This window comes from Oncorhynchus nerka, linkage group LG18 (genome assembly GCF_034236695.1).
Source record: "Oncorhynchus nerka isolate Pitt River linkage group LG18, Oner_Uvic_2.0, whole genome shotgun sequence".
In the NCBI taxonomy this organism is placed as follows: Eukaryota; Metazoa; Chordata; class Actinopteri; order Salmoniformes; family Salmonidae; genus Oncorhynchus; species Oncorhynchus nerka.
Window position 1 is genome coordinate 43747869 of NC_088413.1, and position 72089 is coordinate 43819957.

The following is a 72089-nucleotide window of genomic DNA, read 5'->3' on the forward strand; positions in this document are numbered from 1 at the left end:
AACACTCCTTCCTGTGGCTTTGTTTTTGTTTTTAAATACAACCTGAACTCATTCCAAAATTACTGATTTTATTGTATGAAATTGATATCTCTTTGAAGACAAGGACATGTTCTGTTTGTGTAAAAAAAAAAAAAAAATCTTTGAGAGTTTATTAATATAAGTAACCTGCAAAGAGCTGGAGGAGAGACATTTAAGATCATTGAAAATATTGAATATAGAGAACTAAATAGATTTTCATTCATTTGTATTACTGTACAAAGAACTCTCACAATGACAAATGATTTGACTCATTCAGCTAGCTATTTTTTTGTTTCCTCAAAGGCAAAAAGTTAGAAGTAAATCTGCACTGGATGTGTGTAAAAATGTATTTTGTATATTTCTATTTTTCTTGTTTGCACAAAGAGAAATACAACATGATACTGATGAGGTGTCAAAGTCTTAACGTCAAACTTCTTAAGATTTAAACACTGTCCTTATGCCTCATCTGTGGATGACCTGTCTCTTGGGTGAGATACAGGGTGTGAGTGGCCATTCAACTGCTTAAAAAAATATATATACATGTATGTGTTCTAACATAACTTGAATGTGCTACAAATAGTGCATAATAATAGCTGTACTTTTTTTGGATCAAAGAAAAATGCAGTGTTTGCTACATATCAGTGGATGACCTATTTGTACCTGTTTCACTCATGTTACGGACATCAAAATGTCATTAAAATAATGTAACAACGTTTTTGTATTTTATTACAAATCAAATGTTATTGACTTATTACACATCAGGGCCTGTATTACGAAAGCGTCTCAGAGTAGAAGTGCTGATCTCGGACCAGACCCCACCTCTTATTCATTATGATTTAAAATGCAAAAATGATCCTAGATCAGCACTCTTGAGTCGGTTTGTGAATGAGGCCAGATGACTAATTTTCTTCACGCGTTCCATTTAATTTTGCTTTAGCTACAGTGCCTTCAGAAAGTATTCATAACCCTTGACTTATACCTCATTTTCTTGTGTTACAGCCTGAATTCAAATTGGATTAAATAGATTTGTTTCTCTCACCCAGCTACAACCAATACACCATTATGACAAAGTGGAAACATGTTTTTGAAATTTGTACAAATTTATTGAAAATGAAAAACACAAGTATTCACACCCCTGAGCCAATACTTTTTAAAAGCGCCTTTGGCAGTGATTACAGCTGTGAGTCTTTCTGGGTTAGTCTCTAAGAGCTGAGGCTCCCGAGTGGCGCAGCGCTCTAAGGCACTGGATCTCAGTGCTAGAGGTGTCATTTACAGACCCTGGTTCGATTTTTAGGCTGTATCACAACTGGCCGTGATTGGGAGTCCTATTGGGCGGCACACAATTGGCCCAGCGTCGTCTGGGTGAGGGTTTGGAAGAGTTAGGCCGTCATTGTACATAAGAATTTGTTCTTAATTGACTTGCCTAGTTAAATAAAATAAATTAAGAGATTCCCACACCTGGATTGTGCAACGTTTTTCCATTATTATTCTCAAAATTCTTCATTGTCAATTGGTTGTTGATCATTGCTAGACAACCATTTTCAGGTCTTGACATAGATTTTCAAGTAGATTTCAAAACTGTGGCTCGGCCTCCGGAACATTCACTGTCTTCTTGGTAAGCAACTCCCGTGTAGATTCGGCCTTGTGTTTTAGGTTATTGTCCTTTTGAAAGGTGAATTCATCTCCCAGTGTCTGGTGGAAAGCAGACTGCACCAGGTTTTCCTCTAGGATATTGCCTGTGCTTAGATCCATTACATTTATTTTTATCCTGAAAAACTCCCCAGTACTTCACAATTACAAGCATACCCATAACTTGATGCAGCCACCACTATGCTTGAAAATATGGAGAGTGGTGCTCAGTAATGTGTTGTATTGGATTGGCCCAAAATTCAACACTTTGTATTCAGGACATAAAGTTAATTTCTTTGCTACTTTCTTAGCAGTATTACTTTAGTGCCTTGTTGCAAACAGAATGCATGTTTTGGAATATTTTTTTATTCTGTACAGGTTTCTTTTCGCTCTGTCAATTAGGTTAGTAATTGTGGAATAACTACAATGTTGTTGATCCATCCTCAGTTTTCTCCTGTAACTGTTTTAAAGTCACCTTTGGCCTCATGGTGAAGACCCTGAGCGGTTTCCTTCCTCTCCGGCAACTGAGCTAGGAAGGACACCTGTTTCTTTGTAGTAACTGGATTTATTGATGCACCATCGAAAGTGTAGTTAATGACTTCATGCTCAAAGGGATATTACATGTCTGCTTTTTTTAAATCCATTTACCAATAGGTGCCCTTCTTTATGAGGCATTGGAAAGCATCCCTGGAAAATCCCTGCTCGACTGAGGGACCTTCCAGATAATTGTATGTGTGGGGTACAGAGATGAGGTAGTCATGTTAAATGCTATTATGGCACACAGAGTGAGTCCATGCAACTTATTATGTGACTTAAGTAAATTTTTACTCCTGAACTTATTTAGGCTTGCCATAACAAAGAGTTTGAATACTTAAGACATTTCAGCTTTTTCTTTTTTATTACATTTGTAAAATAAATAAATAAAACATAATTCCACGTTGACATTATTGGGTATTGTGTGTAGGTCAGGTTTGTGAATACTTTCTGAACGTACTGTATGGAATTGAACAGAGTGGTGCAGAAAAGAAACAAGCTAAGATCAAACCTGTAATAGGTGTTGAGAGCTGTTAACAGGATCACTTTGAATACTGTCTCTCTGTTTCCAGCACATCTTATACCTTGAGCTGAACAACAGCTCCTTCATCACTTGCTCTCTTAAAACACATCACCTTTTCCTTTTTCTTATCAAGACAGCCTGACGGAAGTCCGAGATAACACGCAGAATCTCTCTCACTAACTCACTCTAATGCTCGCTCTCGTTCACACAGTATAATCCTGAAGAAATGGGAGATTTCTAGATAATGTTATCCTTCTCGTGTGTCATAATTCAGAGCTGGTTCATCAAAGGGAGAGTTCGGTCTGAGGGCTAACATAAAATCAGGTGTGGTTTTAATTCAACATGTTTATCACAGAATAAATTCATACTGGAAATAATGCTGGAAATGATGCCATGTCTTTGTCTTGCGTCTTTCGCTATCTCCGATTCCCTCTGTGGAGAGAAGTTCATCAGTTCTCCCTCTTTAGTTCACAAGGTCACACCCGTCATCAGCTTCACTTCATATGTGTCTTCAGTCTGGGAGAAAACCCAACACTCTAGTCCCTGGCTTCTGCAACCTTTGGAGTCAAAACGGGGAATTCTGACACATGGACAAGATGATAGCGAGATAAATTGGAACTCTGTGGGGAAAGTCATTTAATTAAGCTCATCCACGAACAAAGAAAATGAATTCCTCCATATTAATTTGCATTATTAAACCACACGCCCCTCTAATCCAACGGGGAGTGTCTAACCTTCAGATTTATTCAAAAGGGGGCATTTTCTGTTTAGCCACCATCTTCGGCCTTATACTTCCTCTCTTTCATAATGTTATCCTTTCATTTTGCTCATATTTAAAATCACCCCCTTCACAAACCTTCATTCATTTCGGTCTCTCATTCATTCCCTGATTTCGCTCTTTTATTGTGCGCTCTTTGGTAAGACCCTCCCTCAGAACGTCACCCGTAAAGGGGAGATGCGGATCGAGCCCTCAGCCAATGAGGTCACTATACTACGAGTGGTGTCTGCGAAGGTGACTGGGACTGAACAGATGGTGACAGAGAGAGAGAAGCAGCGACGAATGTAGATGACAAACGATTATTCTCAAGCAGTCATAGAAGAGGTTCCTTACAACAGGCACAGCAGAGCGCATGCGAGCATATTTGAGTTAGCAGCATTCAAGGTTAGAGAAAGTTACTTATTAAAATTCGGGATAAACTCAAGTCCATTTATTTCAAAGGAGTATACTATAAGGTTGTAATAGCAGGACCGAAGAAGCGTGTACGGAAAGCGAGCAAGTAAGGAGACGAAGCGTCTGGACAGTGTAAAGTCAAGGGAGGATAGGTAGGCAACATAGTTACCAGCCGATAGCCTGATCTAGTTCTGAACGGTTTTGTTACAAGACTAAGACTGGATATTGGCGGGAGAAGAGCCAACGGGAATTAATGATCACAGTGCAAAATATTTTAAGTAACCTTTGAGCGTCAACGTTGGAAGTTACCTAATGGCGCATTTGGGGAGCAAAGAGCACAGATGAGACGCATCAAATTGGTTCAAAATTCAGCTCCAGCTCTGAAAGCTGAGTTCACGTTCAAACAACATTGGATTAAGAATCGTATATCGCAAAGTCTTACGTATTGATTTCGGATTTATATTGATTATATTTAGGCTATGGATCAGAGGCGAGGATTCTGAAAACGTGTCCAGCACGCCGAGCGGCTTCTAAATATCTGCTGTTGCTTTCCACACCGATCACAGCATCGCAACACCAGCAAACACCGACGAAACCAACAGCTGTTGTCCCAACTTGGAAAAGACATGCAGAAGATGCACAGGAAGGTTAACCTGCTGTGGGTAGTCTTCTTGACGATGACTCAGGTGTCAATCAAGAGCTTCCCCACCAACAGTCACAAAAGTGCAGTCCCCAATGACAGGAGCACTGCGACCTCGGAGGTAAAAGCCTACTAACTTTTATTTTCTACTCACAGTTAGGGGGTTAGGCCATTTGCTAATTTTCACTCAATGTCATATGATTGGGAAATATGTTTCACTCAGCTGAAACTTGACAGAGCGCATTAATGAATTGATGCGTAATGTTACCTTAACACCTGGCTGAACGTAACACGTTGTATGTTGTCCGAAATTACAACATTATTGTTTAGGAATTGGCATCATTCATCATGAAGTTAATCTATTTGGTTAAACTCTTTATTCTGAAAGCTCAATGGGCCAGAGACAGTGAGCAACAATAGCCGTGGTCCAAAGTGACTTCATTGCGCAATCATTTTGCTGAAATGAAAGCAGAGGTAGTCGGGAGCTGGGGAGGGCAATAGGCACCAGATCATGTGAAACGTTTGATTGTCTCCCCTTAATCCCCTTAACATGTGTAGACAATCTAAAAAAAACATTAAATAATGTACAACAGGCAGTCCTCTTAGGCTGAGAGGAGTAGAGAGCCCTCTTTGGCTGGTGAGGAAATGGTCATTTTCCAGTTGTGATGACACTCATACCTGATAACACCTCAAATATCTCCCTCAGGTATCATTGGAGCATCTGGCAGTTCATGTCTGTCAGTGTGTATGTATGCTATACTGCATAGACTTTCTACAGCTTATAGTGATGGGCTGTATTTAAATCTTAATAAAGATGAAGGCATTGCCCTTTCACATGGCTATAATACAGTAATGACCCAGTTACTAGTCATCATTTTCCAGGGTTCAGGTCAGAGGTAAAGGGTCAGAGATCAGAAGTCTCAAAGGGTTATTAAGCAAATGTAACCTCAGGCTTATACCCTTTCTGATAAAATATGAATGGAGAACTCTCCCTCTATCAGTCTGTCTGTCTGTCGACTCCATCCCACGAATACAACAAATCTGCCCGTGATCTTACCCTGTTCTTACAAGGTACCACCTTCATCCTTACTGGGTAGGTAAAATTAAGTGTTGTCTGCTTCCACATATATACAATAGAGTTACTTGTGAGCTACAATTACATTGGACGACTCCATCCCATAAAGACAACAGCAAATCTGTCTGATCTTAACCTGTTGTTACATGGTACCACCAACTTCAGACTTACAGATTAGGTACTGTAGGATGTAAGAGGGCTGTAAAATGAAGTGGTGTCTATTACCACATAGATACAATGTAGTTATTTGTGAAGTACATTGGATGACTCCATTCCATGAAGACAAAAGCAAATCTGTCTGTGATCTTACCATGTTGTTACAAGGTACCACCTTCACACTTACAGGATAGATAGGAGGTAAGAGGGCTGTAAAATGACGCTGTTGCTAATTCCATGTTAATACAATATACTTTCAAGTTTACTCCAGTACAATATAAGAAAGTGATTTTTCACAATATAGACAAGCAAGCAATTCATAGTGAAGTTAATTTAATGAAAATCAACCAAACAAACCTAAGTAGAAACACATTTGTTTTCACAATCATATCAAATAGCTAGCTAGCTTAACAACAAAAGGAATTGCATACATTTCTATGTGAATGTGAAAATAATTTTAACATTAGCTACATACAAGTTGTATCTACAGTACATGATAAAGCATACAAATATGATTGAATATAATCACTGCATACAGAATTTATTATACAAGAGACAAAATTCACAAATTATACAGCACAACGGCAGAGTCATTTAAAAAAAAATGTACCTCTAGGCAAGTCAGTTAAGAACAAATTCTTATTTTCAATGATGGCCTAGGAACAGTGGGTTAACAGCCTGTTCAGGGGCAGAATGACAGATTAGTACCTTGTCAGCTCGGGGGTTTGAACTTGTAACCTTCCAGTTACTAGTCCAACACTCTAACCACTAGGCTACCCTGCCACCACTCTAGACTCATGTCTAGAGTGCAAAACTAATAATGACTCAATAGAGAACGCTAAAGTCCAGAAGTTGTGGGCGGAACTAGAAAGTTGGCTGTCAGAAGTATTACAATGTAAACGTACTTTATTCCGCCTGTCTGTGTATTTCAAGACATGGCATATTGGGGTGTAGTGAGATACCCTATCTCGAAAAAACATATACTAAAAAAGTGGAAATAAAACAATCAAATAATACAATGGAAAAATCTAATTATTTATTTTAGAAATATTTAGTGGGCTACGGAGAGAAACTAAATGTTGCAGTTTCAGGCCATGTGGCGGAAAGTGATGTGGGTGCTGGATATGGGGGTGTGTGCTAGTCGGTTTGGGTAGGTGTGATGTAGTTGTTTGTATGATGTTGTCATTTGCACCACTGGAGAGCCCCACTCAGGCACCCGAGTAGCGCAGCGGTCTAAGGCACTGCAAGAGGTGACACTACAGTCCTTGGTTTGAATCCAGGCTGAATCACATCCGGCCGTGATTGAGAGTCCCATAGGGCGGCGCATAGTTGGCCCAGCATCGTCCGGGTTAGGCCGTCATTATGAATAAGAAGTTAAATAAATGTTCAATAAAATAAAACATTTGTATGTGTATGTTTTGTATAAAATAGAAAATAAATCTTACCCCCCCCCCCAAAAAAAAAGAATGACTGCATACATTCTAGCCACAAGCTAACATAGAAGATTGCTAGCCCAAGCTTGCAGAAATAGCTTGAAGTGGCACAAAATAACTGTAAACAGAGTATACACAAACTAAGCATCTTTGCAATGTTCTCACAAGCATATTGCCTCGTAAGAAAACAATATCTTAACACTCAAAAGAGATACATAGATTCTGTACAACATGTAGCTAAATTACTACCCAAGCGGGAGCTAGCATGCTAACACACAATGTAATATAGAATAGAATGTAGAATGTAGAATAAACATACAAAAAATGTAATTCCAACATAAAACACTGCTTGCGAAAGCAAGTCTTTAACTACATTTTCACAATATTACCCACAGACATATCTTTCCAAAGCGCAGTAAGGAATCAATTATTTATATTTACACTTGATGACTTATAGGGGGCAGTGTTTTGAAGCCACCACGCCTCCATCTTGGCACCCCCCCACCGTTCAAAAAAATATTTTGGAAGCTATAGAAATGCATTTATGAATGGCTATATTTGTTTTTGACGTGTTTATTCTATTATGTAAACCTTATTACATACTTTAAAATTATATTATGTGAGCTAAACATGAAAATGAAAAATAATATTAAAACATTTTCCTTAAAGTTCTAATGTTATTTTCCTCACTACAACAGAAAAAAATAATTGTCCTTGAAACTAGGACTGCTTCATCCGGGGAGTGCCAATAGGCGACCGGTGGCTTCAAAGCCTCTCATTGGCCAATACATAGTATCTGAAATTCAGGGTTTATATACATTATTTGAAGGAACGTGATGTGAAGTGTCACTTCAGCAACCTGTGTCCAGGGACGGCATGCCGTAAAACGCTGTGTATGATATTAATTCAGTATTTTTTGCAGTTTTGCGTAGTGCATGTTATAGGATGCAACATTACAACTACATTGGGAAAAACTACACTATATGTTTTTGACACTTTTCTACTATGACACGAGGGACTTTTATTTTCAAATGTTCCGAAATTCGTGACCTGGAAGTGACTCAGTGTTGCTAGTAGCTACTTTTCAATCTCACCCACGATATTCAAACTTGCCACTGTCTATTTGCCTGGCTACCCAGACTCCTTGCTCCGTTGTAACTTAAGGTAGCAGGTGTAAAATAAATGCCTGAAACTAGATCCCCTACATACTAGTCTTGATGAGAAGAAGAAAAACTGTAGGGGGAGGTTCTCTTCTACACCATTCAACCAACCCAGTAAATGTAGAGGAGGAGTTAAGATGGAGTGTCTCCTTCTTAGTGTCCAGAATTGGAAGTCGTGTCACAGGCTATTTTTCAATTTCCCCTGAAAACCGGAATGTCTGGTTGTTGGGGACTCAGCAGGGGCTAGCTCCGTCCGAATGCTACACCACACCCACAGACGTTAGTTTATTCTCTGCAATGAGTACCTCCCGTAAACACATTCGGAGCCGTCTGATTGGCCCAGAAACCGATGTGTTGGGCCAGAGCCAGAACACACGTGGGTAAAGCGGCGGTTTGAAAATGTCTTATTGGCTTTGATACTCTGATTGGTTCGAGGCGATCCAATGGCTGAAGACTTTGTTTTGTACAACGCTCCTCATCATCACAAACAAGTTCCATGATGGCAGAGAGGAAGAAGAAAAGGGAGGCCCAACTTGGCAGAAAATCTGTCTCCCTCCAGCAGGTAGCGCTTTTTCATTGTTTCACCCACCAAGCAAGGAGCTTTTGTGTGGACTCCAATGAGAGAGTGTCGTTTGGTCAACAAAAAAACGTATACCTTATTTGCTACACAAGGTTTATTTGATCTAATAGAAGTCCCGTAATGCTTACGTTGTTACGAGTGTACTGAGTGACATCCCAGCAACTTTGCGAAAAAAACCCGCTTCATATCGGAGTTGCCTCGGGATAGCTAAGGGTTCTTCAGCTGTCCCCATAGGGGAAGCCTTTTTGATTACAGGTAAATCCTTTTGTGTTCCATGTATAACCCTCTGTAGAAAGGGTTCTAAATGGAAGCAAAAAGGGTTCTCATATGGGGACAGGCGAAGAACCATTTCAGTTAGTTAGTTCTAGATAGAAAAAAATGTGCAAAGAGTTTATGCATATCCATGGTATGAGGCTATTAGCATAGCATCTCTCTCCAGAGTTGACATCAACAACACTCATCGAATATTAAAAAAAGGATTACAACAATGTATACACCAATCCAAAGAAAGGATAGCAGGGAGCTAGACTTCCCGCTGTTCCACTCTGTGGACAACGACTCCCATTGTTAGGGTAGAGAGACATGTAACTTGTCAGTATATCCACAATCTTTGATGATGGCAGTCTCAGACTAAAGTACATTGGGGCAAAAAACTATTTAGTCAGCCACCAATTGTGCAAGTTCTCCCACTTAAAAAAATGAGAGAGGCCTGTAATTTTCATCATCGGTACACTTCAACTATGACAGACAAAATGAGAAAACAAATTCCAGAAAATCACATTGTAGGATTTTTAATGAATTTATTTGCAAATTATGGTGGAAAATAAGTATTTGGTCACCTACAAACAACCAAGATTTCTGGCTCTCACAGACCTGTACCACCTTCTTTAAGAGGCTCCTCTGTCCTCCACTCGTTTACCTGTATTAATGGCACCTGTTTGAACTTGTTATCAGTATAAAAGACACCTGTCCACAACCTCAAACAGTCACAGTCCAAACTCCACTATGGCCACTGTCTAACTGGCTAGCTTTAGGATATTTACTACCCCATACCAGTGACAAACTTGGATATGTTATCGACATATCTAGCTCACTTATTTTGCCTGCTAGAAAGAAACAGACACAAATTAATTCAGAAACAGAGGAAGAGGATAGCTAGCTATAGCAAGCTAACGTTAGCTGATGCCTCTAACAAGAAGCAACTGTGACATTGATTACTTTCCCATTTAACAAAATCCACAACCACCCCTCCATAGAAAGTGTGTCTCCAGGACTTCTCAATGACCCCAGATCTGCAATCAGATCCATGACCAAAGTGTCACATTTCAATTTAGCCTGCAGGCAGGCTCTATAGAAAACTCCCCCAATGCTAGACACCATCCAACGAGACAGCCAGCGGCTCTAGACAGCCAGAAGCTCTAGAAATAAGCGTTCCAATTTAACAAAATCCACCCCTCTAAAGAAAATCTGTCTCCTTTCTCTGAAATGCCTCCAGATCCACGATCTAATACATGGCCAAAGCTTTGCATTTTGGTTTAGCTCGCTATCCACACACATAGACATACACACAGTTGGGGCCCCAGCCACAGGCTCTATACAGAAACATTGACCTCCATTGTGACCAAACTACTCTTTTCCCATTGATTTGTACTATCTATAGTATGACAGTACCAGCAGTTAGCTAGCAACAGTTGGCAGTTGACATGTTAATTTGGCTACTTTAGCATTAATCAGTGTTATTTAGATGAAAGATAGATGTGAACTAAATACGGTAGCTCTAGAGCTAGCTAAGGTTAGCATAGAGGTAGTAAGTTAGCTCTTTTACTTTCCCGGTAAAGTCCTGATAATTCTTTGTCTCTGCTGGTGCTGTTGGCTGTTTGTGATACTTTATAGGCCACATTGTTGGTAAGGACAGCATCCATTTTGAAAAGCAACATTTTGCTGAGGCCCTCCTTCTATTGTTGATAGCCATGGAAGTTCTCAAGGACGAAATTTGCGAGTAGATGCCCAATTCTCCGACCTCATTCTCACAACTGTATCCCACTTTACACAGTGTTGAATTTACATGATAATAGAGGTATACTCACATTTCCATAGCAAGTGTTGCTACCCCCTGCTACCACACAAAGCTTCTTGATGAATAAAAATACAATTGCTAGCTAGCTCCATACCACTGACCCACGCTTTTTGTTGTTGTTGTTGTTTTTTTACCCACAAGTATATGAAGAGTGAGCATGGAAACCAAACAAACCCAATTTAGAACAATATTAGAGTATTAAAAAAATTGATTTAAGAGTTTGTAATTTGGGAATGTTTTCTTGGGGTGCTCTAAGTTACAATTATACATGTTTTTGGCATTGAGAAATAGCTGCTACATGCCCTTTAATTGATAACATGCTTGTGGAAAGTTACATTTACGCATAGTTACAGTTTATTTGTGGCACTTTTTCTGGTAAGTGAAATGGTCAGATAGCTAGCAATTTCTGCAAGTCATCTATGTTAGCTCATGATAGGGATATATGCAGTCATTCTGTTTAATCATATTTGTATATGATATATATTCATGTCGTGTAGATACAAAATATTTTTGTATGTACAGTAGCTAATGTAAAAATGATTTACACATATTCACATAGACATTTAAAAAAACATATTTTTTTTATGCATTTCACTTTTGTTGTTATGCTAGGTCTTTGATATGGTTGTGAATACAAATGTGTTGCTACTTAGCTAGCTAGCTAGGTTTTTTTGGTTGATATTCATTAAACAAACTTTTGTGTGCTTGTCTCAATTGTATAAAAAAAAACACTGACAAACTGGATCACTTTGTTATATTGTACTGGAGTAAACTTGACAGTATCTGGTATTTACATGGTATTAGCAACAGCTTCATACTACAGTCCTCTTAACTCATATCTACCCCGTAAGTGTGGAGGTGGTACCATGAACAGGGTAGGATCACGGACAGATTTGCTGTTGTCTTCATGGAACGGAGTCATCCAACGTGCTGGTACTACATTGTATTTACCTGGAAACAGATACCACTTAATTTTACAGCCCTGTTACTACTACATACAGATTACTGCCAAAATAAAGGAAACACTTGAATAAATTAGGGATACAAAGTTTATTGAAAGCAGGTGCTTTCACACAGGTGTGGTTTAGGAATTGATTAAGCAATTAGCATCCCATCATGCTTAGGGTCATATATAAAAATGCCCAGTTACCCATTATTTTGGCTACCATGGCAAGATGATGAGATCTCATTGACTTTGAAAGAGGTGAGAGGCGTCTCATATGAGCATGGAGGTTTAAAGGGTGTGTGTGTGTGTGTGTGTCAAGGTTATTATAGTAAACTAAACTAAAAATATAGTCAAACTATTATCTTTGACTTCAAAACTAACTCAAAGTAATAAAAAAAAGTAGAAATTATGTTCAGCTTTTGTATTTTTTTTTAATCAAAGGAGGTTTAAAAAAAAATATATTAGGTTTTCGAACTTCTGATTCTTGCAGGTAAATGCTGCCAATAGATGGCAGTGTTTCACCAGAGAAGAAAAGCGAAGAAAACTTATTTTTTATTAAACCTTTATTTAACTAGGCAACGTCATCAACTGACAGATTTCTAGATTTCTATGTGGTTAGGTGATTCGTAATATACCTATACAGGCGTTGTAAGATCTGTCAGGCATCAGCAATGTCTAAGCTCTGGAACGAGGCCTAAAATGTATTTATAATGTAAACCTAACCAAACCTATGACCATCACCTTATTATTGCCTTCTGGTGGCATGAAGTGACCCCCCCCAAAAAAAAACCGAACTATAGGCTTTCAACACATACAGTTGAAGTCGGAAGTTTACATACACTTAGTTGACTGTGCCTTTAAACAGCTTGGAAATTCCAGAAATTTATGTCATGACTTTAGAAGCTTCTGATAGGCTAATTGACATAATTTGAGTCAATTGGAGGTGTGCCTGTGGATGTATTTCAAGGCCTACCTTCAACTCAGTGCCCCTTTGCTTGACATCATGGGAAAATCAAAAGAAATCAGCCAAGACCTCAGAAAATAAATTGTAGACCTCTACAAGTCTGGTTCATCCATGAGAGCAATTTCCAAATGCCGTACAAACAATAGTACGCAAGTATAAACACCATGGGACCACGCAGACATCATATCGCTCAGGAAAGAGAGGCGTTCTGTCTCCTAGAGATGAACATACTTTGGTGCGAAAAGTGCAAATCAATCCCAGAACAACAGCAAAGGAAGGAAGGAAGGAAACGGGTACAAAAGTATCTATATCCACAGTAAAACAAGTCCTATATCGACATGACCTGAAAGGCCACTCAGCAAGGAAGAAGCCACTGCTCCAAAACCGCCATAAAAAAGCCAGACTACGGTTTGCAACTGCACATGGGGACAAAGATCGTATTTTTTGGAGCAATGTCCTCTGGTCTGATGAAACAAAAATAGAACTGTTTGGCCATAATGACCATCATTATGTTTGGAGGAAAAAGGGGGAGGCTTGCAAGCCGAATAACACCACACCAACCGTGAAGCACTGGGGGGCAGCATCATGTTGTGGGGGTGCTTTGCTGCAGGACGGACTGGTGCACTTCACAAAATAGATGGCATCATGAGAAAGGAAAATTATGTGGATATATTGAAGCAACATCTCAAGACATCAGCCAGGAAGTTAAACCTTGGTCGCAAAATGAGTCTTCCAAATGGACAATGACCACAAGCATACTTCCAAAGTTGTGGCAAAATGGCTTAAGGACAACAAAGTCAAGGTATTGGAGTTGCCATCACAAAGCCCTGACCTCAATCCTATAGACAATTTGTGGGCAGAACTGAAAAAGCGTGTGTGCTCAAGGAGGCCTACAAATCTGACTCAGTTACACCAGCTCTGTCAGGAGGAATAGGCCAAAATTCACCCAACTCACCCAAATTTCACCCAAATGTTTGACCCAAGTTAAACAATTGAAAGGCAATGCTACCAAATACTAATCGAGTGTATGTAAACTTCTGACACACTGGGAATGTGATGAACAAAATAAAATCTGAAATAAATCATTCTCTACTATTATTCTGACATTTCACATTCTTAAAATAAAGTGGTGATCCTAACTGACCTAATACAGGGAATTCTTACTAGGATTAAATGTCAGAAGTGGTAAAAAACTGAGTTTAAATGTATTTGACTAAGGTATGTGTAAACTGTAAAAACTTCAACTGTAAATGGCTCCTTGCCCCCATGCATAGGGTACTATCCTTTCTGTCCCTAACAGTAAAACTAAAACTAAATAATATAAAAATGAAATAGAAATGTTTTTATCAAACTGAAACCAAATAAAAACGTGTTAATGAAATCTGAGAACTAACTGATACTAAACTTATTTTCAAATCTAAAAATGAATAGAAATAAAAACTATTATAAAATCAAAAAACTATTATATCCTTGGTGTGTGTGTGTGTGTGTGTGTTTGTGTATATAAACTCAGCAAAAAAAAGAAACGTCCCTTTTTCAGGACCCTTCACAGATCTTAATTGTAAAGGGTTTAAACACTGTTTTCCATGCTTGTTCAATAAACCATAAACAATTAATGAACATGCACCTGTGGAAAGGTCGTTAAGACACTAACATCTTACAGACGGTGGGCAGTTATGGTCACAGTTATGAAAATTTAGGACACTACAGAGGCCTTTCTACTGACTCTGAAAAACACAAAAAGAAAGATGCCCAGGGTCCCTCCTGTTTAAAGGCACTTCAATCTGTTGTCTTGCCTATCCAGGCTGCATCACATCCGGCCGTGATTGAGAGTTCCATAGGGTAGTGCACAATTGGCCCAATGTTGTCCGGGTTTGGCCGGGGTAGGCTGTCATTCTAAATAAGAATTTGTTCCTTATTGACCTGCCTATTTAAATAAAGGTGAAATAAATACAAATAAATCAAAATATTCACCCTCTGAATGGCACGCATACACAATCCATGTCTCAGAAAAGTATTATTTAACCTGCCTCCTCCTGTTCATCTACAATGATTGAAGTGGATTTAACAATAAGGGATCATACCTTTCACCTGGATTCACCTGGTCAGTCTATGTCATGGAAAGAGTAGGTGTTCTTCATGTTTTGTTTACTCAGTGTATATGGTATTAGCAATGGCCTCATTTTACATCCCTCTTACCTCCTTACCTACCCTGTAAGTGTGAAGGTGGGATCTTGTAAAAACGGGGTACAGTCACAAAGAAATGTACTCTTGTCTACATTGGATGGAGTCGTCCAATGCAGTGGTACCTCACAAGTAACTACGTTGTTTAATGCTGAAACAGAGACCACTTCATTTTACAGCCCTGTTACTACGAACATACACGCTAACTAAAGGTAAAGTACACAGAAACAACGGGAGAGAATTTCAACACAAGAGGAGGACTTGAAGGTATTGATTTAGTAATTACGTGCGAATAAATGATAAATGACCATGTAAGTAATTGGTGTTTCTTAAGAACTTACCCTCTTTACCCTCTCTTTCGCTATCCACACAGGTGCTTTGAGTTTCTTTCGTCTCCTCTCTTTTTCTGATTCACCATACCTCATAACACATGAATAACATGGCAGAGATCTGCTGTATGAAGCTCAGCTGAGCTGCGGTGTATGTGGTTTGACTTAAGTTAGAGAGATGTAAATACCAGAGGGGGACATTACGATTGACGCTAGATCTACTGAGGGTTTTCTAAAGCTAGCCAGCTTCAGTTACTGTGGCTTCCCGTTGCAATCGTAATTTTGAACACGCACAAATATTTGCTTAATAAAATATTGAATCAGTCGTTTTCGTCAAATGAAGTGGATGATGATGCAATCGTTGCGAGCGGGAGGGAATCTGATTTCATTGGTCCTCTTATATTTCTACCTCTGGATTTATTGGGTGTTACCAGAACACAGAAACCCCATATCCTTCACCCTAGCACTGACTTCATTCTATCTGTCTCTTTATCTGTTAACTCGAGAGTTTTGGTTAATGGCTCAGTCACAAGGGGCCATGCAGTTTCCTGGGTCCCAGTCCCGAGCCCTAGACTAAAAAGCACTTTCAATGAACATTCTCCATTGAACATGAATCTTAGTACAGGAATAGGTGCGATCTGGGTCCAGGAAACCATCTCTAGATGATCTCACGACAACCAGCACCTCCTGATTATGGAAGCAGCGCCTTTGCACAAAGGTCCTGTTTCTCTTATAAAACTGATTTTATGTCTCCAATGTTTTCTTGTGGAAGATGAAGACTTTTGATTAGATGGCCAAGCTCTATAACAGTATAACTGTGGAACTCCCCCATGCAGGCATCCATGTACTGAGCCTCACAGAAGATGCCTATAGATCACTAGATACAGCGGAAGTCTCTCTCACCGTTGGCCTGGCTGGGGGCCAGAACATACCTTGCTTGCTGCCTGGAAGGTGAAAGAATGTTCTGGAGAATTTGACAATCTGGCGAAAAGTAGCACAGCGCCAGTTTAGAAAGCAACAATGGCAGGGTGGAATTGTGCGGAGTGTGAAAACATGCACTTTCTCACTCGCTTTCTCACGCTCACTTCCTCTCTCACACAATCTCTCCCTATCCTGATTTTGCATTCTCTCCCCCTCTCTTCCCCATCCATCTCTCTCTGTGACATGCTGGGGTATCTGGGATATCTTTATTAAAGTGAGCGAGCGGTTGGGTTGACATTGCTCAGAGGGAGCCGGCGAGGCTAAATGTTTGAGGGACGCAACATGAACCACCTGTTTTACACACAAACAACTACTTACTTATCCTAACTCTGGCCTAGAATGTATGCAACAGTATTGGATGTGACTCTCTTATGTGTGTATGTGTGAGCATGCATGTGTACATGTACACTGAGTATGCCAAATATTAGGAACATGTTCCTAATATCAAGTATCACCCCCCTTTTGCCCTCAGAACAGCTTCTATTTTTCGGGGCATGGACATTTCTACAAGGTGTCGAAAGTGTTCCAAAGGAATGCTGGCCAATGTAGACCAATGCTTCGTACAGTAGTCACAAGTTGGCTGGATGTCCTTTGGGTGGTGGACCATTCGTCATAGACACAGGAAACTGTTGAGCGTGAAAAATCCAGCAGTTCTTCACACAAATCGGTGCGCCTGGCACCTACTACCATACCACGTTCAAAGGCACTTAAATATTTTGTCTTGCCCATTCACCTTCTGAATGGCACACATACAAAATCCATGTCTCAGTGGTCTCAAGGCTTAAAAATCTTTCTTTAACCTGTTCATTCACCTGGATTCACCTGGTCAGTCTATGTCATGGAAAGAGCAGGTGTTCTTAATGTTTTTTATACTCAGTATATATGTCTGTGTGTGTGTGTGTGTGTGTGTGTGTGTGTGTGTGTGTGTGTGTGTGTGTGTGTGTGCGTGTATGCTTTCATGTGCATGTGTGTGTGGAGGCTGAGCAACAGGGATGAGGGGTAGAATTGGGTTGAGAGGCTCTGGTAATTGTTAAACCAAATAATCCTGGAATGATCGGCTAGTTCCCCCTCTTAGAGGGGATCTGATGCCCATGCCACATTCACGGAGAGTGCCAAATTCTTTATCCCGTACAGAAGTTTGTAAGTCGCTCTGGATAAGAGCGTCTGCTAAATGACTTAAATGTAAATGTAAATGTAAGTTCAAGTTGCTGTTCTATATGGTGACAGGGGGTGACTGTGTGGAGTGGAAAGTTCTCAATTGTCCGACGCCCTAATTGAGGTTAAGCTGAAACTGTATACCATAATCCAGGTATGAAACTACAGCCTGGTTGCGTATGCTGGTTGGTACACACTGCAATCTCAGCTTCAGGTTTTAATGAAGAAGAAACGTAAACTAACGCTTCAACGGAACTGCGTTAGTGTGTGGTGAGCTAAAGAACACACAGTGTGTGACACGCACACACACACACACACACACACACACCCATATTCCATGAATACACATACATAGATCTGAAAGATTCATATGAAGCATAACAGCAAGACTTACAGTCTAACAGTCAACTCTAGTTCCTTAGGGCAATGTACATTCTCCAGTCATGGAACTCCAATTAGTGCCTGTTTGGTACCATATCGCTCTAGAACACTGTTAGGTCAGCAGAGCACTAGCGGTGGTTTGGTACCGTGTCTCTCTAGAACACCGTTAGGTCAGCAGAGCACTAGCGGTGGTTTGGTACCGTGTCTCTAGAACACCATTAGGTCATCAGAGCATTAGCGGTGGTTTGGGACCATGTCTCTCTAGAACACCGTTAGGTCAGCAGAGCACTAGCAGTGGTTTGGTACCATATCTCTCTAGAACACCGTTAGGTCAGCAGAGCCCTAGCGGTGGTTTGGTAAAGTATCATGCTTCACTACATGTTATTGTTGGGCCGCTGTGGGTTTGTTTGGTAATTCAAGGTGTTATTTTTGGACTCTGGCTGCCTTTGTTAGCCATCTTTCCAGAGCTACCCATAGCTACAGTGAGTGTCTGCAATGAGAATGCACAAAGACTGCTTTATTGAAGAGATAGGATAAAACACGTTTGGCTATGCTAGTGATACTATCGGGGAATGCCAACCAAATCAGATAGTTACACGCCAACGTGGTGCCAGAGAAGAAGAACAAATAAGTCCGACAATGAGAGATTTCTCAGAGTTTCTGCCAGATTCCGGGCAGGCGTCCAGCCATAGATACGCACACACACACACACACTGGCCTCCCTACCCCAGAGTGTGTCTCTGTTCTGGTGATTGTCTTCGTTGGTTTCCAGGGGATGTTTCTCCTGGCCAACTCTCCATGCCTCTTGTGGATCTCCAAGAATTCTCTGGTCGAGCTCCCTCTCTCTCTCTCTCTCTCTCTCGCTCTGTTTACTATGTGTGTCTGTGTTTGTGTGTTAAAGCAATGAATTCAGAGAGCCCTATCAATACCCTTTGCTCTGTTCTCCCAACTCTTTCCCCCAATTTACACTCCTTCACTCAGAGAGATTTATTTTTATTTTTTATTATCCGTGGAACAGGTTGCTTTGGTGATGTTAATGTTTATATGGAGGAGAGCTAGAAGAGTCACATCCCAATGGCTCTGTCGTGTGCAGTTGAGCAGGACAATTGTGTTTTGCCTCTAACTTAGCTCTTCGGTTTCCTTCCAACCTGGGATAGGTGAATGGTCCAAAGAGAGTGGCGGAAGTTATGTCAGTTACCATCAGTCAGTCATACATTATGGCTGCGTTTACACAGGCAACCCAATTCTGATCTTGTTGCCACTAATTGTCCTTTTGACCAACCAGATCAGATTTTTTGCCAATAAGGGCTGCCTGTGTAAACATAGCTTATGCGACCTGTCATGATGTTATCAAGAGAGAAAAGAGTACTGGGGATAGACTACAGTGTAGCGTAGCCTCTTGGTAATGAGGTTTAATGTATGGATCTGTAAAAAAATATCTTCTCTTTTTTCATCTTGTCTTCTCCACCCCCCCTTCCCCTCATTCTCTCCCTCTCTCTGTGTCATGTATCTGGATGGAAGTTGTTAAGACTGGAATAACTTTCCTTTCATTGTATCGTGTGCCTGGTGAATCTAGACCCACTCATGCACCACTAATAGTTATTCTTCCTGGCACAGAACGTTGCGTTCCTGGTATCCAACTCCATTCTTGACTCATTCAAAGGCAGGCTCCTCTGTTATGACTACTGGGATACATTTGTTTTAACACCCAACCTCAGCTAAAGTAAAGCCCCAACCTGAACCTGTTCCATGAATGGCCTTCTCTGCTGCATAACTCTGGTTTTTGGTCATGCTGAAATCTAGCTGAAGGTTGGAAGTGGAATGCATGTATGGGTGGTTTGTGGAGGGGATTGGGGAGAGGACATCTGTTTTGCGTGTGTTAGAGACACAGCCAGAGATGTGAGTCAAGACAGGATACACATGATCAGTGGATAGAAGGCTTTGATCAGAGGCAGAACACAGTGCTGAGCACAGCTCTGAGCCAAAAAAATGTTTATTTTTTAAAACAGCAACGAATATACCTTTATATAAGCTTGTAATATCTTATGTTTCACCGAGTTGTGGCTGAGTGACGACATGAATGACATACAGCTGGTAGGTTATACACTGTAGCGGCAGGATAGAACAGCAGCCTCTGGTAAGACAAGGGGTGGTGGTCTATGTGTGTTTGTAAACAACAGTTGGTGCACGATATCTAAGGAAGTTTCGAGGTTTTGCTCGCCTGAGGTAGAGTATCTCATGATAAGCTGTAGACCACACTATTTACCAAGAGAGTTTTCATCTATATTCTTTGTAGCTGTCTATTTACCACCACAAACCGATGCTGGCACTAAGACCGCACTCAGTGAGCTGTATACGGCCATAAGCAAACAGGAAGACGCTCATCCAAAGGCGTCGCTCCTAGTGGCCTGGGACTTTAATGCGGGGAAACTTAAATCCATTTTACCTAATTTCTACCAGCATGTTAAATGTGCAACTAGAGGGAAACAAGCTCTAGACCACCTCTACTCCACACACAGAGTGGCATACAAAGCTCTCATTCACCCTCCATTTGTCAAATTTTATCATAATTCTATCCGCCTGATTCCTGCTTACAGGCAAAAACTAAAGCAGGAAGCACCAGTGACTCGGTCAATAAAAAAGTGGTCAGATGAAGCAGATGCTAAGCTACATGACTGTTTTGCTAGCACAGACTGGAATATGTTCCGGGATTCCTCCGATGGGATTGAGGAGTACACCACATCAGTCACTGGCTTCATCAATAAGTGCATTGATGACGTCGTCCCCACAGTGACTGTACGTACATACCCCAACCAGTACATACCCCTGCCGCTTTCAAGGAGTGGGACTCTAACCCGGAAGCTTATAAAAAAATACCGCTATGCCCTCAGACGAACCATCAAACAGGCAAAGCGTCAATACAGGACTAAGATCATTCTACACCCATTCTGACGGTCGTCAGATGTGGCACAGCTTGCAAACTGTTACAGACTACTAAGGACTATTACAGACTGCACAACCGCGAGCTGCCCAGTGACACAAGTCTACCAGATTAGCTAAATTACTTCTATGCTCGCTTCGAGGCAAGTAACACTGAAACATGCATGAGAGAATCAGCTGTTCCGGATGACTATGTGATCACGCTCTCCGTAGTCAATGTGAGTAAGACCTTTAAACAGGTCAACATTCACAAGGCCACAGAGCCAGATGGATTACCAAGACGTGTACTCCTGAGCGTGCGCTGACCAACTGGCAAGTGTCTTCACTGACATTTTCAACCTCTCCCTGTCTGAGTCTGTAATACCAACATGTTTCAAGCAGACCACAATAGACCCTGTGCACAAGAACACTAAGATAACCTGCCTAAATGACTACAGACCGTAGCACTCACATCTGTAGCCATGAAGTGCTTTGAAAGGCTGCTCATGGCTCACATCAACACCATTATCCCAGAAATCCTAGACCCACTCCAATTTGCGCACCGCCCAAACAGATCCACAGATGTTGCTATCTCTATTGCACTCCACACTGCCCTTTCCCATCTAGACAAAAGGAACACCTATGTGAGAATGCTATTCATTGACTACAGTTCAGTGTTCAACATTGTAGTGCCCTCAACGCTCATCACTAAGCTAAGGACCCTGGGACTAAACACCTCCCTCTGCAACTGGATCCTGGACTTCCTGACGGGCCACCTCCAGGTGGTAAGGGTAGGTAACAACACATCCGCCACACTGATCCTCAACACGGGGGCCCCTCAGGGGTGCGTGCTCAGCTCCTTCAGCCCCTGTTCACTCATGACTGCATGGAATGATAGTTAGACTCCAACACTATCATTATGTTTGCCGATTACACAACAGTGGTAGGCCTGATCACCGACAACGATGAGACAGCCTATAGGGATTAGTTCAGAGACCTGGCCGTGTTGTCCCAGGATAACAACTATTCCCCCTCAAGAGACTGAAAAGATTTGGCATGGGTCCTCAGATCCTCAAAAGGTTCTACGGCTGCACCATCAAGAGCAACTCCTCGGCCTCCGACCGCAAGGCACTTCAGAGGGTAGTGCGTACGGCCCAGTACATCACTGGGGCCAAGCTTTCAGAGGAAGGCCCTAAATATTGTCAAAGACTCCAGCCACCCTAGTCATAGACTGTTCTATCTGCTACCGCACATCAAGCAGTACCGGAGCACCAAGTCTAGGTCCAAAAGGCTTCTTAACAGCTTCTACCCCCAAGCCATAAGACTCCTGAACATCTAATCAAATGGCTACCCAGACTATTTGCCTTGTCCCCCCTTTTATTCTGCTGCTACTCTCTGTTAATTATCTAGGCATAGTCACTTCAACTCAACCTACATGTACATATTACCTCAATTACTAACCTGTGTCCCCGCACATTGACTCTGTACCGGGACCCCCTGTGTATAGCCTCACTACTGTTATTTTATTGCTGCCATTTCATTATTTGTTACTTTTATTTCTTATTTTTTCTTAACACTTATTTGACTTAACACTGTGTTGTTGGTTAAGGCTTGTAAGTAAGCAAATAAGATTAGATTTGATTAACCCGGAGTCAATACATGTTTGGAACACATTTGGCAGCGATGACAGCTGTGCCTCTTCTTGGGTAAGTCTCTAAGAACTTTGCAAGCCTTCGCCATAGATTTTCAAGCAGTGACAGATGCGGCCACCACTACTCAGTGACATGTTGGAACACAAGGCTTTGTATTGAGGCTAAAAAGTGTATTCCTTTGCCATGCTTTTTTTTGCAGTATTACTTTAGTGCCTTGTTGCATACAGGATGCATGTTTTGGTATATTTGTATTCTTCTTTTCACTCTCTCACTTAGGTCATTACAATGTTTGTCGATCCATCCTCAGTTTCCTCCCATCACAGCCATTAGCTGTTTAAAATCCCCTATATCCTCGGGGTGACATCTCTGAGCAGTTTCATTCCAGTCCTGTTTCATTCCAGTTCAGGACTGGAATGTATCATCAAACTATATCTTTGATGTGTCTGGGTGGTTTAATACATCATCCACAGCATAATTATTAACTTGACCATGCTCAAATAGATATTCAATGTCTGATTTGTTATTGTTGCCCATCTGTCAATCTCTGCCCTTTTTATGAGGCTTTTGAAAAGCTCCCAGGTCTTTGTAATTGAATCTGTGCTTGAAATTCAATGCTTGACTGAGGGACTTTACAGATGCTATATGTATTGGGGACAGAGGAAGGGGTAGTCATTCAAAAAACCCTATTATTTCACACAGAGTGCATGTAAATTATTATTTGATTTGTTAAGACACATTTCACTCCTGAACTTATTAAAGATTGCCTAATCAAAGGGGGTGAATACTTATGCAACTATATTTTTGTTATTTATTTTTAAAATGTACTATAATTGTTTTTAATATGTAAAAATGCGTTGATTTTTTTTTGTGTAGATCAATGACACAAAAAAACACAATTAAATCTATTTCAAAACCTCTTTGTAATGTAACAAAATGTGAAGAAATTCAAGGGGGGTGAATACTTCTGATACCCACTGTATATCCATAAGAACAGTACAGTGTGATATCCTACCATGAAGACAGTGATGGGTTAGACAGACAGACAGACAGACAGACAGACAGACAGACAGACAGACAGACAGACAGACAGACAGACAGACAGACAGACAGAGATGGGTTAGACAGACGGACAAAGCACAGTCAGTGTCAAGTGACTCAGCTGGGTTTGATGTTGTTGACTCAAGAGGCCTCTCTCTCGGCCCAGACTCACGGACTACATACTAAAGTGAACCAGATGATGGAGATTTGTGTGTGTGTGCGTGCACACGTTCGTGCGTATGTGAACATGTGTGAATGTGTTTGTGTGTATGTGTGTGTGATATTCTACCTGCTTGTACCATCCCAGGCTTCACTCCAAACCTCTATCCCTGTAGACGGTATTACTGCTAACGCCAACCAGCTGTGATGTAGACTGACAGACTGACTAAATCTCTTCTCTGTAAAGCAGATACCTACATACCTTGTGGAGTAAAACAGCTTTGAATTGAGTTGTATGTACTTTGATTGACGAAGAATAATACATACTGTATAAACAGTACATACATTTTAAACATGACAGCACAATAAAGTCAGATACTTATTTCCATTAGATTTATTTAACTTGGCAAGTCAGTTAAGAACACATTCTTACACTGGGACAATTGTGCATCGTCCTATGGGACTCCCAATCACGGCCGGTTGTGATACAGCCTGGAAGCGAACCAGGGTCTGTAGTGACACCTCTAGCACTGAAATGCAGTGCCTTAGACAACTGCGCCACTCGGGAGCCCATTGTGGTTATTAAAGTGCGTGGTACAGAAACATCCATACAGTTAAGTGTTTTGTTTTGCTTTGTCTCAGAGCCCTATACTAGGAATCAGGTTTGAGCATTTACAGAGGTAACTTTGGTCAACTTTGAATTCAACTCGGGATAACCGGTATCATGAAAGTGACTCACCTTTTAGCCAGTTTAATTTCTATGGGAATGAATCCTTCAGAACTAACCTGCTCCCAGGCAGGCTAACGCAAGGCTAACTCCATTTATCGTGAATGAACTGTCTGAGCTGGGAGCTGAGGAACAATGAAATCAGATTTCCTCCCTCATAAAGATTGCGTCATCCTTCCCCTTCATTTGAGGACGACTGATTAAACATTTTATTAATCAAATGTTTTTTTGTGTGTTAAAAATAGTCATGTTAAAATACCTACCACATTACACATTTAGCAATGACAGAATGCATTTAAAACTTCACATAAAGTAAAACTTGTGTATACAATGACTTAATACAATTATTTTATCGAAAGAAGTGGGGAAAAAAGGTGCTTATGCATTGATAAGCACACCAAAGCACAACAAAGACGACATTAATGATAAGTAATAACATGAAGACAGCACTTGTAAAAGCTTATTTGACACAATAGCCTGCTGAAATGGCAAAATAACTTTTTTTCATTTTGATTTGGACATACCGGTAAATGAAAATGGGGCACTGACTCGCCCATGGATTGATGTTTCAGCATTGTTTCAATAAAGAGTTCAGCGTTCGACTAGCCATGTGCAACATGCATCCGCAGTTACAAGCCTAGAATTACTGCCAGGTGGACAAGTGATATCAAATCAAACTTTATTTGTCAAATGCGCCGAATACAACAAGTGTAGGCCTTACCGTGAAATGCTTACTTACAAGCCCTTAACCAACATTGCAGTTCAAGAAAATATTTACCAAATAAACTAAAGTAAAAATAATAAAAAGTAACACAATAAAATAACAATAACGAGGCTACATACAAGTCAGTGTGCGAGGGTACAGGCTAGTTGAGGTCATTTGTACATGTAGGTAGGGGTGACGTGATTATGCATAGATAATAAACAGCGAGTAGCAGCAGTGTACAAAACAAATGGGGGGGTCAATGTAAATAGTCCGGTGGACATTTGATTAGTTGTTCAACAGTCTTATGACTTGGGGGTAGAAGCTGCTAAGGAGCCTTTTGGTCCTAGACTTGGTGCTCCAGTACCGCTTGCCGTGCGGTTGCAGAGAAAACAGAGAAAACAGTCTATGACTTGGGTGACTGGAGTCTCTAACAATTTTATGGGCTTTCCTCTGACACTGCCTATTATATGGGTCCTGGATGGCAGGAAGCTTGACCCTAGTGTTGTACTGGGCCGTACGCACTACCCTCTGTAGCGCCTTATGGTCAGATGCCCAGAAGTTGCCATACCAGGCGGTGATTATACAGCTGCTCTCGATGGTGCAGCTGTATAACTTTTTGAGGATCTGGGGACCCATGCCAAATCTTTTCAGTCTCCTGAGGGGGAAAAGGTGTTGTTGTGCCCTCTTCACGATTGTCTTGGTGGGTTTGGACCATGATAGTTCGTTGGTGATGTGGACACCAAGGATCTTGAAACTCTAGACCTGCTCCACTACAGCCCGTCAATGTTAATGGGGGCCTGTTTGGCCCACTTTTTCTGTAGTCCACGATCAGCTCCTCATATTGAGGGAGAGGCCAGTTCTCTGACTTCCTCCCTATAGGCTGTCTCGTCATTGTCGGTGATCAGGCCTACCACTTGTATCATCAGCAAACTTAATAATGGTGTTGGAGTCATGTTTGGCCATGCAGTCGTGGGTGAACAGGGAGTACAGGATGGGACTAACTACACACCCCTGAGGGGCCCCAGTGTTGAGGATCAGCGTGTCAGACAAGTTATTGCCTACCCTTACCATCTGGGGGTGGCCCGTCAGGAAGTCCAGGATCCAGTTGCAGAGGGAGGTATTTAGTCCCAGGGTCCTTAGCTTAATGATGAGCTTCGTGGGCACTATGGTGTTGAACACTGAGCTGTAGTCAATGAACACCATTCTCACATAGGTGTTCCTTTTGTCTAGGTGGGAAAGGGCAGTGTGGAGTGCGATTGAGATTGCGTCATCTGTGCATCTGTTGGGGCGGTATGTGAATTGGAGTGGGTCTAGGGTATCCGGGAGGATGCTGTTGATGTGAGCCATGGCCATCGTAGTATGGATGAAGCCTGAGCTTGAATGTGAAGCTAACTGAAGCTGGCTGTCTTTAGAAAAGCCTGAGTAGATCTAGCTTACTTCATAGTATACACCTCCAGTTAGGTCATGATGATGTGAAATTGAATTAGCTCATTTGTTGTTATCTTCATTCAGTCAGTCTTCAGCATGTTCATTCAGTCTTATATAACTACGTGTGGAATGTTCTGTAATGCCACAGAAATGTCATTTTGTATCAACATTTATAAGATTATTGTCTCTGAACATTTCACAACATTTAAAAACATTCTGAGAAAATGTTCTGATCCAAAATATAGTGTTGCAACAATAGGACAAAGCTGGTGCATGGGCCTGCATCAGGACTCTTGTTAAAGAGATACCTACTCTCAGGGATCATCTCAATGGATGGATTATCTGTCATCTACTATCAACCTGTATGAGGTGATGCATGAAAAAATGAAATAATTTATCTCTTTTTTCTTTTGGTGATATCTCAGGCTAGCCCGGGTGGCGATGTGGGTGAGACTCTGGAGGACCTCCAGCAGCAGAACCAGCTCCAGAGCCTAGCATCATCCAACCCATCCTCTCAGAGACCCCGACGCCGTGGCTGGTCCCAGGGGGTTCTGCCCAAACCAGAACCAGAGGAGGACCCAGAACCCTTCATCCTGGACCTCAGGAACTTCCCTGAGCTGGCCAACGCAGACCTGGGATCTCATAACCCTAATATACAGGTAGGTTTTCACAACCCTAATGAATAGGCAGGTTTACACAACCCTAACGTACAGGTAGGAGAGGACACATAATGAAATATTACACTATGTATTATATAGTACACTACATGACCATGTGTATGTGGACACCTGCCCATCAAACATCTATTTTTAAAATCATGGGCATTAATATGAAGATGGTCCCCCCCTTTGCTGCTATAACGGTCTCCACTCTTCTGGGATGGCCTTCCACTAAATGTTGGAACATTGCTGCGGGGACTTGCTTCCATTCAGCCACAAGAGCATTAGTGAGGTTGGGCACAGATGTTGGGCGATTAGGCCTGACTCACATTTGGCGTTCCAATTCATCCCAAAGGTGTTTGATGGGGTTGAGTTCAGGGCTCTGAGCAGGCCAGTCAAGTTCTTCCACACCGATCTCGACAAATCATTTCAGTATGGACCTTGCTTTGTGCACAGGGGCATTGTCATGCTGAAAGCGGAAAGGGCCTTCCCCAAACTGTTGCCAAAAAGTTGGAAGCATAGAATCGTCTAGAATGTCATTGCATGCTGTGGCGTTAAGATTACCCTTCACAGGAACTAAGGGGCCTAGCCTAAACCATGAAATACATCCCCAGACAATTATTCCTCCTCCACCAAACTGCTCCGGAGTCCAATGGCTTTATAAGCTTTATAACACTCCAGCCAACGCTTCGCTTTGCGCATGGTGATCTTAGGCTTGTGTGTGGCTGCTCGGCCATGGAAACCCTTTTCATGAAGCTCCCAACGAACAGTTATTGTGCTGATGTTGCTTTCAGAGGCAGTTTGGAACTCGGTAGTGGGTGTTGCAACCGAGGACAGATGATTTTTCTACGCGCTACGTGCTTCAGCCCTCGGCGGTCCTGTTCTGTGAGCTTGTGTGGCCTACCACATCATGGCTGAGCCGTTGATTCACCTAGACGATTCCATATCACAATAGCAGCACTTACAGTTGACCGGGGCAGCTCTAACAGGGCAGAATTTTTACGAACTGACTTGTTGGAAAGGTGGCATCCTATGACGGTGCCACATTGAGTCACTGAGCTCTTCATTAAGGCCATTCTACTGCCAATGTCTATGGAGATTGCATGACTGTGTGTTCAATTTTATACACTCAATTCGTCAACAATGGGTGTGGCTGAATAGCTGAATCCACTACGTTGAAGGGGTGTCCACATACTTTTGTATATAGAGTGTATCTCTGGAGCTCTTCTGTTTAGTACATCAGAATATATCACACATGTTATGCTTGTATGGGCTTAGTAGAGTTTCCAGTATTGCTTACATCCATCCAACGTTCCTTTCAGATCTACCAGTAGTGTTATCGGATCTACTGTTAGTGTAGAGTGAAGAATTTAATAAAAGGAATCTATTGAAGAGCATTGGGATGAAGTCTGTATCTTTATATTCATGATCAATTGGAAGGAAGCTTATTGTAATAATGTTTCTATCTAACCGTTGTCTCAATGACCCCAAAGCGTTATAGTACCCTATCGCTCTGGCGCAGGGAAGGACAACTGTCACAGCAAAGATTTCAGGATGTTTTTAATGATACTATGTACAGGATTACCGTAAGCCTAACACACACACACGCACACACACACACACACACACACACACACACACACACACACACACACACACACACACAGCGCTGCATATATGCATCATTATTGTTGACAGCCAATTTATTCAGCGACAAACTTTTGCACCTGGTTTTGCAATCCAGTTTCTCTGTATAATGTGTGAGCCATGCCAAAGCCTGGTTGACAGCTAATTCTCACAGGGCTGCGTGTTAGAGTAATTTAGAAGCATAATGACTTAAGGTTAACAGAAAACGACTGAGGTACCAGATTGCTGGATTGAGTGCTTTCAGTAAATATTAGCTGATGGGTAACAATGGATGGTTGGAAAAGTGTTGATAGTATCAAACTGTGCCTGCCCTGGAGGCAACTAGCAGAACATAGCTCATCAAATTATTGTATACAAGGGATGGTACACTCTTAGAAAAAAAGGGTTCCCAAAGGGTTCTTTGGCAGTCCCCATAGGAGAACCCTTTTTGGTTCCAGGTAGAATTTTCAGGGGATTCCAGTTATAACTCTTTTGGGTTCAATGTAGAACCCTCTCTGGAAAGGGTTATACATGTAACTCAAAAGGGTTCTTCAGAGGGTTCTCCTGTGGGGACAGCCGAAGAAACGTTTTAGGTTCTAGACAGCACCTTTTTTCTAAGAGTGTAACATGTTTTGATCCGGCATGAAAAACACTTAATAACTCATGTTCTTCGTAACCGAGTAAGTTAAGAAGGAAACATTTACTGAGCGGGGCAAGGAAGTTAATTTCTTTAAAGTGGGCTGAATCCTGACTAGACACCCATGCACAGAACTCAGACTTCTGTGTACATCATGCATTGATGTCTATGAGGATTTGCACAAAATTCAAGTTCCCTACTTAGGCCTGGGTAAAAGGCAGTATTTAATAGGTTTAGAGACTGTATTCCTCTAGTGGTGTTTCATATCTGATCGCTGCTACTGTTCCAAACACACTGTGAACCACTGGCCAACAGTAGAGTTTACAAGACTCTCTGTTTTCCTTGCATTTCATTTAGTTGATCATTTATCCCTTGAATTTCTTTCTTGCTATTATTGTAAGAGGCTGCAGGGACTCCAGAATAAGAAGGGAGGTGGGGCGTTTGCTCTAAAGCTTATTGTATCACCCCAACACACACGTGAATGCACACACACGCATGTACACACACGCACGCACACACACACACGCACACACATACACTGACTCCCCCTCCCATCTTTCTTCACAGATGTTTTGAGTCGGAGCGGCCTCTTAAATTTCTCCATGCGAGACCTTTACAGTGGGGTGCTTCAAGTCTGCCATGATGCTCAAACATCTGCATGGGGTTTAGGGAGAGAGCAGAGAAAACAGCCAAATCTAAGGGGTGAGAGGTCACCGCATTATTTTATTATTTTAACAAGCACTTTTTAACGTGCTCTCCAAGCGCAGCAGATCTTGATTATCTCAAAAGTGCTTTTTTATACAGAAGTATGAAGAAAAAAACGTTCATTTTATTTTTAGTGTTATTGCAGAGGGTTTATGTGTGCAAGTGGATTTGAAAGGAAATTAAGTTAGACTTTGGGGAAAAACTGACACAAGAGAAGCCCAGGTATCCAGAAATTGAAAGAGCCTCGTTATTATAACAAGGAAAATGTGTTCTTGATCCAAGTGGGATTGGGCCATCCTTTAGTCTATAGGAACCAGACAAAGCTATTTGGTTTTATAAGTCTTTCTTTGGGAGCCAGCCGCTAATATCCTTGGTTGCTTTAGTGGGCTTTTTACCTTGTTATCACGTCGGCTGGAATTCATTGGTTTTGACTGTGGAGGGTCATAGCGTGACGAACTGAGTGAACCGTACCAAACTGTACTGGCACACTATGGGGAATAGAATACAACAATAGAGTAGATTTGAATAGAACCAAATGCGTCCGATATATAAATAATGGTGTTTAACATATTTTTGTCTTCCAATACACATGCGCACAAACACTTGTCCCTCTTGCTATCATCGTTGACAAATTACCAACAATCTGCATAGTACAATCTCCTGATTGACAATACACAGGAAATATTTTACTGGAGTGGCTTAGTTCCCTATGGTTTGTCTGGGGCATTAATACTGGAAGTGCCTGTCCTTCAGATCCATGGTTATGTATGAGTCACAGCCTATAATGGGTCATAGTTAGGCCTAATACACTTCCTCCACTTACCGCTCAGACAGGGGGAAGGAAATAGAGCTCAGCTTCAATGTGCAGAGGTCTTATACAGTACAGTACACTACAGTCCAACTTCACCCCGCTGACAACTAGCAAGAGCCATACAGTGAGCTGGCTATGTCCTCTCTTTGCCCCTTGGAATCATGCAGGCTTGTAATGACGCCACACTGTGTCATGTCCTACTACTTCGCTTATTGGTTTTTAAATCAAGCATTGTCATATTTTGATATATGAATCTTCCTTGACTTGTTGGTCTACTGACAATGATTGTCAGCAGAGAGCGAGGTAGAGACAGAGAGACACAGAGAGAGAATGAGATGATGTTAAGGGTCTGACAGGCATAAGACTAGTAGCCATGACTCACCATCCTAATCTGTGTCTTTAGCCAGTGGGTTGTCTTTATAAACAGTTGTAGCAGCCATCAGATGGTAACTACTAGCAGAAGCATAAACAACCATGCCTTTGTCTGGACCTGCAGGCTCGTGGCAGTCTATCAGTCTATCCCCTATCCCTCTATCTTGCTCCCTCCATCTCTAGCTATCCCTCCCTCTCCACCACCACACACCCTTATCCCACACCTCACTCCTTCCACCCCTCCCCTACTTCACCTCGCTTCTCCATATACACCTCCCTTTACAACCCCACTCTAAGTATCTCTCCCGTCATCCCTTTTCACTCTTCCACTGTGTTCTCTACCTCCCTTCATCACATACTACCCCAACCACCTTCCTTACCTTCTCCCTTCATCACATACTACCCCAACCACCTTCCTTACCTTCTCCCTTCATCACACATGCCTGGACACACTGTCTACAAACCTACCTACACACCCTCAGTACCCTGGTTGGTTCATCCCAAGAATCTAGTGGGTTCAGATAGGACATCAGACTGGCACCAAGACAACAGAGCTGGGACAGAACAGACCATGTTGTTTGACGGGGGTGGAAGGGGGTTGTTTATTTTTCTTTCCAATGTTGCACATCTGGAGCTGAGCCTGTAAATGTTAGGTTGTTTACAGTAGAAGCAGTAATGTTAGTATATAGAATGGTAATGAACAGTGGTTGAGCAAGGAGTTTTCCCTGAACACGTAGCCTGACTATGGAAACATTTACATTTCAGCAGACGCTCTTATCCAGAGCGACTTACAGTAGTGAGGGGATACATTTCATACTGGTCCCCTGCGGGAATCAAACCCACAACCCTGGTGTTGCAAGCGCCATGCTCTTCCAACTGAGCTACAGGGAAGTACCTCTGGTCTCTAGTTGTTATTGCTGGTATAACTAGGACCCAGAGTTTTTCCCGGTGAGGTCATGTCAGGAAAAACACCTGGTCCTAGTCATATTTTCACCAGGAAGTACATATCACATACAGTACTGGAAGGGTTTTTCCCCTATCCCCATAGTTTCTTTAACCTCTGTTGCATTCCCTTCTTACCGTTACTAGCCTGCCTTCGATTGCTGTGACTACAGTTACAGAAGCAGTTTTGTGGCCAGTGTATGTGTTATCAGTATTACTCTACAGTCATGGCTGTTTTACTATCATCTGGGAAAGTGCTGTGTGTTCAATAATTGCTAGCCATCAATCGCACCAGAGTCTGTGACACCCTGTCTGCGACCCAAATGGCACCCTACTCCCTATATAGTGCATTACTATCAGTCCTGGTCAAAAGTAGTGCACTATATAGGGAATAGTGTGCCATTTAGGATGCAGCATGTAAGACTCCATAAGATTACACAAGCAATTGTGTTGAATGTTACTCTTGGCAACAGCTTCGGTCCAGAGGCAATTTACTCTATGATTTTGTTGCAATTTGCTGAGGATAATTGTGAAGTGTGAAATCACACCCTCAATTCCCAGTTGTAGAAAGGTTAACTTTTATAAAGGTTTCACATTATTCAGTTGTGATTACACAGAATGCAATATTCTATACATGAAAGGAGGACTGGAGACCTGGGAAAGATTTTGTATTATCACTTGAATTAGTATTTAATTAGTACACACGTTGAGAAGGGTGCAGAAACCATGTGTGTTTGGCATTGGCATGTTGTTCAAGGCAATGAAAAAAGTATTTAATTTGAAACCTAAAAGATCTCTTTCATAGTGTATTTGCTCTCTCTCTCTCTCTCTCTCTCTCTCTCTCTCTCTCTCTCTCTCTCTCTCTCTCTCTCTCTGTATGTCTCTCTCTGTCTCTCGTTCTCTCTCGCCTCCCCCCTCTCCTCCAGGTGACCATCGAGGTGGTGGAGGACCCACAGACAGAGATGGAGATGGACCTGGCCAAGGAGGGGGGGGAGGGGGGCCGCAACGACTGGTCCCTTTCATCGGAGGAGTGGCTGGGCCACAAGAAGCTGTTCTGGCCTCTGTTCTGGGAGTACCCAGACCAGGCTGAGAGCGGGCCTGGCAGCAGGGCCAGCCTAGAGGAACAGGAGCAGCCCACAGAGGACTATAACTACAACCCTGAGGAGCAGGAACCTGTGCTTAGTGGGACCGGGGGGACTGGGGTGGGGACAGGCGTGGGGGTGGGGGCGGCTGGGGCAGCCGCTGGAGCAGCAACAAGGGATGGGACTCCAAGGAGAACTACGGTATGTTTTTTATGATTAAATGTTTTTGTTCTTGTAATTATCACAAAATGATAGATAAAGAAGGAACAATTCAGCAGAATCAAGTTACAATGGGTGTTTCTCAATATGCATACTACCGTGCTCCACGCTCTCATGCATTCTACGAGGACGTTCCCTTGAGTAGTTCTTGTGAGGACGAGAGTGTGGAAAACTCATAAAACATTACATTTGACAAGCACTCGAACTCCCCGGACCCATATGGGCTTGCATCTGCACACACTACAGTGGGTATTGTAGGCAGGTAAATCTATTTCTTAACGTATCAAGATCAAATACGTATGAGATGTGAATGGGCAACATGTCATTCTGAAGCCAGAGTTTATTTTCTCTCACTTCAGCTCAAACAATGGACATTGATTTCAATAAATGTTGCATAATTTTTTACATGGTTGCATCATAATTCTGTGCATACTTTCTATTGCGGCTTGCGTCGATGAATGCTTCAAAAAAGAGTATGCATCCGAGAAGTGCCCTCCGAGCTCCATTTGACATTGATTTGGACTCCTACCCCTCCGTGTTCCAATTTGCTAAACATCCAATGTGTACCATTGTGTAGCACCACCACCTGCCTGGACGATGCACTGCAAATAACATCCTCTTAAAAAGACATCTTTTTAAAAGGCCCCACAGGAAGCAGAAGTTTTGGCCCTTCAGTTTCTTCGACAATGATTAGATAAGGTTTCTAAGAGAATTTATGGCTTGTGTATTGTTACTGTACCTTCATATTGTAGAATAGGGTTCCTCCTGTTTGTTTGGTGTCCCTGATCTGATCACAGATCTGAGAGAGGGCTGGTGTTTGTGTATGGTTCGGGGGTCAGTGGTCAGGGCATGTATGTGGCGAGCTGTCTGAGATGTTTTTGTCCTGACAGTTTCCTCCACGAGGCTGAGAGACAGCAATACTACGGGCCTCCGTCCCCCACTGTCTCCGTCCCCCACTGTCTCTCCTTTTCTCCCCGCGCCTTACCCTCTGTTCCTCCGACATGATTTATGATTCAAGGCTGTTCGCTCAAGGTCCGCTACATAAACATGTCACCTCCCTCCCTCCCTCCCTCCCTTCCTGAGTCCTGAGGCTCTCTTCCAAACCCTCCCTCCCTCCTTCCCTTCCTGAGGCTCTCTTCCGAACCCTCCCTCCCTCACCTCTATGATGCCTATCAGTTGTAAACAGCCAGCCAGGAAGAGGGAGGAACAGGACTTGGCCTGTTTCGGTGTACTGTGTTCACCTTGGATAAAGAAATGTTCATGGCATGAAAGATGATTGCATTGTTGGATGTTTAGGCCTACTGTCTACTGGGGAGACAATTAGAGGTGTTTGTTGACATCCTAGAGATTCAGCTTTACGTTCCAAGAACTTAAAGATTTAGAGATAACTTACTGTAAACTTGATATTGTATACTGTAAGGCCTGTAGGTTAGCCTCTTTAGAAATGCTGCTTTTGATGGTCATTATGTCCCATTATAAGACATCCAAGAAGGTTGATCTTTATAGTGAAAACTGCCCAAGACATGCTCTTACAGACTTGATGTCTGCTACTCTGTATAGCCTTTCCTTATCCTCTCCATTCCCTTCCAGGGATAACTTTATCTAACTATTTTAATATGTGGCTCATACTGAAATAAAATGGCCAAAATAGAATGATTACAGTAGTGAAGTCACAGGGCTGCATTCAATGAAGAAGGTAGGAACATTTTCGGGAAGACCTTAATTCGCCTCCGGTAGTTATAATCTGTCTGAACCTTGAACTCTCCTTGTCAACCCTCAAGCTCATTCATTAAGCCCTCTGGAAAGAGCTTCAGTTCTTGGCTCTGGCTCTGTGTTCTGGGTTTTTGGTTGGTTGTTTTAGTGTTCTCTCTCGCTCTCTGACAGTAGCAGTTAGCCACCAGACTAGCTAACAGCTCTCTAATGCTGTTAACCTGATCAGTAGGCAGTCACCTCTAAGTGAGACCAGTCAGCCCACAGTGCTACGGCTCTGCTTTGTCTGTAGCGCTCTGCCAAAAGAGCTCTGATAGATTATTACTATTCGCATATCCACAGCAGACAGGCCACCATTGTCTGGGGGTGGAGACATGTTGGCTAGTTGGGGGAATGGGATGGGAGGTTGGGGGTGGAGGCCCACATCTTTTTGGTTTTCTATTATTTATTATTCAACTCTATGTATTTCTTAATGTTATTTTGAGTGGTACAGGTTTTATAAACTTCTAATTTGAAATGGATAGTATGTACCCTAAGAAAAAAACGATAAAACAAAAAAATATCACACAAAAAAATATTTAAAGGCATGATTAAAGATACGGTAGAGTACAGGTCAGATAATAACAGGGGGAAAGATAAAGCTAGTGGGCTGGAGAGATCAAATTGAAAGGGGGAGAAAGAAAGAGATGGACAGCATGAGGGCAGGCTCAGGGAGGAACTGAGAGAGCGAGCGCTCGACCGTCAGTCCATTGTGTGTGTCCTTTGAAGTGTGTGTCCTTTGAAGTTGACACTGGTTCTTGGGATAGAGCAGTCATTTGAACCTCTGCTGGGCTGAGTCTCAGGGTAATGGTGGCATGGTGTCTCCTCACAACCCCCTGGCCAAACAACTAATATTTATTTGTGATCATTTAGACATAAGAGAGGGGGGGAGCACAGGCATTTAGGGGGGTGGAGGAGGGGGGGCAGGAGTTGTCAAATCAAATCCAATACATCCACATACACATATTTAGCAGATGTTATTGCGGGTGTAGTGAAATTCAACAGTGTAGTAGTATCTAACAATTCACAACAATACACATTCATCTAAAAGTAAAAGAATGGAATTAATAAATGAATAAATAAATATTACAATGAACAATGTCAGAATGGCATTGACTAAAATACACTAGAATACAGTACATATGAAATAAGTAAAGCAGTATGTAAACATTATTAAAGTGACCAGTGATTCCATGTCTGTTTTGTTGAGGGGCAATTGGGGCCCTCTTTTTAATGCCAAGCTTAATTTACTCTTCCCTGCCCCAAAATCACTGAGATTAGACAATGGCACAGGAGAGAATGGCTGCCGTTTTACAGTCTCCTAATCAATTGTGCTATTGTGTGTGTTTTGTCGAGTTATTTCTAAATGATTGTGTACGTAATGTTTCTGCCGCCGTCTCTTATGACCGAAAAGAGCTTCTAGAAATCAGGAGAGCGATTACTCACCTCGTATTGAAAGACTGTTTTTTCTTTAACGAGTTGGGCGAGAGGGATTTACTCCAGACACCCGACAAGGCCCTCATCCCAGTCTTTCGCAGGAGAAAGAGACAGAGATTTCGAACCCGAAGGTCAGGGTGCCTTGTAAGGATCTGGTGGTGAGTGGGTAATTTGCCTTTACCATCGGTCCTATTAGCCAACGTACAATTATCGGATAATAAAATAGACTAACAACAAGCACGTATATCCTACCAATGGGACATTAAAAACTGTAATATCTTATGTTTCACTAATTCGTGGTTGAACGGCGACATGAATAACATACTGCTGGCGGGTTATACACTGTATCGGCAGGATAGAACAGCAGCCTCTGGTAAGACAAGGGGTGCCGGTCTATGTATATTTGTAAACAACAGCTGGTGAACGATATCGAAGGAAGTCTAGAGGTTTTTAGAGTATGGAAAATGCTCATCCAGAGGCGGCACTCCTAGTGGCCTGGGACTTTAATGCAGGGAAATTTACCAGCATGTTAAATGTGCATTTCTACAGGCATGTTAAATGTGCAACCAAAAAAAACTCTAGACCACCTTTACTCCACACACAAATATGACCATAATTCTATCCTCCTGATTCTTGCTTACAAGCAAAAACTAAAGTAGGAAGTACCGGTGACTCGGTCAATAAAAAGTGGTCAGAATTTAAGCTACAGGGCTGTTTTGCTAGCACAGAGGGCCTTGTAGGGATTCCTCCAATGGCATTGAGTACACCACCGATGGTATTGAGTACATCAGTCACTGGCTTCATCAATAAGTGCATCGATGACGTCGTCCCCACAGTGACTGTACGTACATACCCCAACCAGAAGGATTACAGGCAACATCCCCACTGAGCTAAAGGGTAGAGCTGCTGCTTTCAAGGAGCGGGTCTCTAACCCGGAAGCTTATAAGAAATCCTGCTATTCCCTCCAACGAAACATCAAACAGGCAACGCATCAATACAGGACCAAGATCAAATCGTACTACACCAGCTCCGACACTCATCGGATGTGGCAGGGCTTGCAAACTATTACAGACTACTAAGGAAAGCACAGCCGCGTGCTGCCCAGTGGGCCTTCTAGCCTACCAGAGCTAAATGACTTCTATTCTCGCTTTGATGCTAGTAACACTGTAACATGCACAAGAGAATCAGCTGTTCCGGATGACTGTGTGATCACGCTCTCCATAGCCAATGTGAGTAAGACCTTTAAATAGGTCAACATTCACAAGGCTGCAGGGCCAGATGGATTACCAGGACGTTTACCAGGGGCTGTAGCGGAGCAGGTTGAGAGGTTCAGGTTCCTTGGTGTCAACATCACCAACAAACTATCATGGTCCAAACACACCAAGACAGTCGTGAGGAGTGCACGATAAAGCCTATTTCCCCTCAGGAGACTGAAAATATTTGGCATGGGTCCTCAGATGTTCAAAAGTTTCTACAGCTGCACCATCGAGAACATCCTGCCTGGTTGCATCACTGCCTGGTATGGCAACTGCTCGGCCTCCCACTGCAAGGCACTACAGAGGGTGGTGCGTACGGCCCAGTACATTACCGGGGCCAAGCTCCCTGCCATGTATACCAGGCGGTGTCAGAGGAAGGCCCTAACCATTGTCAAAGACTCCAGCCACCCTAGTCATAGACTGTTCTCTCTGCTACCGCACATCAAGCGGTACCAGAGCGTCAAGTCTAGGTCCAAAATACTTCTGAACAGCTAATCAAATGGCTACCCAGACTATTTGCGTTGCCCCCCCGTTTTACGCTGCTGCTATTCTCTGTTTATTATCTATGCATAGTCACTTTAACTCTACCTACATACACATATTACATCAAATACCTCAACTAACCATTATATTCCTCTCTCGCTCTGTTAACCCAGCATGCTTTGAGAGTGCTTATGGTGTTGTTGTGTGGTCAGGTCTTCCAACTAGCCCTTAGCAAGTGATTACAGTCTTACCACTGCAATGATGTCAACACACACACATACACACACAAATGCATGCCGGCACGCATGCAAATACACACACACACACACACACACACACACTTCTAGATCTGTTAGATCACACCCACTTCCACCATCTTCATGTGGGCTCTGCTTATGCAGTTACATTTGTATACTCAGTGCTGCACATCAAACTGACTCCTAAATTACTTTATGTTGTGGAAGTTATGAAATGGCCATCTAAATGCGTACACAATACTTAGTGCCAGTGGTGGAAAAAGTACCCAATTCTCATTTTAATCTATTAGTATATTTGAGTTTAACCACAATATTAGTTGTATTATTTGTTCTGTTTTTTTTGGGTGGATTAAATATAAATTGCAACCAACCTATGGCTTGTTTTAAAAATAGCAATATTTGGGAGATTATTTATTTCTCAATAAGGGGAAAAAGGGCATTCTTGAACATGGGGTGAGACATTGTTATTCATTTGCTAGAGAACCAGTTTGGATTTAAGTATGACTTTTGTATGACTGAACCCTTTAGTGATGGGTTTAGTGCTTTAATATTTAATCATTTCTATCCTCCAAATTCATGTTCATTATCATTAGGAGACCTTATTTGTTTATATTTGGCACTGTACATTTAAGGAACCCATAATGTATGTTATGGCTCAGTTTTGTCACACCCTTAGTATACAAATCCATCTTGTGTGTTGAGCAGAGGATGCATAAAAGAAAGAGAGCAAGAAAGGGAGAGTTGGAGGTGGGGTTTATTAAGATAAAGAGACATGGAGAGAGGGATGATAAGGAGGAAGAGGGAGAAGGAAATAGAATGAAGGAGGGAAGAACAAGACGGGAAGAGAGACAGTGTGTGTGTGTCTGTGCGTGTGTCTGTGGGTGTGGGTGTGTGTGTGTGTGTGTGTGGCTACAGAGACTACAGAGCATTCCAGGATTAGTGTTAGTGAGTGGAGGAGTGCAGCATGTCACCCACACCTCTGTGTTGTTTGACTTGGCCAGCCAACATGAGAATGCTCCTTTAAGACACACACACACACACACACACACACACACACAGACACACACACACACACTGTAGTCTGCCAACGGGAGAAGGCTCCATCTCATTCAACACCAGGCCCAGAGCTCACAATTAGCCCCAAACTAGCAACCAACGGCAACTAGCCAAAAACATATTAACTGCCGGAGAGGCAGCAGGACGCTGGATGAACTAATCTCATTTTCTTCTCTTCTCGTCTCTTCTCTTTTTTCTATGTTCTTCTCTCTCGCCTCCATCTCTTGATCACTTCGATGAGTATTTTCCTTGCTGGCTCTCCTTTTGCACGACCTCTCCCTTTGTCCTACCTAGCATGTGTCCCCATGTCCATCTTCTTCCACTTGCCCTTTCTCTTCAATTTTCACCCTCTCCCTCTCTATTTCTTCATCTTTTCCATTACTCTCCCTCACTTTTTAGTCGCTCTCTTTCCTACGTTTCTCCATCTTTTCTTTCTTCCTCTCTTCCTCTCTTCCTCCATCCCTCCACTGAGTCTGTAATCTTTTTAACATGGGGGAAAGAACTGATTGTTCATTAGAGAAACAGAAAACCTATTAGCTAGCCTAGTACAGGGCTAGCTGTCCTGGGGCACTGTTTGTCTTGGCTTTGTTCACTCTGCTGTATGCTGCTGAATTTGCCATTGACATATTTATTACAACCAAGAGAAACACACACACACATACACAATGGCACATGCATGAGCAGGCAAGCACACACACTTGCGGATACACAACCATCCACACGCGCATACACACGCACTGGTACATAGACATGCTCACACATGCTCACACACACACACACACACACACACACACACACACACACACACACCCTAGCCTGCCAACTGGCCCCATATCCTGATCATTAGCGAGATTATACTTTCCTGAAAAATATGCAATATTAATTCACGCGTCATTAACTTCTGTGTGGAAACTGAGGGAGCAGTTAAGCGTCTCTGGTGGTGGGATGAAGTCTCACTGAGACAGAGAGAAACAGATTCCAGATCAGTTTACAGCAGGTTGGTGTCTGTCTCTTTTAAGGAGATTCATTTTACCTGACAGGTCTTAGATCAGAATATAGCAGGTTGGTGTCTGTGTCTGTTAAGGATATTCACTTGTGCTTGACAGGTTCTACAGTAGATCCAAATATAGGAGGTACAGTGTCTGTTTTATTTTTGGCGATTGAGTCCTCAGCATACATAGACACACAGGCTTTACTCAGAGCCAGTGGCAGGTCATTAGTAAAGATTGAAAAAAGTATGTCTATAGCAAGGTACGTTTTTCTCTGTTATAGACATCATACTGTGGAACGAGCTAAAGCAGGTACTGGATTAGTGTTTGTCAATCCTGGTCCTAGGGACCCTAGTTTTTCCCCCTAGCATTAATACACCTGATTCAAATAAGCAACTCATTATCAAGCCTTTGATTAGAATCAGGTGTGTTAATGCTAAGGCAAAAACTAAAATGTGCACCCCTTTGTGTCCCCAGGACCAGGATAGAGAAACTCTGTTCTAGAGCACAATACCACAGCCCTAGTGAAGTTAATGGCAGCCACAAGCTACACCACTACTGAAGTCAATGACAGCCAGTAGCTACAGCCCTAGTGAAGTTAATGGCAGCCACTAGCTACACCACAAGGGAAGTTAATGGCAGCCACAAGCTACACCACTAGTGAAGACAATGACAGCCAGTAGCTACACCACTAGTGAAGTTAATTACAGCCACAAGCTACACCACAAGTGAAGTTAATGACAGCCACTAGCTACAGCCCTAGTGAAGTTAATGGCAGCCACTAGCTACACCACTAGTGAAGTTAATGACAGCCACTAGCTACAGCCCTAGTGAAGTTAATGACAGCCACTAGCTACAGCCCTAGTGAAGTTAATGACATCCACCAGCTACAGCCCTCGTGAAGTTAATGACAGCCACTAGCTACAGCCCTAGTGAATTTAATGGCAGCCACTAGCTACACCACAAGTGAAGTTAATGGCAGCCACTAGCTACAGCCCTAGTGAAGTTAATGGCATCCACCAGCTACAGCCCTCGTGAAGTTAATGACAACAACTAGCTACACCACTAGGGAAGAAAATGACAACCACCAGCTACACCACTAGTGAAGTTAATGACAACAATTAGCTACACCACTAGTGAAGTTAATGACAGCCACTAGCTACAGCCCTAGTGAAGTTAATTGCAGCCACTAGCTACAGCCCTAGTGAAGATAATGACAACCACTAGTGAAGTTAATGGCAGCCACTAGCTACACCACTAGTGAAGTTAATGGCAGCCACTAGCTACAGCCCTAGTGAAGATAATGACAACCACTAGCTACACCACTAGTGAAGTTAATGGCAGCCACTAGCTACAGCCCTAGTGAAGATAATGGCAGCCACTGGCTACACCACTAGTGAAGTTAATGGCAGCCACTAACTACAGTCCTAGTGAAGTTAATGGCAGCCACTAGCTACAGCCTTAGTGAAGTCAATGACAGCCACTAGCTACAGGCCTAGTGAAGTCAATGACAACCACAAGCTACAGCCCTAGTGAAGATAATGGCAGCCACTAGCTACACCACTAGTGAAGTTAATGGCAGCCACTAGCTACAGCCCTAGTAAAGATAATGGCAGCCACTAGCTACAGCCCTAGTGAAGTTAATGACAGCCACCAGCTACGACCCCAATGAAGTTAATGACAGCCACCAGCTACAGCCTCATGAAAAAGACTCTCACTCCTTTCTGAAGCCTCCTTAGCTTTTTGAAGTGTGGTCTTTTGGTCCGCTCCAAGACACGGTTGTTCCTGGTGTCTACTTTGTTCTATGTTGTTCCTGAGATGCTAAGATACTCAGTTGTTCCTGCCACAGCCAGCACATTGAAGAAGGTTAATGTATGCATGTTAGAGCTGACAGATGAACACTCTACTGTAGCTCCAAACATGTTTGGTCGTTGCTGCTTTATTGCATAACGCTCTCACCAGCTGGGTCAGGAATTCACTTGGCTCACTTCAAAGACATACCGCACTCCTCTAATATAACCCTTTGGTTTTTTTCCCGTCCCTTTCCCCCCCCTTTCTCATCCCTCCATCTCAGAGTACGAGGAGGAGGAGTGGAGTGCCTGGTCACCATGCAGTGTCACCTGTGGCCACGGCAACCAGAAACGTATCCGTTCATGTGGTTACGCGTGCACAGCGACCGAGTCCCGGACCTGTGACCTGGACAGATGCCCAGGTGAGAGAGACGCTTATGTAATGTCATCAACAATGGCCATGTTTTGTGGCTGTGTGATGTCATCAGAACTTGCCTGTCTTTGGTTGGGTCCCAGTAGTTCCAAATAGCATCCTCTATGTGCCGCGTTTCCTTCATGATCACTGATTTCAAAGCACTTTATACGTGTTAAAGCAACAGGCTAAAACGTATCCAGCCTTTCACATATTAGTGATCAGTTCTACAGCGATCGTACCATTAGGCTTTTCCTAATAGGTCTGCCTGATGCTTCTAGGACAGGGCTATTTATATCCGTACAGTTTGGACTTGGACAAACGTGATGTTGATCCCTGTTAGTGTGTTTAGTAGTGTTCTGTTCTGTGCCTGTTCTGTTGCCCCCCTGCAGAGTCCTGGTGTGTACACAACTCGTACTGCTACCCAGGAAGGTGTGTGTGGGTGTGGGTGTGTGTGCAAGTGTGAGTGCGTGCGCGTGTGTGTTGGGCATAGACAGTCCCCCTAGTCATATCAACAGCTACTCAGAAACCATTTTTTTCCTTTGCCTACAGTATGAGGCTATCCATTCAGCAGGTTTCTTAACCAGTGTCTGTGTCCCCTCTCTCTGTAGATGACCTGTTAGCAGTGACTGAGCTGATACCTCTGGAGACAACAAATGGCACTGACTCCCTTGACACAAGTATGTTTGTTGAAATGTGTATATGACAAGTTTGTGTGTTTGTTTGTGTGTGTGTGTGTGTGTTTGTGTGTGTGTGTGTGTGGGTGTGTGTGTGTGTGTGTGTGTGTGTGTGTGTGTGTGTGCGTGCGTACGTGCGTGGCTGTGTATTAGCTGGTTGTCCCTTTTTCTGTAGCCAATGGTCCGTTCTAGTATTTGGGGGGCCTTAATGGTCTGTTCCGTTTAGGGAGGTTTAAACTGTTCTACTGGGGCTCCAATCATAGAGAGACTGCAAGAGTCCAGTTGGGGTAGTCAGAATTCTCCCTCCACCGAGATTGTTACAAAGCCCATGAAAAACCCAACAGTTCCTCCAAGAAATGTTTGAATGGCTTTTTAGTTTGTCTTTTATTGCTCTCCCTATGTCTGGCACAGGCCAGTGAAAGGGATAGCTCTTTTCACTCTGGGCAAAAATAACAAATAATATGCAACAAAAACATAACAAGATAAAGTGTCATAAGTTTTTTTTTTTTTGCTCTTTCCCCAATCCACTACGGAACATAAATGTTTATAATGAATAGGTTCCAATTTGACCGCAGCCTTCAACATTTTATTCTCTAGCACCGACTATGGCTTTGTTTTTTAACCCATTCTGGTTCGCTCTCCGTGGTCTTTGAGAGCTTTGCAGCCCCCCGGTTCAAAGTAATGGGTTTTAACGCGCTGAAATCACTCCTTTATGCTTGGAAAGTCTCTCTGGTTTCCTCAGAGTTACCAATGCTGTCTTAGCTTATAATCCTTCCCGAAAGTCATCTTTTTATTACGGCCAAAACCTGAGCTGTTGAAAGAGAGCGGTTGATTTCCGTGATTAGTTTGCATTGTAGTATTTCATAGGTATATATACTGTATATATTCTATGTTGTGGAAAATGTACTAAATATGGTCCGAATCCATTTTTCTTTTATATACGCATTGAAAATGTGATGTTTCACACAAATCATGCATAGATGTCAGTGGGTGATTTGTGCGAAAGTTCACACTTTGTGTGTGTGCCTCAAGCTACGATTCAACTCTATATGTGTGCATCACTTACAGTAGCAGGTGCTTACAGTGTATGTTTCTGTGCTTATTGATAGTTAATTGAGTTCTGCTGATCCTTGATTGATCCTTGTCGATGGCCTATTGACTGTTGTGGTATTGATTGATAGATTATTCATCATCTGTTGACTCCTGTATCATTTCTCTCCTCCCCAGACGTGGACAGCTGTGAGAAGTGGCTGAGCTGTAAGAACGACTTTCTCCAGAAGTACCTCCACCAGGTGCTGACCGAACTACCCAGCTGCCCCTGCTCCTACCCGTCCGAGGCCGTCTACAGCGCCGTCAACATCTTCGACAAGACTCTGCGTAAGACCTACCGCTGGCGTGACGCCTCCGGCCCCAAAGAACGGCTGGACATCTACAAGCCCTCCGCCCGCTTCTGCACACGCTCCATGCTCTCCTTCGACAGCACCACGCTGGCTGCGCAGCACTGTTGCTACGGTGACCACATGAAGCTGATCACACGGGGGAAAGGGGCGGGTGCGCCAAACCTCATCAGTACGGAGTTCTCACCTGAGCTGCATTACAAAGTGGACGTGCTGCCCTGGATCCTGTGTAAAGGGGACTGGAGCCGCTTCCACTCTGTGAGGCCGCCCAACAACGGGCTGCAGTGTGCCCACAACCCCACAGAGGACGTGTACCAGGCTGAGCTAGAGGAGGCCCGTGAGTACTGAGGGAGGAGAGGGGGAGGAGTACTGAGATCCTGAGAGGGGGGAGAGACACACGTGGTTCCAATGGCTCTATTGGATTTGGGCATGGGCCACATACTGAATATATTGTGTTAACTATCAGTTGCTTTGGATGAAAGGAGACCTGGACATCCCCTCCACCTTATTCAATGTTTGGTCACATTGTGGCACAGAGTTTAGTGAACACCTACATTTTTCTAGTCAGGCTTGACCCATCCAAAATTGAGTCAAGTTGAATACTCTTTTTTTCATTTTTTTTAATTTATTTTTAAGTTGAATACTCTTATCTGGTGTGCGTGGGAAAACTCTATGATCGTCACGTCTTATGACATCATCACCATCAAGCGTTTCCTCATTGGATGACTCATCAGAATCCACCTGCCAATTGGAATATGCTTTCCCGTGGATGACTTACTGTGGTGTTACGGGAAGAGAAAAAACAACTATTTTCTAACTGGTAATTTATTGCTTGTGAAAGTCCGAATTTTGGAGAGCGTTTTTTTTTTGGGCTACACTCAAAAAACAAGAAGAAAAAAACACTGGTTTGTAAACGTTGGGAAATTTTAAAGAGGGAGAGACTGCAATGAGATTGTCCTAGTTCTCTCTGACAGCCCTCAACCCACCACCCCATAGACTCACATGTGCTGCTGCTATTGAGAAAATGGATGGGGGGATGGGTACAGGGGGATGGGATGGCTCAGGGGTTGCCATGAGCTGTTCCAGAACCCCTGAGGGAACATGGAGGAACATGGATAGTGTATTTATTGGACTCATATTGGGCCTGTATTGTATTTACTCAAATACTCTGATGTCTCATGAAAGGAATTCCTGTCAAGCTGCTAAAATGGGGATGAATTCAACACAGAATGTTAGTTGTTGTTTGTCTTAGACTTGAAGCTCTCTCTCACAATCTCTGTCTTCTTTCTATCCACCTCTCTCTCTCTCCTTCTCTCTCTCTCTCTCTCTCTCTCTCTCTCTCTCTCAATCTCTCTCTATTTCTCTCCCCAACGCTCTCTCTCTCTCCTGGCCCCACTCCAGTCGGAAGAAAAAAAACAGACTGATCAAGCACAGGCCCAAGATATATTGTGCTTTTCTTACTTTCTTATTTCATGTCAAGCCACATATTTCTTTGGAGATGTTGACCCCTAGAACTCTATTGTGTTATTCATCCAGTCATATCCAGTATCAGAGGGCCATTTGGCCGTAATGCTCCGTCAGATAAAGTTGCATTGGGTCATGGTTAGCTAATCCTGGGGGAAACATAAAAATACATTGTTGAAGGTCTCTCTGTCGCTCTCTCTCTCTTTCTCTCATCGACAGACATACCGCTTGTTTTCCTCCTAAGGATTGCTCCATCGTTTAATCTGATCCATAATTGAATCGTATTGAGATGTTTTCCTTTTATCGCCTGTTAACAAGTCACAGTGTTGCATTCCTCGCAACCCGAGACACCCGGAGAGACAGTCGTAGATTTGCCGGTGGAGAGGGAGAGAGGAAAACCATTGGTAGGGGGCCTTGAAAGGAGAGAGACACTTGGACTCTCTAGGGGTGAGGGGGAAGATGGAGTGAGGCTGGAGGTAGAAGTGAAGGTGCAGGAGAGGGCTGAGGGGAGGGGTGTCTGGGCTCAGTTGATGCATGGAGGTCCTTTCTCCAGAGAGGAGTGGGAGTTGAGCAGAGGGGAAGTGGAGAGACATCTCTGTAAACAGTGGAACCCTTTGAAGAGCTCTCCCCTTCACTGGTGTCCAAGACCTGCTGCCTCTCCCCCTCCACCCTGTCTTGATGCCTGGTGTTGTTTTAAGGTCTTAATCCTAACCCTGGTTATCAGACTGTTGAGTGCCATTGAGAGATGTTGAGGCTGAACACGTTCAGAAAGAATAGTGTTGATGGACAGCTCTCCACACTGCAATGACAACAGCAGAAACAACACACAACCTTTGGTGTTACACACTCGGTTACTCTCTCTTATTTTTTTTACATTTTAGTAATTTAGCAGATGCTCTTATCCAGAGCAACTTACAGTAGTGAGTGCATCCAATCGCTATACTTTTTCATACTGGTCCCCCTTAGGAAATGAATCCACAACCCTGGCATTGCAAGAGCCATGCTCTACCAACTGAGCCACACAGGCCTTATCCTCTGCTTCCCTTTTTTTATACTCTAATTGCAGCCAGGTCACCCGTGATACAAGTCCATGTTCGATGTCCATCTACATCTGACGATGTCGGGAAATGATGTGTAAACCGGCCACTTGGAGCAATAGTGAGCACTGTTACCAAAGTAGGTTTTTGGTTTTGCGGACAGGGATTGGGTGTTGCAAGTTTGCAAGTTCAGAACCAGCAATGGAAAGTCTTTTTGTTTTGAAGGGTATCCCAAACCCTCAAACTTACCTTAACCATTCAGAGTTACTGCCTAACCTAAGAATTTGGAGTTAATGCCTAAGCTTAACCATAAACACTTTGAAATTTGACATTTGGAACAACTTCTAAATTTGACGTTTAAGAAACATGGATGAAAGTCTAATTCTGACGTGAGACTGTGGGAGCCGGTAGCTTGCTTGCTCCTTTTCTCCTTCCCTCCCCTCTCTCTCCCTCGTCCTCATCCATGCCCATTAATAGCTGGCTCAAGTTGGCATAGGGGAATTCTCTGTAGGTTGTCATCGGGCCATCACTAAAGACAAACACAGACACACACACACACAGAGTCAGGCAGCCCTCCAGTATTCCCTCAACATCCTGCACTCTGCCATATCGAAGCCAGTTAAGCGAATAGGGTTTAGAAACTTCACAGAGATCCCAATTCATCAAGATGCCAATCACAATAAGAACACAGAGGGCTGTAGTAGTTGAGCTCAGACACACTGACAAACATAATATGAGAAGAGCGTTACAGCCTCTGGTATGAACAACGTTTTTTTCCATCAAATTCTCTCAGATGAAACAGCAGTATGACATGCGTTCTCCTTCATCTGTTGAGACACGGTGCTGGTAACATTTGTCCACATTCTCTGATCAAAGCCTTGCCATTTCTCACCCTTTTTTTCCTCTTAACCCCCCCTTTGGAGGACACAAATATATTTTTTGTTTTTTTACAGCATTTCTGCTGTACATACATTGCACATATACATACATACATTGCACATATAGATTTGACATACATGGTACTTTTATATATAGCAATCACATGACAATAATACATTACCGAACATGAGCTCTTTAATCCCACCCCTCAGCCACTCTCAGCCCATCCCACCTATCACCAGACCACCCTCGTTTGGTTTCCATGTGCCATATATTTTTCAATTGTGCTGTGATGTTTTACATGGATTTTGAAGATTTTAATCACAAAGCCTTGTCATTGAATGTGATGTGTTCCTATGGACTCAAACTGCCTTGACCATCACATTGTTGCTTCATATCACCACCAAACACACAGTCAAGTGAACACAGACAAAGTAATGCAGTGATTCATATGAGGAGTGTATGTTGGGATATGACCAGTTAACCATCCACAGTCCCTGGAAGGTATCCATTACTTCATGCCAGACACAGTCAGAATGGACTCAATTAAAGAGGGAATTTGTCCTAAATGGCAGCCTAATGCCTATATAGTGCACTGTATTGGACCAGAACCCTATGGGCAGGGCCCTGGTCAAAAGTAGTGCGTTATAAAGGGAACAGGGTACTATTTGGGATGAAGTCCCTCTTTAATTGAGTCCATTCTGACTGTGTTTGGCATGGAGTAATGGATACCTTCACACTACACTGGGTTCATCTTCCATTGGGGCCCAGCTGTGAAAACCCCCTGAATCCTCATGGCATTAACAGCTCAGACTCACACTGCTGCATGGCTCTCCAGCCTGCCTGCTGCTGCCTCAGGTTTCACCATCACATTACACTACACTACACCCAGTGGAGGCTGCTGAGGGGAGGACTACTCGTAGTAATAATGGTTTTCATGTGTTTGATACCATTCCATTCACTCTATTCCAGCCATTACACTCCATTCCAGCCATTATTATGAGCTGTCCTCCCCTCAGCAGCCTCCACTGACCCTCACAGCATATCTCTCTGTCCTAGGAATGTACTCTGTGTTGTGTGTATGCACATGCAAGCGTGTATGTTTTTCAGAGGACCTCTATGTTCTGAATGATTGTGTTTCTAATACTATCTAGTCACGGTGTGTGTATTTCTAAAGGGCTAGAGTGGCCTAGTCTATATTCAGTAGATCAGTGGCGGTTGGTGCCATTTAAGATTAGGGAGGACCTTTCTTTTATGCGCATGGCCTTATTTCTATTCAAACATATTGGATGACTGTCATTCATATTCCATTCAATGTAACATGAATAGGTTTAGGCTACATGATACTTGAATTTTCCCTATATCTATCATGAGGTTGCTACAACCTAGTCTATGAATGAAAGTTTCTAACAGATCGAGAGACAAATTGGAGTAATCAAGGTGACAGACAGTGACACATTCAATACCGCCTTGCACACTCTTGCCTGAATATAGCTAATCTAGGGTGTAATCATTAGTCAAAACAGCTGCAAACGAGAGTTTCTATTGGACAAATTCAGGTAGGTTTATCCCCGTTTTGTTCCGTTTATTTCCGTTTAAGAAACATTTTTCAACAAAATCGTCGGAATTAATACACCCCTGATCCCCCGCACACACAGTTCACTTTCATAGCAGCCACATACAAACAGAATCATCACTTTGCTCATTGTATAATTCCTTCTCGCATCTACATGCTATCCTCCCCTCACCTTTTCCCTTTCAGTGCACAACAGCTGTCTGTGGCCATGCAAAATTAAACTTTCCAAGCCAAACCTTCATACCATAATCGCTAACCACTACACACAGCCTACATCGTTGTCACCATATTAGCTAACGTCATAGTCAACATAGCTACTAGAACTAACGTGTTAGTAAACCCTCTACAATCACGCAGTACAGTGTACAGCAAGCAGTTTAGCAGTTACACCGGCGGGCCTCGTGGCAATAAATTAATTAAACCGCTTACCTTGACTTGGAAGAGTTCCAGTATTGGATAGCCTTAGCCAGATAGCTAACATAAATAGCATGCTTCTGTTTGTGTCGGGTGTTTAAGTAGGCTAAATTAGCTAACTGAATTAGCTAGCTAAGTGAATGAAAGTAAAAAGAAAATGAAAAAAAAGAAATAGAGCTAGTTCTCGCTCTCGCTCTCTGCTGCTTCTCCTTAATTTTTGCACTCAACAAAAAAAAGGCAGTGAATGATTTCTTAACGATCACTCTAATCCATTGTTCTAGGTTTTGTATTGAAGTCAATGTACCCAGAGGAGGACGGAAAATAACTGTCCACCGGCTACACCATGGTGCTACCCCAGAGAGTGCTGTTGAGGCTACTGTAGACCTTCATTGCAAAACAGTGTGTTTTAATCAGTTATTTGGTGACGTAAATATATTTAGTATAGTATCATCTTAAAAGGATAACCTTTAGAACTTTTCACTCTTTTCCATGAAATGACTGAGAAGGATGGTCCTCCCCTCCTCTGAGGAGGAGCCTCCGCTGCAGTAGATAGATATCTGTGTATGTGTGTTCTGTAGGAGTGCTGAGTAAAGTATGGCTACAGAGGAAAAGGGAGAGAAAGAGAGAGAAGAGGAAAAGAGAGAGGGATGGAAGGAAGGCTGGCTATCAGAACTGTTTCTTAGAAAGTATTGACATTGGCCTGATTCTCAAAGTTATTTTATTTTGAAAGCAAGCCAGGGCCACCTCTCCTTCTTGCCCTCTCTCTTTTTCTGTACAGTGTTTCTGTACAGTATGAAACTGACTATTTTTCAATGGCCACTGTTAAATCCACTCAGCACAGTATGAATTGCTTGACTCTTTTCCATGTACCTTACAGATTCTGTCTCATTGTTGGACCTTTTACCTATTTAGAAAAGGGAAATGTTAAGGTGATAGAGCTTGTGAGAAGGGAATAAAAATGCAACGATTATACAATGATTGTGTTTACTTTTCTTCCAAACCAATGGGGTGATGATGATGCAAAACCATCTGTTTTAAAGTTCATGGGTTTATAGGAGAAATGTTCCTAGTACACTGCAGTTGGCAACGTGTTTCATTGTGCTATTTATCATTGGCCAACTTCAATGCTGTTTCTCAATTCGAAACATTCTTTGTTGTTTTTGTCATGGAAAAAATACTTTAGTCTTTTTGGAGCTGTCTCGTCTTGGCCTTGCATTTAAAAGTTTACGTTGAAAATTTTCTTTTGAAAAGATAAGGTATCATTTTTGTAAACATGTTTTTTTTTTTAAGAAAGGCACTTTATTTAAAAGCATAAGTAAATAATATACATGTATATACAAACTCATAATGAAATATATACTGTATGTAATACACAGTGCAGTGTACCAACATCTTTGTAAATTGTTCCGTTTTTATAGCTAATTTGTAACGGGTATGTACTTTTTTCAGCATATGTCATGTTTTTTATTTCGGTCTTAGATAAAAATTTTGTATAGTATTTATTGAAATTAATCGTATGAAGATGCACTATTGAGAGCATCCCCAATGTGGTCTCTGTTACATGAAAAGGGAAGGTGTTCACTCTATACCAGTGTTTCTCCCATTGATATAGAACATTGATACACCCCTAGTATGTGGACTGTTACTGTTTCTAACCAGTCCCTCAGATGGTTAGCTAACAACGATTTAATCAGTTCTCAATTGCTAGTGTTAGGCCTAGATTCGCTAGATCCGTGTTAGCTCACTTTACATTTAAAGGTCATTTCTATTGAGACGACATCTGCGGCGTTTACCTTGATGCGATCTTCACTTACTCGGTAACATTGCCTTTAATAACAGCCGTAATCTCAGAGATCACATAAAATGTTGAGAAACACTGCTCTCTAACACCACACCACACCATGTAACCCTCAATCAAACAACTGCTCAGCATTCTTCTCTGTGACTTATAAATGTGCTGTGACAAAATATAATAAATTTAACTTTGCCACAAGTTGCTAGTCCCACTGGTGTTTATGTTCAGGCTTACAGGTTAGGGTAATTAGGGTAGAGAAATGAAAGAAGATCATTTGGCATTCATCTTTACGATGAATGAGAGAGAGAGAGTGTGAGCGAGAGAGACTGAGTGAAGGGTAAACAAGAAAGCGAGAGAAGAATGTAGAAGGAGAGAAAGAAAGCAACTTTGAATCCGAGAGAGAGAAAGTGAGAGAGAAATTGAGCTCAGACAGAGAAAAACTTTAATCAAGCTAAGAGAGAGATTTGAATAGGGCAGAGAAAGTGAGTGTAGCCCACCAGAGTCTTGTAAGCTTATCACAGAATAGCTATCTGGCTGTGTAACTGCCATCTGGAGCTGTAATAATATAATTGCCTCCACATTAGGTGTTGCTAGGATGCCTGCCCCAGGAGGAGGGCTGAAGCTACACCAGCCAAGTCAGGTGCTGCCCTGGGCCCTGATCACTCCCCTAAATAATACCCCACCTCACCCCTCACATCATCCACCCCAGAACCACCCCTCTCTCTCTGCTCCCATATCACCCCTGGTTCTTCCTCCACGAGGCACCCCAAAGCACCCCCTCTCCCTTAATAATGAGGGAGAAACACTCCATCCTGGAGTCGCCTCTTCACGGTTCACGCTGAGAGGTGTGTTTTGCCGGCACTATTTAATGAAGCTGCCAGTTGAGGACTTGTGAGGTGTCTGTTTCTCAAACTAATGTACTTGTCCTCTTGCTCAGTTGTGCACCGGGTCCTCCCACTCCTCTTTCTATTCCGGTTAGAGCCAGTTTGCGCTGTTCTGTGAAGGGAGTGGTACACAGCGTTGTACGAGATCTTCAGGTTCTTGACAATTTCTCGTATGGAATAGCCTTCATTTCTCAGAACAAGAATAGACTGCCATTTTGAGCCTGTAATCAAACCCACAAATACTGATGCTCCAGATACTCACCTACTCTAAAGAAGGCCAATTTTATTGCTTCTTTAATCAGCACCACAGTTTTCAGCTGTGCTAATATAATTGCAAAAGGGTTTTCTAATGATCAATTTGCCTTTTTAAATGATCAGCTTAAATTAGCTAACACAACATGCCATTGGAACACAGGAGTGATGGTTGCTGATAATGGGCCTCTGTACGCCTATGTAGATATTCCATTAAAAATCAGCCGTTTCCAGCTACAATAGTCATTTACAACATTAACAATGTCTATCTACACTGTATTTCTGATCAACTTGATGTTATTTCACTGATGTGATCTTCCTGTCTGGGTTGGCGCCCCCCCTTGGGTTGTGCCATGGCGGAGATCTTTGTGGTCTATACTCTGCCTTGTCTCAGGATGATAAGTTGGTGGTTGAAGATATCCCTCTAGTGGTGTGGGGGCTGTGCTTTGGCAAAGTGGGTTGGGTTATATCCTTCCTGTTTGGCCCTGTCTGGGGGTATCATCCTGCCTCAGCCTCCAGTATTTATGCTGCAGTAGTTTGTGTCGGGGGGCTAGGGTCAGTTTGTTATATCTGGAGTACTTCTCCTGTCTTATCCGGTGTCCTGTGTGAATTTAAGTATGCTCTTTCTAACTCTCTCTTTCACTCTTTCTTTCTCTCTCTCGGAGGACCTGAGCCCTAGGACCATGCCTCAGGACTACCTGGCATGATGACTCCTTGCTGTCCCCAGTCCACCTGGCCGTGCTGCTGCTCAAGTTTCAACTGTTCTGCCTGCGGCTATGGAATCCTGACCTGTTCACCGGACGTGCTACCTGTCCCAGACCTATTATTTGACCATGCTGGTCATTTATGAACATTTGAACATCTTGGCCATGTTCTGTAATAATCTCCACCCGGCACAGCCAGAAGAGGACTGGCCACCCCTCATAGCCTGGTTCCTCTGTAGGTTTCTTCCTAGGTTTTGGCCTTTCTAGGGAGTTTTTCCTAGCCAACATGCTTCAACACCTGCATTGCTTGCTGTTTGGGGTTTTAGGCTGGGTTTCTGTACAGCACTTTTAGATATCCGCTGATGTACTATATAAATACATTTGATTTGATTTGATTTTGATTTGATTTCAATGGACAGGAAATGTGCATTTCTTTCAAAAACAAGGACATTTCTAAGTGATGGTAGTATATGTAAAACAATTAGCCATTCCAGCAAACATTTTTATTTATGTTTTTTAGCCCATAGATAAATCTCTCTGGAGAGAGATCTGGCACTCGGCGTTACATTTTTACTAGACACAACTTTTACTTGTATTGTCATTTTTTTTTATTATTGAATTAAATGGTATCAGTCTATATGGGAAGGGAGAGACCTGGTGTACCAGGATCAAATCAAATCAAATGTTATTGTGGGTGTAGTGCAGTAATACAGTGCCTTGCAAAAGTATTCATCCCTGTCACGAATCCCGCTTCCTGAGTCTGTGTTTGCCTGTGTTTCTGTCCTGGAGTGTGTTTCTGGTGTCCTGGAACGCACCCTGTCTGGTTGCCGGGCGAATTAGCTTGTTGGGAGATCGATGTTCACCCGCACCTGTATCCCATCAGTAATCTGCACACCTGTCCTGATCATCACCTCTCCCCTTCAAAAGCTCTGACCTGACATCCATTCCCTGCCGGATCGTTAGCCATGAACAGTATGTTGTGCCATAGTATCAGCCTCAAGTTGGATAGAATTTGTTTTGTTGTTTTTTACGTATTGCTTGCCTTAAACTTACCTCAACTTACCTGTCAACAACTACAGACCAGTATCCCTTCTTTCTTTTCTCTCCAAAACCCTTGAACGTGCCGTCCTTGGCCAGCTCTCCCGCTATCTCTCTCAGAATGACCTTCTTGATCCAAATCAGTCAGGTTTCAAGACTAGTCATTCAACTGAGACTGCTCTTCTCTGTATCACGGAGGCGCTCCGCACTGCTAAAGCTAACTCTCTCTCCTCTGCTCTCATCCTTCTAGACCTATCGGCTGCCTTCGATACTGTGAACCATCAGATCCTCCTCTCCACCCTCTCCGAGTTGGGCATCTCCGGCGCGGCCCACGCTTGGATTGCGTCCTACCTGACAGGTCGCTCCTACCAGGTGGCGTGGCGAGAATCCGTCTCCTCACCACGTGCTCTCACCACTGGTGTCCCCCAGGGCTCTGTTCTAGGCCCTCTCCTATTCTCGCTATACACCAAGTCACTTGGCTCTGTCATAACCTCACATGGTCTCTCCTATCATTGCTATGCAGACGACACACAATTAATCTTCTCCTTTCCCCCTTCTGATGACCAGGTGGCGAATCGCATCTCTGCATGTCTGGCAGACATATCAGTGTGGATGACGGATCACCACCTCAAGCTGAACCTCGGCAAGACGGAGCTGCTCTTCCTCCCGGGAAGGACTGCCCGTTCCATGATCTCGCCATCACGGTTGACAACTCCACTGTGTCCTCCTCCCAGAGCGCTAAGAACCTTGGCGTGATCCTGGACAACACCCTGTCGTTCTCAACTAACATCAAGGCGGTGGCCCGTTCCTGTAGGTTCATGCTCTGCAACATCCGCAGAGTACGACCCTGCCTCACACAGGAAGCGGCGCAGGTCCTAATCCAGGCACTTGTCATCTCCCGTCTGGATTACTGCAACTCGCTGTTGGCTGGGCTCCCTGCCTGTGCCATTAAACCCCTACAACTCATCCAGAACGCCGCAGCCCGTCTGGTGTTCAACCTTCCCAAGTTCTCTCACGTCACCCCGCTCCTCCGCTCTCTCCACTGGCTTCCAGTTGAAGCTCGCATCCGCTACAAGACCATGGTGCTTGCCTACGGAGCTGTGAGGGGAACGGCACCTCAGTACCTCCAGGCTCTGATCAGGCCCTACACCCAAACAAGGGCACTGCGTTCATCCACCTCTGGCCTGCTTGCCTCCCTACCACTGAGGAAGTACAGTTCCCGCTCAGCCCAGTCAAAACTGTTCGCTGCTCTGGCCCCCCAATGGTGGAACAAACTCCCTCACGACGCCAGGACAGCGGAGTCAATCACCACCTTCCGGAGACACCTGAAACCCCACCTCTTTAAGGAATACCTAGGATAGGATAAAGTAATCCTTCTCACCCCCCTTAAAAGATTTAGATGCACTATTGTAAAGTGGCTGCTCCACTGGATGTCATAAGGTGAATGCACCAATTTGTAAGTCGCTCTGGATAAGAGCGTCTGCTAAATGACTTAAATGTAATGTTCTGTCTTCAGTTACTCACCCGGATCATTTACTCCGCTACCCCATTGGATCCACCTATTTACTCCCATCAACTCACCACCGCTGCCCGCTACGCCACCTGGATATATCTACCCATTCACTTGTAAATAAATTACTCACCTTCTTCCTACTCTCCTTGTCCTGGTCTGCTTCTGGGTTCGATTTTGAAAGAACGTGACAATCCCCCTTGGCATTTTTCCTATTTTGTTGCATGTCAACCTGTAATTTAAATGGATTTTTATTTGGTTTTCATGTAATGAACGTACTCAAAATAGTCCAAATTGGTGAAGTGAAATTTAAAAAAATGACTTTCAAAGAATTATATATATAAAAATTTAAAAAACCCTGAAGTCTATTCCCATTCAGCAAGCACCTCAGAGTCTACAAACTCAGAATAGCCGCTGGCTATTACAGCGATTGGCTGGTGGCAGCTTAGTCGAGGGGACAAGCAGTGTTGCATACATCCATGCTACTGTCCAGTATTCAGTCTCTAGGTTTCATAAGAAACCATCTCACTGCATTCGGTTTCTGGGTCTCGAGCTAGACTCACAAGCGTATCCCCATGGAGGGGGATTATTGTTGATACGACCCTTCTAGCACTGAGTGTTAGCCACTCAAATTTGACGCATATCGTAGCCTTAGCTGGTCGCTTCGGTTGTCCCTGTCTGGCCTATGGGCCATGGCACATTGGTGGGATCCTCTGCTATTGTCAGGGGGCTCCCATGAGGTAAATTGTATCCGGAAAGGTGACAATGACAGAGACATCTGCACGAGGGTGGGCTGCAATTCTCTTTTTGTCCTAAATAAAAAGTGTTATGATTTGGGAAAATCCAATAAGGACTGGGAGTTTTTCAGAATAAATAAGAAACGGAATGGAGCTAAACTCAGGCAAAATCCTAGAGAAAAACCTGGTTCTGTCACACCCTGATCTGTTACACCTGTCTTTGTGCTTGTCTCCACTGCCCACCAGGTGACTCCCATCTCCCCTCATTATCCCCTGTGTATTTATACCTGTGTTCTCTGTTTGTCTATTGCCAATTTGTTTTGTTCGTCAAGCCTACCAGCGTTTTCCCCCTTGCTCCTGTCTTTTTCTAGTTCCTGTTTTCCAGTTTTCACAGTTTTGACCTCTGCCTGCCCTTGACCTGTCATTTTGCCTGCCCCCTGTTCTAGTAATACACTTTTGTTACTTCCACACTGCCTGCATCTGGGTCTTCCCTAAAACGTGATAGGTTCAGTCTGCTTTCCAACAGACACTGGGATAGGAATTCACCTTTCATCAGGAGAATAACCTAAAACACAAGAGCAAATCTACACTGGAGTTACTTACCAGGAAGACAGTGAATGTTCCTGAGTGGCCGAGTTACGTTTTTTACTTAATTAAACCTACTTGAAAATATATTGCAAGACCTGAAAATGACAGGCTAGCAATAATCAACAACCAATTTTACAAAGAATAATGGGAAAATGTTGCACAATCCAGGCGTGGAAAGCTCTTAGAGACTTTCCCAGAAAGACTTACAGCTGTAATTGCTACCAAAGGTGGTTTTACATAGTATTGATTCAGGGGTGTGTATACTTATGTAAATGAGTTATTTCTGTATTTATTTTTCAATACATATGCAAAACTTTCTATAACATGTTATCACTTTGTTTTTTCACCTCTTCAATCTACACACAATACCTCATAATGACAAGGCATATTTTTTTTAAATGCTTGTAAATATTAGAAAAAGGTGAAATATAACATTTACATAAGCATTCAGACGCTTTACTCAGTACTTTGTTGAAGCTCTTTTGGCAGCGATTACAGCCTTCAGAGTTTTATTGGGTATGAGGCTAAAAGCTTGACACACCTTTATTTAGGGAGTTTCTCCCATTTTTCTTCTCTCTCAAGGTCTGTCAGGTTGGATGGGGAGCATTGCTGCATATCTATTTTCAGGTCTCTCCAGAGATGTTTGATCGGGTTCAAGTCCGGGCTCTGGCTGGGCCACTCAAGGATATTCAGAGACTTGTCCTAAAGCCACTCCTGAGTTCTCTTGGCTGTGTGCTTAGGGTCATTGTCCTGTTGAAAGGTGAACCTTCGCATCAGTCTGAGGTCCTGAGCGCTCTGGAGCAGGTTTTCATCAAGGATCTCTCTGTACTTTGCTCCATTCATCTTTCCTTCGATCCTGATTAGTCTCCTGCTGAAATACATTCTCACACCATGATGCTACCACCACCATGCTTCACCGTTTCCTCCAGACGTGACGCTTGGTATTCAGGCCATAGAGTTCAATCTTGCTTTCATCAGAAAAGATTATCTTGTTTCTCATGGTCTGAGAGTCCATTAAGTGCCTTTTGGTAAACTCCAAGCGGGTTGTCATGTGCCTTTCACTGAAAAGTGGCCACTCTACCATAAAGGCCTGAATGGTGGAGTGCGGCAGAGATGGTTGTCCTTCTGGAAGGTTCTCCCTACTTCACAGAGGAACTCTGGAGCTCTGCCAGAGTGACCATCAGATTCTTGGTCACCTCCCTGACCAATGCCCTTCTCCCACAATTGCTTAGTTTTGCCGGGCGGACAGCTCTATGAAGAGTCTTGGTGGTTCCAAACATCTTCCATTTAAGAATGATGGAGGCTGCAGAATTTTTTTGGTACCCTTCCCCAGATCTGTGAATGGACACAATCCTGTCTCGGAGCTCTAGGGGCAATATCTTCAACCTCATTGCTTAGTTTTTGCTCTGACATGCACTGTCAACTGTGGGACCTTATATAGACAGCTGTGTGCCTTTTCAAATCATGTTCAGTCAATTTAATTTATCCCAGTTGTATTCCAATCAAGTTGTAGAAACATCTCAAGGATGATAAATGGAAACAGGATGCACCTTAGCTCAATTTCGAGTCTCATGGCAAAGGGTCTGAATACTTATGTAAATAAGATATTTCTGTTTTTTAAATAAGCAAACATTTCTAAAAACCTGTTTTTGTTTTGTCAACATGGGGTATTGTGTATAGATTGATGAGAAACATTTTTTGTTTAATCCATTTTAGAATAAGGCTGTAATGTAACAAAATATGGAAAAAGGGAAAGGGGTCTGAACAGTTTCTAAATGCACTGTAACTCAGAGAAAGTACATATCACATGTGGTATTCCACAAGGTTTGATTTTGGGTCCGGTACTGTTCAGCTTATTTATGTAACCTCTTGGCAGATTTTTCAGAAAGCACAGCTTACATTTTTACTGCCATGCAGACGATACACAACTTTACATTTCTGTGTCACTAGAGGATTTTATTTCCACAGGTAAATTATTACATTTTAAATTACAGGCAATAAAGATAAAACACCAGGTTAAAAAACCTAAGTGTTATTGTTGATTCTGAACAAAATGTTGAATCACACATTAGGAATGTGACCAAAATAGCTTTTTAACATCTGAGGACCATTACCAAGGTGCGGTCGTTTCTCTCTTAGGATGATACAGAGACACTAATTTATTACAATCTGGCTTGACTACTGTCATGCTCTCCTGTCTGGTCTACCCAAGAAAGCACTTGGTCAACTGCAAAACATACAGAATGCTGCACCACGGGTACTGACCAAGACCAGACGGAGAGTACAAATTACAGCGGTTTTAAGGTCTCTGAACTGGCTGCCTGTGAGTGTTAGAATTCATTTTCTATTGGTTATTAAATCATTGTGCACCCAAATATATGTCAGACATGCTTTTAAGTTATGTACCTAGTAGGTCCCTCAGGTCTTCTGGCACTGGCCTTTTAACTATCCCAAAGCCTAGGAACAAGAGGCATGGAGAGGCAGCCATTAGTTATTAAGCCCCCAGCCTCTTGAATAGCCTGCCAGAGAACCTGAGTTGGGATGAATCTGTGGACATATTTAAATAAGATGTTAAAACACACCTTTTTAGCTTTGCTTTTCCTTAGGGTGCATTTTAGTCATTCGTTTTTTGTACTTTCTATTGTTTTTATGTTTGCTGTGTTGTACATTTTTCAGCTTTTATTTTTTTTTCTGTGAAGAATGTCTGAAATATGCTGTATAAATAAAGCTTGATTTAATTTGATTTGTGTGTGTCCCCTCACTGTCCTTATTGTTCCATAAAGGTGCAGTTTTATCTGTTTTTTAATCTAATTTCATTGCTTACTAGATGTGGAATAGAGTTCCATGTAGTCATGGCTCTGTGTAAGACTGCGTTTTCCTCTGGTGACATGTCTTGTGGGATATGCATGGGAGTCTAAGCTGTTATTAGTCGTTTCTCTCACAAAGACAAGTAGTGATGCAGTTAAATATCTCCTCTACTTTGAAACCAGGAGAGATGGACATTTATGCCATTGATGTGAGCTCTCTGTGTACATTCAAGGGCCATCCATGCTGCTCTGTCCCTCTTTGTGGTACTTGACCATATGACTGGGCAGTAGTCCAGGTGCGACAAAGCTAGGGCCTCTAGTTGACTTGTTCTCACCATCTTAGCTACCGTTGCATTAATATGTTTTGACCATGACAGTTTACAATTCAGGGTTTCATCAAGCAGTTTAGTCTCCTCAACTTGCTCAATTGCCACATTATTCATTACAAGATTTAGTTCAGGTTTAGTGAATGTGTCACGCCCTGACCTTAGTATTCTTTGTTTTCTTTATTATTTTGGTTAGGTCAGGGTGCGACATGGGTGATGTATGTGTTTTTGTTCCTGGCTAGGGGTTTTGTATGTCTATGGGTGTTTACTAGTCTAGGTGTTATGTATGTCTATGGTTGCCTAGACTGGTTCTCAATTAGAGGCAGCTGTTTATCGTTGCCTCTGATTGGGAACCATATTTAGGCAGCCATATTCCTTGGGTATTTTGTGGGTTATTGTTTATGGTTCGTTTCCAGTGACTGCACTTGTTTATATAACGAGCTTCACGTTGGTTTTGTTTTTTTGTAAAGTTTGTTTAGTGTTTCTTCGTTATTAAAAAGAAGAATGTATTCACATCACCCTGCGCCTTGTTCTCCTCTACAGACCGGAACCTCCTACGACGGGCCGCAGACCGGAACCTCCTTCGTCGGGCCGCAGACCGGAACTTCCTACGACGGGCCGCAGGCCGGAACCTCCTACGACGGGCCGCAGACCGGAACCTCCTACGACGGCCCGCAGACCGGAACCTCCTACGACGGGCCGCAGACTGCAACCTACCACGACGGGTCAAAATCCGGAACCTACCACGACGGGTCGCAGTCCGGAACCTACCACGACGGGTCGCAGTCCGGAACCTACCACGACGAGTCGCAGTCCGGAACCTACCACGACGGGTCACAGTCCGGAACCTACCACGACGGGTCTCAGTCCGGAACCTACCACGACGGGTCACAGTCCGGAACCTACCACGACGGGTCACAGTCCGGAACCTACCATGACGGGTCACAGTCCGGATCCACCAGAGTCTCCCTCCTACCATGACGGGTCACAGTCCGGAACCTACCATGACGGGTCACAGTCCGGATCCGCCAGAGTCTCCCTCCAGTCCGGATCCGCCAGAATCTCCCTCCAATCCAGAGGCGCCACTCACTCCAGACTCGACCATCAGTCCAGTGGCGTCCTCTAGTCCGTGGTCGGCGGTGAGGGTTCCCGCTCCAGAGACATTAAGTAAGTGTGACGAGTCAGAAGTGGAGCGGGGTCCACGTCCCGAGCCAGAACCGCCACCTCGGAGTTATGCCCTCCCAGACCCTTCCATATAGGGTTAGGTGTGCGGCCGGGAGTTTGGCCCTGTCTAGGGGTTTTGTATGTCTATTGGTGTTCACTAGTCTAGGTGTTATGTATGTCTATGGTTGCCTATATTGGTTCTCAATTAGAGTGAGCTGTTTATCGTTGTCTCTGATTGGGAACCATATTTAGGCAGCCATATTCCTTGGGTATTTCGTGGGTTATTGTCTATGGTTAGTTGCCTGTGACTGCACTTGTTTATATAACGAGCTTCACGTTCGTTTTGTTTTTTTGTAAAGTTTGTTTAGTGTTTCTTCGTTATTAAAAAGAAGAATGTATTCACATAACCCTGCGCCTTGTTCTCCTCCATTCAACGAACGTGACAGAATGATTTGTCCCAAAAACAGTGTTTTTAGATTTTCAAATATTTAGGACTATTTTATTACTTGCCACACAGTCTAAAACTGACTGGATCGCTTTGTTAAGTGTTGCAGTGATTTCACTTGCTCTGGTAGCTGGCATGTACTGTATAATGTTGAATCACCAGCTTACTTTATAAAAAGATGGAGAGAGAGAAAGACAAGAAAGAGGCGATATAGAAAGAATGAGACAGACAATGGCATAATATGGACAAGGGAGATGAACAGAGGAAGAGACAACAGAACACAGAGGGAGAAACGGAGACAAGGAGGGAGGTAGAGAGAAACATTTATTTCAAAAAATAAAGTGGGAATGAGAGAAACAAACAGAAAACGATAGAAAGAAAGTGAAGGTTTGAGGTTAGTTTTACGAGCAATGGAGGGGCTGTTAACACAGGAGAGTGAGATCCAAGGCAGAGCTGAAGGAGAGTGGCTCCAGAAGGGCTCTCCTGGAACAGTCAGAACAGAGCTGAGAGGAAGAGAGGAGATCAAAGAACCTGAGTCTCAAACACACTGGACAGACAGGGTTCTCTTCCTGAACCTGTAGAACCATTCCACCCTCTCTTACAGACCCTGGCCTTGCTGCATCATCCAGTCTTATCAGTGGATCTGACAGTCTTACAGCTGTTCTCCAGCCCCCCTTTTGTTAGCCATCTGATTTAGATTACTTTGCACCTCTTCCTTTGGAAAAATTAAATAGGATTTCATTCTTATCACCATTGTCTGTAATACAGTGTTACATGAATATGAATACAGTATCTACAGCAACACAGTCTCTCTCTATGTCTAGCCGTCGGCTCTGCTCTGGGCTTCTCATTGGGTTTCTATCCAGAGATTCTCGTTAACACAGGTCTCTCACATTAGACTGCTTATTTGGGTGTCAACTATTCTCCCCATTAGCATGCCTATGTTTGCTTCCGAGAACTGATATAATTTACTCCCAGCCAGGCCAAACACTTTACAGTGAGGTGCTAACACTAGCTCGCTAAAGCTGAAGGTAGGGCACGCAACCAACTCCAACGCTCAGACCGGCCCGAACAGATCTCTGTCTGTCTCTCCTGTATGGGCCATGACAGACATCAGGGTTTTGAAAAACAAATGTTGAGTGTATCAGATATTCAGACCGGGTGGTTATTGGAAAGGTTTAGTGAGGCTCGGAAAGCAAGCAGAAAGTCTCACTCCTGAATGGTAGGCTATGTCAAGTCAGCCAAACACACAAAGCAAAATAAATGTTTTTAATTGATACTATTATAACAACTCTGAGGACGTTAACCCTATTGGAGCAGTGGTTAGCAAGTTTACAGGCTTTGTTTATGGGCTGGGAGACTTAGATTGAAGACCAGCTGAAGGCGTTGAACTGGCGCCATTCGCTACAATACAGATAATAATTGATACGTCTCCTCAGTCTTAGGAATATGACCTCATCACTAATTCATGACTAATTTTTCCCCTAAAGGGGAGGGGTTATGGGAGGTGGAGATGGGGAGAAGAGTGTCTGATGAATATCTAAATGGATGGAGACCATCTGGTTGGAGAGCTCACAGCGTTGACTGTGACGACCCTAATGGTGGAGGAGCAGGAGGAGCTAGTGCCGTATTATTATGTTATGAATTATTATATTATTAATTCATAAGTGACTCAGAGACCATAATGGGCTCAGGGAGCTCAGCCAACACACATGTTGACCACATTTCACCACTACTCATTTGCTCTCTCTCTCTCTCTCTCTCTCTCTCTCACACACACACACACACACTCGGAAAACAGGAGAAATATCGGACAGATGTGAGAGTGGCCCTGGGAGAGAGGGGGATAAAGGATATCAGCTGGTGTTAAGGGGAGGGGAGCACTGGGTAAGGAATACATGATTGTGTCACCAGTGTGAGTATTGGGAGTGTGTGTGCATGCGTGTGTGTGCGTTTGCATGCATGTGTGTATGTGTGACCGTTCCTTGCATTGAGTCTGGGGGACATGCTCTGGTCTTAGATCCAGGCCAGGCTATAAGCTCTGATTTTCCTGTGGGGAAGAGTGTGTTAAGCCTGGGCTTTAGTTGCATGGTGCTTTCCAACTATGGAGCTGTGATGAAGTAAGTCTTACAGTGAATTATCAGCCGAGTATACACAAACTAGCCCTCTCTCTTATCAAATCAAATCAAATTGTATTTGTCACATACACATGGTTAGCAGATGTTAATGCGAGTGTAGCGAAATGCTTGTGCTTCTAGTTCCGACAATGCAGTAATAACCAACAAGTAATCTAACTAACAATTCCTAAACTACTGTCTTATACACAGTGTAAGGGGATAAAGAATATGTACATAAGGATATATGAATGAGTGATGGTACAGAGCAGCATAGGCAAGATACAGTAGATGGTATCGAGTACAGTATATACATATGAGATGAGTATGTAAACAAAGTGGCATAGTTAAAGTGGCTAGTGATACATGTATTACATAAGGATGCAGTCGATGATATAGAGTACAGTATATACGTATACATATGAGATGAATAATGTAGGGTAAGTAACATTATATAAGGTAGCATTGTTTAAAGTGGCTAGTGATATATTTACATCATTTCCCATTATTAAAGGGGCTGGAGTTGAGTCAGTGTCAATGTGTTGGCAGCAGCCACTCAATGTTAGTGGTGGCTGTTTAACAGTCTGATGGCCTTAAGATAGAAGCTGTTTTCAGTCTCTCGGTCCCAGCTTTGATGCACCTGTACTGACCTCGCCTTCTGGATGATAGCGGGGTGAACAGGCAGTGGCTCGGGTGGTTGATGTCCTTGATGATCTTAATGGCCTTCCTGTAACATCGAGTGGTGTAGGTGTCCTGGAGGGCAGGTAGTTTGCCCCCGGTGATGCGTTGTGCAGACCTCACTACCCTCTGGAGAGCCTTACGGTTGAGGGCGGAGCAGTTGCCGTACCAGGCGGTGATACAGCCCGCCAGGATGCTCTCGATTGTGCGTCTCGATTTGTGAGTGCTTTTGGTGACAAGCCAAATTTCTTCAGCCTCCTGAGGTTGGGCTGGATTTCTTCCTGTAGTCCATGATTGACTGTAGACCCTGCCACATGCCTCTTGTGTCTGAGCCGTTGATTTGAGATTCTACTTTGTCTCTGTACTGACGCTTAGCTTGTTTGATAGCCTTGCGGAGGGAATAGCTGCACTGTTTGTATTCGGTCATGTTACCAGACACCTTGCCCTGATTAAAAGCAGTGGTTCGCGCTTTCAGTTTCACGCGAATGCTGCCATCAATCCACGGTTTCTGGTTAGGGAATGTTTTAATCGTTGCTATGGGAACGACATCTTCAACGCACGTTCTAATGAACTCGCACACCGAATCAGCGTATTCGTCAATGTTGTTATCTGACGCAATACGAAACATATCCCAGTCCACGTGATGGAAGCAGTCTTGGAGTGTGGAGTCAGCTTGGTCGGACCAACGTTGGACAGACCTCAGCTTGGGAGCCTCTAGTTTTAGTTTCTGTCTGTAGGCAGGGATCAACAAAATTGAGTCGTGGTCAGCTTTTCCGAAAGGGGCGGGGCAGGGCCTTATATGCGTCGCGGAAGTTAGAGTAACAATGATCCAAGGTTTTTCCACCCCTGGTTGCGCAATCGATATGCTGATAAAATTTAGGGAGTCTTGTTTTCAGATTAGCCTTGTTAAAATCCCCAGCTACAATGAATGCAGCCTCCGGATAAATGGTTTCCAGTTTGCAAAGAGTTAAATAAAGTTCGTTCAGAGCCATCGATGTGTCTGCTTGGGGGGGATATATACGGCTGTGATTATAATCGAAGAGAATTCTCTTGGTAGATAATGCGGTCTACATTTGATTGTGAGGAATTCTAAATCAGGTGAACAGAAGGATTTGAGTTCCTGTATGTTTCTTTCATCACACCATGTCTCGTTAGCCATAAGGCATACGCTCCCGCCCCTCTTCTTACCAGAAAGGTGTCTGTTTCTGTCGGCGCGATGCGTGGAGAAACCCGTTGGCTGCACCGCTTCGGATAGCGTCTCTCCAGTGAGCCATGTTTCCGTGAAGCACAGAACGTTACAGTCTCTGATGTTCCTCTGGAATGCTACCCTTGCTCGGATTTCATCAACCTTGTTGTCAAGAGACTGGACATTGGCAAGAAGAATGCTAGGGAGTGGTGCACGGTGTGCCCGTCTCCGGAGTCTTTACCAGAAGACCGCCTCGTTTCCCTCTTTTTCGGAGTCGTTTTTTTGGGTCGCTGCATGCGATCCATTCCGTTCCATCTCCCGTGTCTGCATCTGAGTCTCGCCTTGTGCCCTTATACAAAGCTGATGTCTAGACTTTACCTCAGTGGGATAACATGGTCTTGATTTGAGTGGTTGATATGATCAAGCTAAGAGTGACTTCGAAATTAGATGTCTTCCCATGTCCTGAGGAGTCGGGAATGCCTTCAAAACCAGCCACCAGGGGCTACAGTGAGCGCTATTACCATCAAGGAAGTTTGGGTTTTGTAAGGGCGTTGCGGACGAGAGTGGGGCGGATGGGCGTAATCCCATGACTCTGGATCAGATGGTTGTGTGTTTATTTGTTTTGTTTTAAACGTATCCCAAACCTTAACCCTAACCTTAACCATTCAGAATGAGTCCCCAAAACTATCTTCTGGTATTTGTTTCATTAGTCCATTGTTGATTTAGTCCCAAAATGTTTTGCATGTGAGCAATCAAGTTTTCAAGATATATTTTGAAAGTTATATATCTTAACTTGATTGGGGCTCTATCAACAATAGAGATTAACACTGGGGTGATAAATGAGCAGATGAGGATGTGCAAATAGAGATACTGGTGTGCAAAAGAGCAGAAAAGTAAATAAAACAATATGGGGATGAGGTAGGTAGATTGGGTGGGCTATTTACAGATGGACTATGTACCGCTGCAGCGATCGGTTAGCTGCTCAGATAGCTCATGTTTAAAGTTAGGGAGGGAAATATAAGTCTCCAGCTTCAGCGATTTTTGCAATTCGTTCCAGTCACTAGCAGCAGAGAACTGGATGGAAAGGCGGCCAAAGGAGGTGTTGGCTTTGGGGATGACCAGTGAGATATACCTGCTGGAGCGCGAGCTATGGGTGGGTGTTGTTATCGTGACCAGTGAGCTGAGATAAGGCGGAGCTTTACCTAGCATAGACTTATAGATGACCGGGAGCAAGCAGGTCTGTCGACGAATATGTAGGAAGGGCCAGCCAACTAGAGCATACAGGTCACAGTGGTGGGTGGTATAAGGGACTTTGGTAACAAAACGAATGGCACTGTGATAGACTGCATCCAGTTTGTTGAGTAGAGTATTGGAAGCTATTTTGTAGATGACATCGCCGAAGTCGAGGATTGGAAGGATAGTCAGTTTTACTAGGGTAAGTTTGGCGGTGTGGGTGAAGGATGCTTTGTTGCGAAATAGAAAATCGATTCTAGATTTAATTTTGTATTGGAGATGTTTAATATGAGTCTGGAAGGAGAGTTTACAGTCTAGCCAGACACTTAGGTATTTATAGTTGTCCACATATTCTAGGTCAGAACCGTCCAGGGTAGTGATGCTAGTCGGGCGGGCGGGTGCGGGCAGCGAACTGTTGAAAAGCATGCATTTGGTTTTACTAGCGTTTAAGAGCAGTTGGAGGCCAAGGAAGGAGTGTTGTATGGCATTGAAGCTCGTTTGGAGGTTAGTTAACAAAGAAAGGGCCAGATGTATACAGAATGGTGTCGTCTGCGTAGAGGTATATCAGGGAATCACCCGCAGCAAGAGTGACATCATTGATATATAAAGAGTTGCTTTAACCCTATCCAAAACCTAAGCCTTATAAATTTGACGTTTGGAGCAACTTCAAAATTTGATGTTTGGAGAAACAGAAAGATTCTGAGCAGGAGGAGTCAAACCAGGCTGTCAAAACATTTGGATAAATGTGGATAAATGTCTAATTCTGCAGTGAGACTGTGAGAGCTTGTTGAATCTGATACCCTTCACTCACACTGTAAACAACCCTTCTTCTGCCTTTCCCAAACCACCCTCTCTCCTCCTCCTCTTCTTTGGGCACATGTATTGAGAGGCAAGAGGAGCCCATGTGACCATAAAAGCTGCTCTGTGCACATTTTCCCTGACATTTGGCAAGCTACAGTAGGCCCGGGGACACACACGCGCACGCTCTAGGCAGTGAGCTAGCCACTAGTGGGTCAGTCTCTGTTTTACTTGTCTCACACCAACAGGAATCACAGATTTTCTCTGGCTCCCGTCGGAGAAAGGTGAACAGCACACCCCTCAGTCCGCCAGTGGCCCCATGCCGCCCCTCCAAGGCTCAGGCCTGCGCCCTCTGACCGTCCTGGGACAAACAGGGCAGTGTGTGTCCATGGTCATGCATGGACCGAGAGCAGAGGGAGGGAGAGAAAACCCTTAATCAATGGCTCCCTCTGTGTCCAAACTATAACACAGTCTGGAGGGGAATGACTGGAATAGTTTATTGTTTGATTTTATAAATTTGAAGGAAAGCTGTTGCTTATTGGAGTTGGTTTAGCTAAATCGTATAGACTTTGGGGAGAATAGCAGTAATAGATTTTGTGGTTATATTTTGGAGAAGGGTAACCTTGTGGACAACTGATAGGTCCTTTACAAACAACAAACAAACAATCTTATAGCAGCAGTTTGCTGGCCACAGATGAATACGTCATGGTTCTGTAATCAATGAACAGTATGTGTGTCTGTGTGTGTGTTTGAACCCTTGTGTGTATGTGTGATTGTTCGTGCTACATTCATGAGTGTGTGTGTCCGTGTATGTGTGTATGCACTCATTCACAATAAAGTGGCACATAATGCATGTATTGGGACGAGTGTGTGCGTAAGTGTGTGTGCTTGTGAGTGCATGTCTGTATGCATGTGTGCGTGCTGCATTTATGCATTCATGAGTGTATGTGTGTGTGTGTGTGTGTGTGTGTGTCTGCACTCATTCACAATAAAGTGGTTTATAATACAGTGTGTCCCCGTGATGAACCTTAGGCCCTGGGTGACGACCCTAGCTCAGCCCCAGCCCTATGTAACCCCAGCTGTGGGCCATTTAGACATGGTCGGTGGGGAATTGTGTTTATGTGCTAATCGTTGGTTCCCATATCCACAGGCATAAAAAACTGCTTAGAGAGAGAGAGAGGGAGAGAATGGACGGTGATGTCACCCCACAAGCGTTTCTCCTCCATTCCAACGTAATAGGGTCTGCTCTGCCATGATGTTTTCATTTCCGACTGATTATTTCGGCAGCGGTTTGCGTCACTGCTCCTCCCCTACACTAGGTAGAGACAGGAAGCAGAAAGACCTGTGAGCCGTGTGTCTCTTTATGTGTCTAACGAGCTACATGTGCATGGATACCTTAGTGCAGCGTTTCCCAAAATCGGTCCTAGGGACCCCAAACGTTGCATATTTAGATTTTTCTCCTAGCACTAAACAGCTGATTCAAATAATCAACTCATCACCAAGCTTCGATTATTTGAATCAGCTGTGTAGTGCTACGGCAAAAAAAACTAAACAATCATAACATAACATAATCAAATTCTCATAGTGACTCATTCATCGTTTGACAAAGTGTGTTCAACAAAATACATGTATCAATGGCATACTGTAGGTATAAGAGGTTCAGCTGAAATATGAATGCACTTAAGCATCAGCATGCTTGCTTTGAGATGTCACCATTGAAGCATCCTCATGGTCATCTGAAGAAGGCATAAAGGAACACTTTGTTTCTTGGAGTGGACACCAGCTCTGAGGCTCTGCTACTCGGAACTGACCCCAGCTCTGTATAACACACACACACACACACACACACTGGATTAAAACACTGGAGAAAACAATGAACGTGACCCCGTTGAGGGCTTCAAGTGCTTCATGCTCCCTGTAAGTAGCTAAGTGTGTGTGTGTTGTCATATTGCATGATTGATATATTCATCTTCAAGAAATCACTCAATTGTCCAAGAAGACATAGCTGGAATATTCTCTCTCCTCTCTCTGTCTCTACCCAATATTTACACCCCCAGCATTGTGTCTCTTGAGTGTGAATGGAGATCATGAAATCTCCCAACGGCCTTCTATAAGTGGCTAGTGGCCCTACATTGCTCAAGCAGGGTCACTCCATTGTCTGGTGGGAGATTTCACAGCTCGTAAAACCTGCTTTCTCAAGAGCTTATCACTGACCCCTCACGTTCCTCTCTCTGTCTCAGAATTGACCTGGAGTGGACATACCATACGACCCCTATTCACAATGGGCCTCACATAAGCTCACCTGGCCCGGCTGATAATAACAGCCAACACTGGCCCCTCACATCTCCCATTGTTCAGGAGCAGGAGTGAGGCCTGTCCAAATGTTTACCAACCGGCCCCTCTCTAAACTAACCAAACTAAATGCCTGTATGAGTGCCGTTGTGCGCGCACACACACACACACACACATGCTGTTTATCCTCATTATGGTCGCTTTGCATTCCTGTGTTTGTCCTGCTTTTACAGGGGTCGGAGGTCAGGACCGGTCATATGTTCCTGGAAAATGGAAGGAGTAAAGGAGAGATTTATTGGAGAAGAAAACGAATGAGAAGAAGGAGGGGAGATGGGGAAGGTGGTTGTTCCAACCTGAATAAAAGACAAACTTTGTTCATCCCAGGGGGGTAGGGTCCATTGAGGTGCTGCGAGGCCTAGCGTCGCGTCCATGGAGTGGAGAGGAGACAGGTCGTCAAGAAGATACAATGGGAGCAACGCCTTTGTCTTGTTAGAGTAGAAAGCAGTAAAAGAGGTTCACTAAGCCAGTGACGCCTGGAGAACAAGCTAATATACGTCCACTCATAAAGCTCTCAGGCCCTTTATGTCTTACTTTATGTGTCTAACAAGTACACACACACACACCAAAATGAACACCTCCAGTACACCAGTGCTGCTGACTGACTACAATGGAAAAACACACAGCAAACATACACTGAGTATACCAGACATTAGGAACCCCCCCCCCCAACAGTTCCCACAAGGACGCCCTTTGGGTGGTGGACCATTCTAGATACACACTGGAAACTGTTGAGCGTGAAAAACCCAGCAGCACCTAATACCATACCCTGTTCAAAAGCACTTTTTTGTCTTGCGCACTCACCCTCTGAATGGCACACATACACGATCCATGTCTCAAGGCTTAAAAATCCTTCTTTAACCTGTCTCCTCCCCTTCATCTACACATCTACAGTGGATTTGGTATTCTAGTCAAGGCCTATCCTATTTAACTATTGCTGTACATATAATATTCTTCAGATATACTACATATTCTATCCATATACTGTCC

At 43.2% G+C, this 72089-nt stretch overlaps 2 protein-coding genes across 2 annotated transcripts in view; both read left to right on the plus strand.

The window, feature by feature from the left end:
• The window catches only part of sptlc2a (serine palmitoyltransferase, long chain base subunit 2a), a 101534-nt gene extending 100803 nt beyond the window's left edge, over positions 1 to 731 (plus strand). Inside the window, exon 12 of the mRNA XM_029687482.2 lies at positions 1 to 731. This exon is cut by the window's left edge and continues 1613 nt beyond it. The gene's annotated coding sequence lies outside the window, so the exon portion shown is untranslated.
• Positions 732 to 3749: 3018 nt separating this feature from the next.
• ism2a (isthmin 2a) lies at positions 3750 to 52484 on the plus strand. Its single transcript, XM_029688808.2, is given in 7 exon segments — positions 3750 to 4636; positions 26991 to 27224; positions 33244 to 33541; positions 33544 to 33600; positions 42920 to 43057; positions 43659 to 43727; positions 44952 to 52484. Coding segments are annotated over 7 exon segments (1449 nt in total). The 5' UTR covers positions 3750 to 4501; the 3' UTR covers positions 45470 to 52484.
• The last annotated feature ends 19605 nt before the right edge of the window (positions 52485 to 72089 follow it).